Source organism: Hibiscus syriacus, unplaced genomic scaffold, assembly GCF_006381635.1.
Source record: "Hibiscus syriacus cultivar Baekdansim isolate YM2019G1 unplaced genomic scaffold, ASM638163v2 tig00110814_pilon, whole genome shotgun sequence".
In the NCBI taxonomy this organism is placed as follows: domain Eukaryota; kingdom Viridiplantae; phylum Streptophyta; class Magnoliopsida; order Malvales; family Malvaceae; genus Hibiscus; species Hibiscus syriacus.
The window spans coordinates 339,196-411,284 of record NW_024062872.1 but is presented as its reverse complement, the minus strand read 5'-3'; the positions used below and the strand labels follow the sequence as shown (position 1 = coordinate 411,284).

The window sequence follows — 72,089 nt, the reverse complement described above, 5'->3', positions numbered from 1 at the left end:
CCTTTGGGTTTGAATTTGACGAAACGGAATTCGGAAACGGATTCGGGACGTCGAAAACTATCATAATAGGTATACTCGAAAAAGATTTACGGTCGTTTAAGGGTCGGTCAAAGCATTTTAAGTTTTGGTCAAAGGAAGTCAACGGTCAACGGTCAAGGTCAACGGTCAACGGTCGGGTCGGGTCGGGTCAACGGTCGGGTCGGGTCAATCGGGTTGGGTCGGGTCAGTCCGGTCAAACCGGTTCAGACCGGTCAAACCGGTTCGAACAGGTCAGAACCGGTCGAAACTGGTCAAACCGGTTTCCAGCCCTCCACTCTCCCTGCAGCGGCGCGTGTGGCGCATTAGGCCTCCTCCGGGGGTCTAAAAATTCCGGAAAAATTTCTAAAAATTTTTTAAGCGATTTCGAGATACTTACAAAGATCGGTTCAAATTTTTGAACGGCGGAGAGCTCGATTTCAACTCGGCCGAATCTTTGACTGCTCTACCTCCTCACGCGCCACCGTCGACGGAGACCAAGGTTGACACCTGCGGACTTGAAACGGCACAAGGAACACGATGGTGTAGGAGGTGTCGTAAACGGAGAAACGATCGGCAGTGAATTTGAGATTTTCCCGGCGATAGAGCTAAAAAAAAATTTTGATGCTTTGACTTGATATTCCTGAAGTTTGGCAGCGTTTCACTTCAATTAATTTAAGGGGATTGTTCCTGAATCAATAACGAACACGATGGTGATTTCAAAACGACGATCAGAATTCGAACGGCGTCGGGATCTAAGTCAGAAACCGGCGTAGGGGAAGGAAATTTGGGAGCAATTGAGGTGTGGTTTTCTGTTTTGAAACAGAAAACCACGTTTATATCATAACATACCTAACTTTCTTGGGTAAATTCAGGGCTTGGTCCCTGAATTTTCTTTAACTCTAAAACAAGCTCCAAGTTTTATAATCTTTCAATTTAGTCCCTACAATTTATCGATTTTCACAATTAAAACCTCCAATTTCAATTAAATATTATTTTGAAAATATCCCGGTTGTTACAATTCTCCCCCTCTACAAGAAATTTCATCCTCGAAATTTACCTTATGAGAATAGTTGAGGAAACTGAGCCTCCATTGACTCCAATGTCTCCCAAGTAGCTTCTGAGGGGCCTCGATTACTCCATTGAACTTTGACCATTGGAATACGCCTATTCCGAAGAACTCGCTCATCTCTTTCTAAGATCTGGATGGGCTCCTCCTCATATAATAAATTAGGTCTCAGCTCTACCTCATCAACTTGAATGATGTGATCTGGATCTGGACGGTATCGCCTTAACATAGACACATGAAAAACATCATGAATACGACTAAGATGGGAAGGCAACTCAAGCTGATAAGCAACAGGTCCAACTTTCTTCAGAATACGATACGGCCCAATAAATTGCGGACTCAGTTTACCCTTACGTCCAAATCTCAATACTTTCTTTCATGGATATACCTTGAGAAAAACCTGATCTTCAACGTCAAACTGTATATCTTTCCTCCTTTGATCTGCATAAGATTTCTGCCTATCAAATGCCTCTTTCAGACGGTCACGGATCAATCTGACTGTGTCTTCCGTCTCCCGCACTACTCAGGTCCCAAAGTCTTCCTATCACGTAACTCAGTCCAACAAATCGGGGTGCGACACCTACGCCCATAGAGTGCTTAATAGGGTGCCATACGAATGCTGGTCTGGTAACTGTTATTATAAGTGAATTCAGCCGAAGGCAAAAAGTTCTCCCAGCTACCATGAAAATCAATTACACAACCCCGTAACATATCCTCCAGAATCTGAATTACTCTCTCAGATTGACCATCAGTTTGTGGGTGGAAGGAGGTATTATAATCCAATCTCGTACCCAAAGCCGTATGTAGCGCCTTCCAAAATCTCGAAGTAAATCTCGGATCTCGATCTGAAATGATAGATAACGGAACACCATGCAATCTAACAATCTCTGAAATATACAACCTCGCTAACTTGTCCAACGTATAATTTACCCGTACATGAATGAAGTGAGCTGACTTTGTAAGTCTGTCAACAATTACCCAAATTGAGTCATTTTTCGAATGAGTAATAGGTAAACCAGTAACAAAATCCATAGTAATACGCTCCCATTTCCATTCAGGAATCTTGATAGGTTGTAACAAACCTGATGGATGTTGATGTTCCGCCTTAACTTGCTGACAATTCAAACACCTCGCCACAAAATTCGAGATATCCTTCTTCATCCCAATCCAATGATACATCTCTCTCAAATTCTGGTACATCTTATCTCCTCCGGGATGCATAGCATATGGACTACTATGAGCCTCAGTAAGGATAGTCTGCCTCAACTCAGCATCATCAAGCACACAATATCGAGCTTTAAAGCATAAAACTTCATCCTGATCAATTGCGTAATCTGAGTTTGTCCCTTGCTCTACTTGCTCAAAGATGGAAAGAAAAGAGCTATCAAGGGGCTGCTTAGCCTTGATCTCATCAACCAAGGTCGACTTAACTTGCAATTCTGCTAACAAAGTGCCATCGTCATATAAATTCATCTTGTCCATCAAAGACCTCAACTCCGATATCGTCTTTCGACTCAAAGCATCCGCTACAATGTTAGCTTTACCAGGGTGATTATCAATCACACAATCATAATCCTTTAGAAGCTCTAACCAATGACGCTGTCTCAAATTAAGCTCCTTCTGGGTCAGAAGATACTTTAAGCTCTTATGATCCGTGAAAATGTAATACTTCTCTCCATAAAGATAGTGTCTCCAAATCTTCAAGGCAAAAATTTCTGCTGCCAACTCCAAATCGTGAGTAGGATAGTTACACTCATGCGGTCGCAGCTGACGGGATGCATAAGCCACCACCTTACTTTCCTCCATTAAAACACAACCAAGTCCTGAATGTGACGCATCACTATACACTGTAAAATCCTTCCCGGACTCTGGTTGAATCAACACCGGTGCTTGAGTCAAAATCGCCTTTAATTCCTGAAAGCTCTCCTGTTGTCCCTCACCCCAGTCAAACGACACGTCTTCCTTAACAACTTTGTCAAAGGAGAAGCAATGATCGAAAAGCCCTCAACAAAACGTCGATAATAACCAGCCAAGCCCAAGAAACTACGGATCTCAGATACATTCTTAGGTCGTTTCCAATTCATAATAGCCTCTATCTTGCTGGGATCGACCTGAACACCTCGCGCACAAATAATATGCCCCAGAAACGACACTTCTTGAAGCCAAAACTCACACTTACTTAGTTTTCCATATAAACGATGCTCTCTCAAAGTCCGCAGAACGATCTTCAAATGCTCGTCATGCTCTGCCTCAGTACGAGAATAGATCAGAATATCGTCAATGAATACCACCACAAATTGATCCAAATATGGTTGGAACACCCGATTCATCAAATCCATGAAAGCTGCAGGAGCGTTCGTCAAACCAAAAGGCATCACTAAGAATTCATAATGACCATATCTAGTGCAAATGGCCGTCTTTGCAACATCAGATCCTTTAACTTTCAATTGATAATACCCCGAACGAAGATCAATCTTAGAGAAAACAGTATCTCCTCGCAATTGATCAAATAAGTCTTCAATCCTGGGTAGTGGGTATTTATTCTTGACCGTCATCTTGTTCAATTTCCGATAGTCAATACATAATCTCAACGACCCATCTTTCTTTTTCACGAACATAACTGGAGCTCCCCATGGTGAAGTACTATGCCGAATAAATCCTCGATCGAATAATTCTTGCAATTGGACCTTCAACTCCTTAAGTTCTTTTGGAGCCATACGATAAGGTGCCATAGAAATAGGTGCAGATCCCGGATAAGTCTCTATCTCGAACTCTGCCTCTCTATCAAGAGGTAAACCAGGCAACTCCTCTGGAAAGACATCAGGAAACTCGCTAACTGTACGGATCTCTTCGATCGTGGACAATGAACCTTTAGTGTTCAAAATACAAGCAATGAAAGTCTCATACCCCTTCCGGATCATACGATCAATTTCCATCACTGAAACTATATTGGAGAGATAGCCACGCCATTCACCAATTAACACAACAGTCCGACCATCTGAAGTCTTTAGAGTAACCCGCTTGTATTCGCAATCCAGATTTACCTTGTGTTTATTCAACCAATCCATCCCAAGAATTAGATCGAACTCCTCTAAAGGAAGTTCCATAAGATCAGCGAGAAACATTTCTCCCTGAACCTCGAGAGGACAACGCATAAATACTTTATTCACTAATATCGCTTGTCCTACTGGACTCGTAACTGTAACAGTATTTTCAGTGTTCTCGATCAGAATCTGAAGGTTTCGAGATACCGAGCTCGATACATAGGAGTAAGTGGAGCCATTGTCCAATAGTGCAAAGTATGGAATGGAATAAATAGTAAATGTACCTGCAATAACCTCAGGCTCATCTCTGTCATCATGACGTCTAGTGGCATAAACCAAAGTTGGCTGTCTAGCCTCAGAAGCTGTTGGCCCTCTATTTTACTGAGGTCGGGCTCTACTGTCTGTCCTGGACGCTGATCCTCGAGTCTTTCCTTGACTACGATCTCTAATTGGGGTTTGTACTGTAGTCTGAGAACGAACATGAGTTTGGGTAGCGGTCTGCTCAAACGAAGCTGGCTGAGGACAATCCCTCCGATAATGACCACTAGATCCACACTGATAGCAAAGACCCATCTTCTTACGACACTCTCCTGTGTGTTGTTTACCACAATACTCACAAAGGGGCCCATTATAATACGACGAGGAACCGCCTCGACTGACAGCTAAAGGTGAGGATGCTGCAGGCCTGAAACGCGTATTGTTTCTCTGAGGGGCCAAATTACGAGTCCTCTTCCCAGACTGTGCTGATGACTCAACAGGGCCTGAAAATTTCTTAGATCGTTCCTGATCAACAGGCTCTCTACCAGAAGCTAAAACCTCCACCTCTTCAGCATCTTTGGCTCTGGCCACCAGCACATCAAATATCTCATCCTGATGGGTTACAACTTGCCTACGCAGCTCGTATCTGAGTCCAAGGGAAAATTTACGACATCGATCTCTCTCAGTAGGTACCATACTGAATCCATACTTCAGCAACTTCAAGAACTCGATCTCATACTCAGAAACAGTCATGTCTCCCTGAACCAGGTCTTGAAATTGCTGACGTCTCTGAGCTAAGTAGCGCTCTCCCAGAAAACGGCTCCGAAAGGGATCCTTAAAGAAATTCCAGGTCAAACGATCGGTAGGAACACTACTGGTCACTGACTCCCACCAAGTGTAGGCATTGCCATCTAACATCGCCACAGCACCCTGATATCTCTTAGTTGCGTCCAAACCCAACTGATCCAGGCGTCTTTCTGTATCCTGGAGCCAATCCTCAGCTTCAGTAGGAGCTCCACCAATCTGTCCCCCAAAAGTTCTAACTCCATTGGCAATCAACGTCTGTGAAATAGGAACCTCAGATACAACACCAGTAGCTCTGACTGCTCCCTGTATTAACTGCAGAAACTGTCTACTAAAATTCTCATCCAATGCAACTCTAGTAGACTCTGACTCAATATCGGTCGCTCCTATGATCGGTGTAGTCATGCCAATACCATCAGTAGGTGGCATATTCATTGGGGTCGTAGGAGCAGGATCACCTATCGGAGGTGGAGGATCTACTCGTATCTCATCAATCGGATCTGCAAATCTAGCCACTCGACCTCGTCCATGGCTAGTTCGACGACCACGTCTAGCACTCATTTTGGTGGATCTCGAGATTACTACAGAAGGTAAACTTAAGGTTAGATAAGCACTTGGAGTCTCGAACATAGTTAAAATCTTAATAACTTTGTGACATGGCCTTAGTAACTCATTTTGTAAAATATTTCAAAACTGTATTTTCAATGTGGACTCATTCACAGTCCGAGGTTTAAAAACCAAAAGCTCTGATACCAATAAATGTAACCCCCTAGATCCGGCCTATACGTTTCGACTAAGTCTAGTGGATCACAAAGACATTTTCCAAAACCGTTATCCAATCAATGTAAAATCACATTATTCATGACATGAAATTATAATAAATTATAATATTAAAACTCAACTCTTAAATATAAAACCAATCAGTAATAAATTAATTTAAAACATATCTTAAAAATCAAAACCACGATAAACTGAATAGTAATAGCAAAAGTATCATCATTATAAAATCCAATACTTTAAAATAGGTCCATGTCACCAGAATAAAGTCAACTTGCAAAATTAAAATATTACAATCAGATATACTTCAAGAGATATGTTGATCCTCCAAGTGCTCGAACCGAGGTATCTAACTAACAGTATCTGAAAGGGGGAAAACATTTTCGAAAGGTGAGCTAGGCTCAGTGTGTCCCAACATTACCATAAAATCACAATAGGTACATTAAACAAATCATAGTCCAGTAAATCTCACAAATTCATAAAAGAGTTTAACTTTTGAAAATCATAGTTTAAACCCTTTTCTAGTACACCATCAGCAGTTCCCAAAATTATTTTCCATATAGCTTACTTTATGCACATAGCAAAAAGAAAGCCGACTTAAGGATAGGCTATGAAGCTTGTATCCTTAAGCCCAAGTCAATAAGTCCATATAGCTTACCCTAAGCACACAGCAAAGGAAAGCCGACCTAATGAAACATCTTGAGGCCCTCAAGAGTCACATTAGGCTCGTTTATTAGCTTGATCAGAGCTATACAATTGTAGTTCAATCCATCCCAAAATCAATATCCATATACCAGTCATCAAAGTCCATAAATCATCAACAATAAATCGGTGTACCAACAATAATAATCCATAGATTTCAATGTACCATATTTCAAAACATATAAAACCATTATGTAGTAAACAGGAACACACCTCGATAATGGGTTCATATAGTAGATCTACTGATTGCTGGTTTCACCACGCTCTGCTACAGTTTTCGAACGGGTGAATACTGGTATACGTGGTTTAACTGATCTAGAAGAGCTGGTTCGAGCTGTCGAACGATCCGGAGAGTCTCTTGTACCTTCAAACAATAATAATTAATCAGCCCCAAATCTTACTTAATTGTTCAAAGCTAAAATTCTTAAGTATATAAGCATTTTTCGGGTTTGACTATCATTTTGGGGTATTTCAAGTCTGAATTTGGCCAAACGGATTACGGAATCGGAATCAGGACGTCGAAAAACATAAAGTATGACTTTTCAAAAATTTAGATTCTTGGTCAAAGTCAAAGTCAACCACTTTGACCGTCAATTTTGAGGCCTTCGGGTTTGAATTTGACGAAACGGACTTCGAAAACGGATTTGGGACATCGAAAACTATCAGAATAGGTATACTCGGAAAAGATTTACGGTCGTTTAAGGGTCGGTCAAAGCCATTTTAAGTTTTGGTCAAATGAAGTCAACAGTCAACGGTCGGGTCGGGTCAATCGGGTCGGGTCGGGTCAGTCCAGTCAAACCGGTTCGAACCGGTCGGAACCGGTCAAACCGGTTTCTAGCCCTCCACTCTCCCTGCGGCGGCGCGTGTGGCGCGTGAGGCCTCCTCCGGGGGTCTAAAAATTCTGGAAAAATTTTTAAAAATTATTTTAAGCGATTTCGAGATACTTACAAAGATCGGTTCAAATTTTTGAACGGTGAAGAGCTCGATTTCAACTCGACCGAATCTTTGACTGCTCCACCTCCTCACGCGCCGCCGTCGACGGAGACCAAGGTTGACACCGGCGGACTCGAAACGGCACAAGGAACACGATGGTGTAGGAGGTGTCGTAAACGGAGCAACCATCGACGGTGAATTTGAAATTTTCCCGGCGATAGAGCTAAAAAAAAGTCGATGCTTTGACTTGATATTCCCGACGTTTGGCAGCGTTTCACTTCAATTAATTTAAGGGGATTGTTCCTGAATCAATAACGAACACGATAGTGATTTCAAAACGACGATCGAAATTCGGACGGCGTCGGGATCTAAGTCTTAAACCGGCGTTGGGGTAAGGAAATTTGGGAGCAATTGAGGTGTGGTTTTCTGTTTTGAAACAGAAAACCACGTTTATATCATAACATACCTAACTTTCTTGGGTAAATTCAGGGCTTGGTCCCTAAATTTTCTTTAACTCTAAAACAAGCTCCAAGTTTTAAAATCTTTCAATTTAGTCCCCACAATTTATCGATTTTCACAATTAAAACCTCCAATTTCAATTAAATATTATTTTGAAAATATCCAGGTTGTTACACTACTGGTCTTTATTCGATTTCCATGTTTCAACTATATTAGGAAATGCCGACGTACTTGATTTATGGTTCATAACTCATAGGGATGATTCATCATGTAAGTTCATCCGAGCTTCCAGACTTATCTCAATCACTTACTTAATCCTCAGTCATTGAGGTTACTTACTTCATTTAGTAGTCAAGTCTATCCCGGTTACTCCAGAGTAATTAATACGTTTCTAAATTTAGGATACATATTGTATTTCCGTTCAGTTCAGTTTTGTCATATAATAAATTCATTTTGATATTTATGGTTGATTTGTCTCACGAATATCTACTTCTTAATACCAAGTGGTATCTATATCATTCGAATATTGACATAGCATTAAGGTTGATCGAATCACTTAAGTTGTGTTCCATAACTTTTAAGGGTAGTATAACACCTATGTTTATTTGGATTCCTTAATTAATCCAAGACATTTACTTAGTCTAGGCCATAAGGGCATTTTGGTCATTTTGGTGCTCAATGTTTTTCCATTTATTTCAAAGCTTGAGGATATCAAATCATTCCTGGTCTCAGTGATATTCTTGATTCATTTCCATTCCATGGGTATTTTGATCATTTTACAGATCTAGAGTATTTCAATCATTTTCTTCCATCCGGTCTTATTATTTAATTCAAACTTATCATTTATTACAGTCCTTTTGAACAATTCTGACAAAAGATCACCCTTGATAAATTATTCTTCAGGTATTTACTCACAACTCAGAGATTTACGGATTATCAGAGTTTTTCTGAACAAAAGTAGGATTTTAACAATTAAATCTGTAATTTATTGGGTTAGGTACGAATTCTCAGGGTACTTTCTCATTCAGAGTCAACTCTGGCTATTTTTACCTCTTAAGGGCATTTTCATAATTCCTTAACCAGGTAACTTCGGTATTAAAACTCTTAACAAGGATAAATAGAATTTAGAGATCCTAGAGTTAAATGATTTTCCAAATACTCTGAACTTGAAATTATTCTTTATCAAACTTCTAATTTCTTGTACAAGCCTTCATAATTTTATTCAGTTATCGACTTTCGACACTTATTTTTTGTCTCGTTTTTTAATGTAATTATTATTATTTTTATTTATTTATTTATTTTTATATATATTTTGCAACACCCCATGAGAAATACTACCAACTCAGTAGACCCATGCCCTGTCAACATTTCATCTACTCCAATTCAACAACTTCACCAATACGCAATATTAAAAGGAGGGGATTAAAAAGAAAGGGGAATAGAAGAAAATGAGAGAATGTTGCCACCACCCATGTCTCTCACGTGAAACCTGCATATCATCTCCAAAGTCAAAGAACCATTCATCCATCGAAAAGCAACCAAAAGAAATCAAACCTAATCCCTAAAATTTCGAGGATGAACTCACCTACTCTAACCAAATCTCCAAAAACAATGGCGGAAGTAATTTTAAAGAAAAAGGGGAGTATTACATTTTGAGGGAGCTCTCTGTTTTGGAAGGGGGAAATCATTGTAACGAAATGAAAAACAGTGTGTAAAGGAATTTTCCTCTTCCATTTTAGCATTCGAATGAAGCAATATAACAAGGGTAGCAAATCATTTTCTTTGAGAAAACCAATAATAGAAGCAATACACAGTCCATAAGCAGGTTATTAGTTTTATTTTTATTTTTCTAAATAATAAGCAATATCACATGTTTGGAAGAAAATATATTATGTAAAGAGTAGAAAGAGATCTTTTAACTTCTGGAGAGGGTTTCATCGCCATAGTGAAGCCTTGTGTGGGTGTTTACAGGTTTGATTTGGGTGTTTAGGCAAGATAGATAAGGTTTCAGCTCAAAATAGTGGGTGGTTTAAGCATAGAACACTGCCAGCTGCAGAGAAACCGAGAGGATAGGTGTCCGCGTGTGTGAGTACTATAAAATATACGCAGATAATGTACAAGTATACACAATCGTTCAACTAATATAATGATGAGTGAGTATCATCTCCACAGGGATTGGGAGAAATTACAAAAGTCTGACTAAAGCTAAGTATTAATCTATCTATGTATAGTTAGTCTTTATATATACAACTGTCACGGCAAATGAAAATGTGTATGAAGGTGAATGCAGATGAATGGTTTGATAGTGTAGCAGATGGAAATGCAGTGGCAAGATAAGATGGTGTAATGTCGAGGCAATGAAAAATGGTAAATAAACAGTAAATAAACAGCAAATAAAATGAAAAAAATATAATCCTCACGTGACAAGCTTCCAATGAAATGAATGACAGGGATTGATCTAAGGATGCTAAACTTATCTCTCAGGCATATTTAAGCTATCTAATCTTTACTTGCTCGACAAGGCTTTCCTAAAATATTCTCAAAGGAACCTAACAAAATAGGATGCCAAGGCATATGCTCTCACTCAACGATGTTGGCCAGCCTACCCTATTGATAAAGACACCCTTTTTAGTCGTTGAAATCCTATCCTAGTCTCTCCCGAGATTTAAGAGATTAGATTATAATATCCCTAGGCTGGTTCAAAGCCCCTTGAAAATACTATAACCCATTGCTTATGAGGATCTTGTCTTGCGGTTCTCTCGAATACTTACAAGTACTTTTAGCTTAGGTTTATTCTGAATACCTAAACTTCATCTAAGAAATGGACATTTCTATGCCTCTTACAAGCCTAGATAGTGAAGCATTCATAAGCAAAGCAAATAAAGAAACACAATAAACTTAAATATACCATTAAAATAAAGTCTAAACATCCATTAAACCAACCACCACCAAATAAGTTAGTTCATGGTGGGGTTCAAAATTTCCAAATACAAAGTCATGCAAATATTCGTTCCAACAACCCACAAATAAATATAAAAAATAGTAGAAAAAAGGGAAGTGAGAAATAGCCTTCGACGCACCACCGGAGGTCTCCTCAGCCACCACGAATCACCTTAGCTCGCTAGCTCCTTTCGGCACCTAGCTCCCCACTCCTTGGAGCTTAATCAATGGAGGAAAACCCAAGGAAGAAGAAAAGGAAATAAAAATCTGATTTTTTTTCTGCTCTATGCGTGTGCCTCCTCTTCACGTGTTCACATTCCTCTTTCCCATGAGGTGTAATATATAATAAAAATATCTAGGGGTAATGATTAGGTTGTTGGGTGCAAAATACCCCTCATACCCCTAGAATCACATGTAGTGCGTGAACCTTATCCTCCAGTTGGAAGTGGTCCCATAGCAGCTCTGGCAGGCGGTTACATCAATCATTTCATGTGCAGAGCCAGCTGTCCTCATACAGCTGTATCTTTTTGTCTTTTTCTGTGCCAGAAATGCCAAGGCATTTCAATATGCTTCAGCAACGTGTGATGCTGCGGCATTAATTCCCATCTAGTCCTTTTTGCTTGCTATTCCCTACACTCCACATACAAACTGCACCTTTCCCTCAAGTAGCATCATTAAGAAATAAAATAGCACTACCACCATAAATGCAACTATATGATCCTAAAATGCCTAAAATGAGCTTTTAAACAAATAATAACTTAAGTGAAAAAAGCCTTAAATATAACCTTTTTAGGAAGTTAACACACCCCCAAACTTAAGCTATTGCTTATCCTCAAGCAATGGATAGCAGTTACATAAGCAAAATGTCATGGAAATGTTCGACAATAAGACAGTAGGACAAAATTGCGGCTTCAACATACTAGACTTATTAAAAATTCAAGTTCTTTTCCCTAGGTCAAGATCCTTTGTTGTACTGTGTGTGCGTGATTGTATCCAATCTATACTTAGCAAACTTAGACAATTTCTACTCAAGTCCCCTAGTTTTTGTCAAGGCATTTACTTATTCATTAAGCACATTTTCTTTACTCCCTTTTTTTTAACTGCTGTTACGAATGGAGTCAGCTCATCACACCTACTCTCCTACACTCTAGGTGAAAGGGAGCATACCTTCCACCCCCGAGCTAGTTAAATAGAGTCATCCCATGACTACTTTTATTCACTCATATGCACATGGCTGCCATTTATTAAAGAGAGTTTCAGGCAATGCCACGGTAAAGAGGAGAGTCCCTCTACAGCTATGCCGAAGCATTTATTCACAGTTTCATATATACGGGAGTTGTTTTTTATTTTTCTTTTAAGCACAATACCATATTTCAATGCCAAAACTAACTAGAGTTCCTTCATAAGAATTTTCCAAATTTTCTAAGTTTAGAGAACATACAAATCGTGTAAAAGTTTTTCACAAAGCACCAAGCCCTAGAGTGAGTTCTATCATTCTCAACAGTCATTTACATTCAGATTCTAGCCTAACAAGATCATCATCGGGTATCCTCAAAACATTGTATCTAACTATCCTACCATTTACTGATGCCATCGCATAATATTATGTTAATGATATCATGCATATGTCCTAGCAAGAACACTACCTCCCACAAACTTAAGGGAAGCATTGTCCTCAATGCTTAAAGAGAACTAAACCAAATATAAACTAAATATCATGTAATGAAATGCAAACTAAATGAAAATAAATACAAGTAAGGTACCTCAATATTTTCGTGGTGGTGTTACCTTGGAGGTGCTAGCAGCTCCTCGTCGGGTGCGCTTGCGAAGGGGTGTTGGGCTGGACTCTGAATAAGTAGAGTAATAATGCACAATATTCTTACGTCCAGCCGTGGTCTTAGTGCGTCGACCACTACGTGGTGTAGGAACGGGACTGGGTGTTTCTTCAACAGGGACAGTGGGCGGATATTCAGGGGTGTCAGAACGGTGTTGATCAGGAGTCGGGTCATCAACTGGAGGATCTTCTTCATCTTGTTCGGGATCTGGAGATGTCTCGGCATTGAATGTCGGCAGAATTTCTTCTGGGAAGCTAGGGAAATTCCGTTGACCGTAGGGAATAATTTCTTGAAACATCGATCCCACTACAACATCTTTATGCTTCACATACCCAAAGAAATTGCGGATATCACCGTGTAAAGCATGTAGATGAGTCTGAGTCTGCATCACAGCTTCCTCGAGAGCAAGTAACTTTGCCTCGGCATTAGTTCCTGTAGATTGCTCATGAACAGGGTCTTTAGACTTGAGATTTTCAATTCCTAATAGCAGTGGAAGTCTAGCCCTAGTAATGCCTGATAATCCAGGTAAAATTTCATCAAAAGCATTTTCCTCGACCTTTTTCTTACGACACAAAGCAGTAATTAAGTTAGGAAACACTAAAGCACTTGAACTTGCTGAACAATAATACGACCAACATCAATAAGACGGGATACCATTATCGAATGTAAAAGTAGTAAGCGAGAAAGTGATACCGTCATATTGTGAGAAGTAGGCATGAGTTTATGCTTAAGGAAATGATTCCATAACTTGGCACGCGGCTGAAGACGTTCTCGGTTGACCGAGTATCTACTTGTTTGGCGCCCATTCCACTCAGTGTTTGCAAAGTATAAATCCTCAAGAATGTCATCATAAGTGTGGCTATCGGCTTCATTTTCAAACGCGACATGCCCGTCCACTACATCCTGCAAATGAAAATACCTATTAATCACAGTGGGTGTAAAACAGATCTGCTTACCTCGGACGAAAATGGAGTGTTGGTTGGGTTTGGAAATATTTACGTAAAACTCCTTAACCAACGAGGCATTCACGGAGCCCAGATGACGCGCGAACTTCTTCCACTTGAGCGGTGTCACAATGTCCATTACGTCGGGTCCAAAGCCGCCATCAGTCTCCTCGGTAAAAATGAAACCCAACTCGAATAAGCGTTTACGGTTCTTGAAGTTTTGGAACCGAGCCTTGGCCTCGTCATCCTCAAACTGTTACCAAGCAGAAGCATCGGTTGGAGCTGGTCTTGAACGCACCATTTTCAGTGTTGTTAAATTAAGAAAAATGGAAAAAGAAGTATCTTTCAAAAGATTTGTGAAGTTTTGGCTATGGAGAGAAGAGTGAAGAAGATGAAGAATATGAGAGATAAAAAGTAAAAGTTAAAAATGAAATAGAAAAGTTAATGAAGAAAGAGAAAAGAAAAAGTTAAAAGTTTAAGAGGGAAAAGGGGTGATAAGACGGTTAAGAGAGAAATTAGTGGGTGGGGGGTTATGCGTGTATGGGGAAGGAAAAAAACTGCCAAAATAAATGATGATGATGGGACAAAATTGTGGAGAGAGAAAACAATGTTAGAAATAAAATAAATTAAAAAGAAACAAAATCAAAGAATATATCTCCCATTAATGCGCTGTCCTTTCCTCCATTTGGGTGACCGCTCCCTGCACAGTTTGTAGCAATGTGGTCCCTACAAATCATATAAAAAACTAATTACAAAATAAAATAAAATAAAATGAAAGAAAAGCTTAAATTTTAAATTTATTTATGTACAGACACAAATTCAATGCCATGGCATTGAATATTGGTTCTCCTCTTAGCACGCTTCAGCTTCGTACAGACGTAACACGTCCTTGTTGTGCGGTGGTAGAACTCCATTGTATGCTTTCAGACGCTGATCATTGACCTTGAAGATCGTCCCATTGTCTATTCTCTTGATGTCAACAACTCCATGGGGGTAAACATAATGCACCTCAAATGACTCTGACCATCGAGATTTGAGCTTCCAGGAAAGAGTTTGAGTCTGGAGTTGTAAAGCAAGACTTGTTGTCCCACATGAAAATGTCGTGGCATCAGTTTCTGGTCATGCCACTTCTTGGTTTTCTCCTTATAGATCCGATAATTCTCATATGCTTGTGCTCTAAACTCTTCCATTTCATTAAGTTCCAGTAATCTTTGTTCCCCAGCTAGTTGAACATCAAAATTCAATCGCTTGATGGCCCAATACGCCTTATGTTCAAGCTCAATCGGGAGATGACAAGCTTTACCATACACTAGTTTGAATGGTGACATTCCCAAACGAGTTTTGTACGTTGTTCTATACGCCCAAAGTGCTTCATCCAACTTTGGCGACCAATCCTTACGCCTTGGGTTCACTACTTTCTCTAAAATATGCTTGATCTCTCGATTGGATATCTCTGCTTGGCCATTTGTCTGCAGATGATATGTCGTGGCAATCTTGTGTCGAACTCCATATCTCTTCAACGCCTTGACAATCAATTTGTTATCAAAGTGAGTTTCTTCATCACTAATAATAGCACGAGGTACTCCAAACCGAGTGAAAATATACTTATGCAAAAACTTGAGTATGGTCTTGGAGTCATTCCTTGATATCACTATTGCTTCCACCCACTTTCACACATAATCCACAGCAAGCAAGATATATAATTTTCCTTCAGAAGATGGGAATGGTCCCATGAAATCGATGCCCCACACACATCAAATAGCTCTATCTCCAAGATATTTTGCAGCGGCATCTCATGTCGTCTGGAGATGTTTCCAGTCCGTTGGCATCAATCACAAGCTTTGTAAAATGCTTGGGCATCTTTAAATAGAGTTGGCCAGTAAAAGTCTAATTGCAGGACCTTAGCAGCAATCCTTGCTCTACCAAAATGACCTCCACTTGGGGCCGAATGACAATGGTAAAAAATATGACGATGTTCCTCTTCAGGTACACATCGTCTAATGAGCTTATCAGCACAATGCTTGAATATATATGGCTCATCACAAAAATAGTGCCTTGTATCATGCTTGAACTTATTTTTAGCCTGATTATCTAAATCAAAAGGCATAATTCCACTAACAAGAAAATTAACAAGGTCAACATACCACGGAATTACCGCGGCATATAAAAGTTTCTCATCAGGAAATTCCTCTTGGATATCTATAGTGTCATGCCATTTAGAATTCCTCTAAGTCAAATTCTTGAAAAAGTAATATACACCTAATAAGTCTAGGCTTGGCATCCTTTTTGTTCACTAAGTATTTTATAGCCGAATGATCAGTGTGAACAATAACTCTTGTGCCTATTAGGTAAGGTCTAAATTTATCAAAAGCAAATACCACAACAAGTAATTCTTTCTTAGTGGTGGTGTAGTTCAATTGTGCTTCATTTAAAGTGCGACTAGAGTAATAAATAACATGAAAAATTTTTACCTCGACGTTACCCCAAAACAGCTCCTACGACATAATCGCTTGCATCAAACATCAGCTCAAATGGTGATGTCTAATCGGGAGGAACTACAATGGGTGCCGAGATCAGTTGTCGTTTCAGCTCAGTGAACGAGCCGAGGCATAACTCGTCAAACACAAAGTGTTGATTTTATTGAAGCAATGTGCACAAGGGCTTAGAAATCTTGGAGAAGTCTTTGATAAACCTTCTATAGAATCCAGCATGTCTAAGAAAACTTCTTATCCCCTTGACCAAAGTTGGCGGTGGCAACTTTTCAATCACTTAAATCTTCGCCTTGTGTGAAATTTTGTGGCCTAATACAATGCCTTCAGTCACCATGAAGTGACATTTCTCACAATTTAAGACCAACTCAGCCTCTTCGCATCTTTTGAGAACTTTTGCTAGATTGTCGAGGCATCGTTCAAAATTGTCCCCACAAACTGAAAAGTCGTCCATGAAGATCTCCAGAAAATCCTCAACCATGTCTGAAAATATAGCTTGTATACAGTGCTGAAATATTGTCGGAGCAATTACAGAGTCCAAAAGGCATCCTCCTAAAGGCAAAAGTGTCATAGGGAAGTGAATGTAGTCTTTTCTGGTCCTCTGGTGCGATGGCAATTTGATTGTACCCCGAGTACCATCCAAAAAGCAATAGAATGCTTTGCCAGCCAATCGATCCAACATTTGGTCGATGAAAGGTAGAGGAAAATGGTTTTCTTTGTAGCTTTATTGAGCTTTCTATAGTCCATGCATATCCTCCATCCGGTAATAGTGCGAGTGGTTATAGCTCATTATCCAAATTAGTAACCACAGTCGTCTTCCTCTTTTCTCGGAACACACTGGACAGGCTCACCCATAGATAGGGTAAATCACTCCGGCATCAAGCCATTTCAGAATTTCTTTCATCACCATTGCTTCATAACATGGTGAGTCTTCTTTGTGGTTCGATTAAATTGTCGTGGCAATCTTCAACCAGAATCTTGTGCATGCAGATCGTGGGACTAATGCATTTCAAGTCGGCCATAGTCCAACCAATTGCATTCTTATGCGCATCAAAAAACTTAACAAACTTGCTCTTGATTAACAGTAAGGTTAGCGGAAATAATCACCAGTAAAGTTTCATTGCTACCAAGTAAATATATTTAAGATGCCCTGGAAAGTCTCATTACTACCTAAGTAAACATATTTAAGATGCCCTGGCAAAGTCTTAAGCTCTAAAGTTGGTGCATGCAATAATGAAGGCTTAGGATGAATAAATTTGTCAAAATTCAGAGGTTCAAAATTCATACATGATCTAGCTTGTAGTAAGCTAGATTGCTCCTCCAAATTGGAAAGTCGTCGGACTCCATTAAGCTTTCATCATCCACCAAATATTCCTTTTCTTCTAGTTGAATGAAATTGTTCTGGCAAAGATGTTCAGTCTCTTCTTCAATCACTGAGTTCAATTCAGAAATGCCTTGACATTCTTCATTGTCATCAACATATTTGAGCGTTCGAAACGGATTGACAGTCACACACTGGTTAGCCACTCTCATGGTGAGTTCACCTTTTTCACAGTCTATCAATATCGTCCAATGGCTAGGAAAGGTCTTCCCAGAATAATCGTGCCTTGGCATCAACTCGCAATCCAAATTAATAATCGACTGGAAACACAAACTTACCCTCACTATGACATCCTCAACTCTCCCTTCAGGTTTAACATGAGATCTGTCGGCAAGTTGTAAAATAACCGAGGTGGGTCTTGCATCTCCTATGCCAAGCTTTAAGAATATTGACTTTGGAATTAAGTTGACACTTGAGCCAAGATCACATAGCGTCTTTCCAATGAAATTAGCTCCAATCGAAAAATGAATATAAAGCTGCCCGAATCACTTTTCTTTGGCGGTAACTTACTCAATGAAGAATAAAATTCTGTTGTCGTGGCAACAGTCTACTTTCCTCTTCTTGGTATAGGGTTCCTTCAGAAATTTGGCATACTCAGCATATGTTCAATAGCTTCCAAGAGAGGTACATTGATATGGAGCTGATCAAGAATGTCCACGAAGTTCTTGAACTGAACTTCATCATTATGCTTCTTCAATCTTTGCGGGAAGGGTGGTGGAGGTCTATCTTCCTTGACTGCAGTAAAAGGAATTGGTTTGCCTTGGCATCAGAATCTGGTGCCTTAGTAAGATCCTCCTCCTTGTCATTCTTAGAGCTATCATCATGTAATTCAGCTTCATCAAGAATGTCCACGAAGTTCTGAACTGAACTTCATCATTATGCTTCTTCAATCTTTGCGGGAAGGGTGGTGGAGGTCTATCTTCTTGACAGTAAAAGGAATTGGTTTTGCCTTGGCATCAGAATTGGTGCCTTAGTAAGATCCTCCTCCTTGTCATTCTTAGAAATGCTATCATCATGTAATTCAGCTTCACCACTTTCAGTAGTGGGAGTAGATCATCATGTGTACCCCACTAGCTTTAACTTGTTGATTGATTTGTTCCACTCCTAAGAGTTAACACATTGCAAGCTCCTTTCCATCTTTAGTACTTCAGTATCACTTGGAAATCATCCTTGCTGACGCTCTTGCAATGCCGTAACAATCTGACCAACTTGACCTTCCAAAGCTCTCAAAGACGAGCTATGGCTTTGAAGTAAGGCGCCTTGACTATGAAATAAAGCTCCTTGATTCTTAATTGAAGTAGAATGGTCTTGCGGCATTGTCTTTGTAGTAAATATAAACTCTTGAATCGTAGCTTCCAAGGAACTCATGCTTACTGACGTTGAAGCCTTTGTTAGTATTATGCCACGGCATAGCATTTCTGGTAACCTTGAGGACTCATTGTGATTCTGCTGCCGAGTAGGTTGATTAGCATTGTGGGCTTTAATTTCCCTATGAGAAATTGGGGTGTTGACGCCATCCAGCATTATAAGTGTAGAGTAAGGGTTGTTGTTGCCTCGATTGTAATTACTCAAAGTTGATGGACTCATGGTTGCTCGGGCGTTCGCTCATGATGATTGCCTTGGCATAACAGACATGCCAAACTAGTTACTTTACTTCTTCACCTCAGTAGAGCGTGTTAAGTTTTCAGCATATTGGTGATAGTTGAGAGTTGAGCGGACACGAATCCTTGGTATCTAACTCAAATGCTCTAGGTGCTCTCCCCACTCCCAAGTCTTGAGGAAGAAAACTGATAATCATTGTTAGTAATTCTGTCCAAGATAGCAAACGCCTCAGTAGGTGATTTATCCAGCAATGTCCCATTTGCCAAGCATCAAGTAACATCCGTGGGGTGCATTGACTCTATTACAGAACATGACTACTTGAGTCCAATCATGAAAACCATGATTTGAACACTTTCAAAGGAAACTCTTGTAACGATCCCAACACTCATACAGGATTCGTCATCACCCTGGCGAAAAGATGATATCATTCCTTAGCTGCTTATTCATGTTTGGTGGGTTGTACGTTAATAAGAAACTCTTACAAAGATCAGTCCATGATTCAATCGAACCGGCTGGTACACCACTCAACCAAGCCCTTGCTCGGTCACGCAATGAATACGGGAACAACTTTAACTTCAGAAAATCCTCATGTACTCCCTCTTGGCGAAAAGAATCACAAACTTCCAGAAAATTTCGAATGTGCTGCCTGGCATCTTCATTTGGCATACCCCCAAACTGCCCAATAGAATTCAACATATTGAACATGACTGGTTTTAGCTCGAAATGTGCAGCTTGAATTTCGGGTGCCACGATTCCAGGATTCAGATCATCCAGCATCATATTAAGTGATCATGAATAACACGTGGCCTAACGCAGGATCAGTATAGTCTAATGACGCGGCATTCTGATTTCCATCATCCTGACCAATGCCTTGGTTTCCAATCTGATACATGTTTCATCTAGCGCGTTGAGCACATCTCCTTTGTCTAAAGAGTCTTTCAATCTATGGTTCTATCGGTTCCAAAGGCTCTTCATAATTTCTTCTAGGCATACACTAAATAAACCTGAAAAATAAAACAAAAATATAAAGTAAACTATACAAAAATAAAAATGCAAAACAAAATAAAATGCTTTGGCAAAACTAAATAACTTCAGGCTGCCAATCCCCAGCAACGGCACCCAAAACTTGTCCGCAAATATACACAATCATTCAGTAATATAATGATGAGTGAGTATCGTCTCCACAGGGATTGGGCGAAATTACAAAAGTGACCAAAGCTAAGTATAATCTATCTATGTATAGTTAGTCTTTATATATACAAGTGTCACAAACAAATGAAAATGTGTATGAAGGTGGATGCAGATGAATGGTTTGATGGTGTAGCAGATGGAAATGCAGTGGCAAGATAAGATGGTGTAATATCGAGGCAATGAAAAATGGTAAATAAACAGCAAATAAAATGAAAAGAATATAATCCTCACGTGACAAGCTTCCAATAGAATGAATGACAGTGATTGATCTAAGGATGCTAAACTTATCTCTCAGGCATATTTAAGCTATCTAATCTTTACTTGCTCGACAGGGCTTTTCTAAAATGTTCTCAAAGGAACCTAACAGAATAGGATGCCAAGGCATCAGCTCTCACTCAACGATGTTGGTCAGCCTACCCTATTGATAAAGACACCCTTTTTAGTCGTTGAAATCCTATCCTAGTCTCTCCCGAGATCTAAGGGATTAGGTTATAATATCCCTAGGCCGGTTTAAAGCCCCTTGAAAATACTATAACACATTGCTTATGAGGATATTATCTTGTGGTTCTCTCGAATACTTACAAGTATTTTTAGCTTAGGTTTCTCCCGAATACCTAAACTTCATCTAAGAAATGGACATTTCCATGCCTCTTACTAGTCTAGATGGTGAAGCATTCATAAGCAAAGAAAATAAAGAACCATAATAAACTTAAATATACCATTAAAATAAAGTCTAAATATCCATTAAACCAACTACCACCAAATAAGTTAGTTCATGGTTAAAAATAGGTAGCAAAAAGGGAAGTGATAAGTAGCCTTCGACGCGCCACCGGAGGTCTCATCGGCCACCACGAATCACCTTAGCTCGCTAGCTCCTCTCGGTACCTAGATTTCCACTCTTTGGAGCTTAATCAATGGAGGAAAACCCAAGGAAGAAGAAAAGGAAAAGAAAATAAAAATCTAATTTTTTTCTGCTCTATGCGTGTGCCTCCTCTTCACGTGTTCATCTTCCTCTCTCCCATGAGGTATAATATATAATAAAAATATCTAGGGGTAATGATGAGGTTTTTGGGTGCAAAATACCCCTCATACCCCTAGAATCAAATGTAGTGCGTGAACCTTATCCTTCAAGTGGCAGTGGTCCTATAGTAGCTCTGGCAGGCAGTTACATCAATCATTTCATGTGCAGAGCCAGTTGTCCTCGTACAGTTGTATATTTTTATCTTTTTCTGTGCCATAAATGCCAAGGCATTTCACTCTGCTTCAGCAACGTGTGATGACGCGGCATTACTTCCCATCTAGTCCTTTTTGCTTGCTATTCCCTACACACCACAGACAAACTACACCTTTCCCTCAAGCAGCATCATTAAGAAATAAAATAGAACTACCACCACAAATGAAACTATATGCAACTATATTATCCTAAAATGCCTAAAATGAGCTTTTAAACAAACAATAACTTAAGTGAAAAAAAGGCCTTAAAAGTAGCCTTTTTAGGAAGTTAACAATAGGCCAGTTTGTTTCGAATGGTTTATGATCTTTTGGTTTAGGGGTCGAGGTCGTTCATGGTTTAGGGGTCAATTTAATGAGCTTTAGCCTTGTATTTAAGGTCTAGAGGGAGAACCTACGAGCTTGGGTTTTTAAGGCCTTACCCAGAGTTTGAACGGCGGTTGTGGGAATAAGTTACCACCGGGATTTGATGGTTGAGCGAGCGTTGGGGCTGTTTGGGGAGAGGTCTCTCTTTTCCCTTTTGTTTTGTGAGCGTGAGGGAGAGAGTAAGGGAAGAAGGAAGCAAAGCGGCGCTGATGGTTTTAGCTAAAGATTGTGTGTTATAATTTTAGGTCAAATCTAGCTTAATTTAGGCTTTAAGATGGTTGGGTAAAATGACAATGTTTAGCCTTAGGTGAATACAAGTGTGGTAAGTGGAATAATTACCTTTGAATTCCATTAACTTTGAACCTTTGTGTTTTGGGTCCTTAAATCAATTTTTTTAATTTGTCATTTGTATTTTAAGCGTTTTTCATTTTAGTCTTAATTTTATACTGTTCTTCATTCTATGATTGTTCTTGTATTGGTTATGTAATTTTGTTACTTTATGATTTAATCACATTATATGTTGGATTATTGAACTGTTTAATTTACATTTTAGTTACCTAACTTTTTTATTTGCCATTTTCATCTTTTATGGCAGTTGATTTTAAGATTAGGTTTATGGCAGCAGGTTTAGTTTTTTTTTTAAGTAATGAATTTTATATTATTTTAATATATGGTGTGCATTTATATATATGGCATGTACATATTATATTATTAAATGTTATTTTCAACTTTAAGTAAATAATATTAATAGTATATTTATGGTTGTTAATTGATATAGCATAAAAGATGAATATTTTCTTTATTAAACCCACTAAACATAGTTTATAAATCATCCACTAAATTGCCAAAAAGCTTAGGTGACCCACGTTTTGGAGTCAAGTGGGGTTAGGTTCATGCATAAATAGACCATATTATATTAGTGGAGGTTCACATGTTTTTAGGGTGAATGGGTTATTTTATGTAAGAAATATTGTTTATTCTCATTAAGTTAATATATATTTATATAAATGCTTGTTGTACAAATGGTGGCTTTTTATGTCTTGTATATATAAATATATTATATATATATATATATATGTGTGTGTGTGTGTGTATGTGTGTGTGTGTGTTGGCATATAAATGGTTATTTTGCATCTCATGAACTCATGCATAATGAATAGCTATATATATGTATGCACCATGCGTGTATCTCATAGTAAATAATAGTCGTTCTATCAAATGGGTTTCATCTTTTAATTTCATCAATTAATTTAATGTGTAAAGTCATATGAATTTTATTTGATTGTTAAAATACTGATAATTACATGTATTTTTCGCTCGACCTGCATGATACCCTCACGTGCATAACTCGACTTATAATTACATAATTGGATTAAGGGTAATACTCTTTTAATTTAAAATTGTTTTAAGTGGGTTGTCTTAACGTATTAGATATCCATTTTTAACGATTTTAAATTAGAAGTATATCCTATCAGTGACACCTAAAAAATTGATTTGTCACTTTAAAATTTGGGAATGGAAGTAAAAGAAATATTCGGCTATTTAAATTTGTCGAGAAAATGTTCTTATACCTAATTTAAGAGCTGGTCTCGATATTTTTTTAAATAATCGAATATTCTTTATCTTTCTAAAGGTTGGGTAATTTTAATTTAATCTATTTTAATGCTTTTGAATACTTTAAAATTCATATGTTATTATTTTGTTGGGGAACAAAAATCAAATTAAATTCGAATTTGTAAATTTCATTGCAAAGACATTAATTAATCGATCAGGTACCGATTTAGGGCGCTGTAGGGGTGCTAATCCTTCCCCACATGTAATCGACTCCCGAACTCATTTTTTGGTAACGCATACTTCAATTTGTTGTTTAAATTAAAATTAATTTTATTTAAAATGACAATGTTTTTTGGTGTCCAATCACACCCTAATTAAATATTGGTGGTGACTCCTCGAACCGTATTTTCTATCATAAAGGAATTTCTAAATTTTAGAAACGGGAGATTTTTTTAATCACATTCATTTTTAATTTAAATTTAATCTGAAGAGAATAATTAAAAAATGTTGTGGTTTTTAAAATCTCATATGAGAAAAAAAAAAGCTGTTTAGACAGCTTGACGACTCCGCTGGGGACGTATTTTTTAGAGAGTCAGGTCATTAGTCGATTAATAAATGGTGTTTGCAAATAAAATTACAAGTTTATTCTAATTTGGTTTTTGATCCCTTGTTTGGTTTTAAATAAGTTTTGTTTGCATTTTGACTCTTAATTTGCTTAACCACTAAATAGTTGTACTGATCTGTTTGCTAATGTTTTCAGATTAAATAATTTTTCAGGGTCTTGAGTTTTCTTTTCAGTGTTGTTTGCTTTGTTTTCGCTTCTCCTCAAACACTGCACAACTGCATTTGCATAACATGAGCTAAAACTCCACTTCGTCCTATTTAAGTAGGTGTAAGTAACTACTCCCTCGTAGACATGCACAAAGTCGGATAAAAAACCAATCCGGATCGGATAAAAACCGATCCGGTTTTTTCACCTAGCTAAAAAATCAGATTTTAAAAAAACCAGTTCGGATCCTAACCAATTTGGAGGGCCGGATGGTGTAATCGGTTTCGGTTTGAAAAAAACTGATTTAAAAAAAACAGATATAAAAAAACCGATGGTGGTGAGCAGCACTACTCTCACGTAAATCGTAGTGATTCCAAATATCTTTGTTTCGAGTGTGTTCGATCACTCTCACGACTTCAAGGTTTCTCCCGACGGAAGATTCAGCCATGTTAGGGTCGGTATTTGTAGCCATGATGAACAAAAAAAATACAAAAATAAGATTTGAGAGATGTTTAGGTGTTATGTAATAAGATTTGAGAAAGTTGTAATCAACCAAATACATCTCCAACCTATTTATACATGTTTAGGGTGGTAAAATGGTGATTTTTTTAGAAAAAATGGTCAAAAAACGGTCACAAAAACCCCCCAACGACGTTCTTGTTAGTGGTGGAGAGTGGCGTTCGTCTGCTGAGAAAGCAGGAGTGGGTCCTCTGAATAAAGAGGAATGGGTTGTTGGAACTGATTCCCAGACTTTTCGTGATTGGGTAGCAGCGCATGCTTTAATTTTTCAGAGGAGTGGCTTTATGAATGTTATGGAGGCAGATTGTAGGGAGTACATGGTCGCTGATCTGGATGGTTGTGCTGCTTCCGACGTTAATGCGCATAATGCGCCGAATATGTGTATTGAGGGGCTACAGAACAAGGCTAGTGGCGTTGTTAGTGGGAGTTTGGATTTAAACAAAGAGATGAAATTTTCCTTGGTTTCTAGTGACGTTGTTAGTGGTTCTGTTGGACCAAAAATTAATGTTAGTGGAGGGCTTAAGGCACTAAATAAAGAATTGGAATTGGTTCATTCCCATAGGCATAACCACGTTAGTTCCAATACACATGAAAATATTATTTTATCAAAAGCTGTAAAGGGATCGTTAGTGGCTTGCACTAGCAATGTCTTGAGAAGAAAGTTGAAGTTTAGGAGGAGGCGAAAGGTAAGCCAAGATGTCAGAAGAGGTGCGGTTGATCTCTGCTCATCGGTTGGAGATTGAAATCGGTTGGAGATTGAAATCGGCTGATTTAATATTCGAATAACTTTGATTCTTACCACCTCAAGGCACACTCTTTTTCATCCATTTAGGATTAGGGAGGTTTTTTTTAATGAGGTTCTCGAGGTGGTGTACTTTGTAACCGTTCTTAATACAAAGTACCCTCTTTCAAAAAAAAGTTTTTAAAACCCCAGACCGAATTTTTTTCGGATAAAAACCGGTTTTTTATCCATTTTTTTCAAACCGAATTTTAATCCGGTAAAAAAACCGATCGTCTAATTTTTTCCCAAACCGGTTATACTATCTGGTTTTTAAATATTCGATCCGGTTAAAAAAACCGATTTTTCCCAAATCCAGTTTCAGATATTTTTTGCGCAAAATCGAATATTCAGATTTTTTGTGCACCTCTACGCCCTCGTGTGGTTTTCACCTCCGTGCGGGATAGTGAAACGCTCCTTGGGCTCACGCCTTATGATCCTCGTGAGGTTTTCACCTCCGCAATGACATAAGGAAGTGTGTCCCCTCGAATTGAACTCGATCCAAAAGTTTGTAATGGGCAAGGATTGAGGGTTCGGTAGCCCAAGGGGGCACCACCAAAGGATAATTCGAGGACCTCTTACTTTAGAACCGATCCCAACATGTAGTAAACTTAGAACCCAGATACTGCCTTGCCCATACCATATGATCCTGTGAGGAGAGTACACAAGGAAAAGCTTATTTGAGCATTCTTTAGTGTAATTTTAATTTCTTGAATAAATGTATGCGAACTAGAGATCATGCAGTTAGGTTTAATTTTTCGAATAAGAATGCGAACTAGATGGCATTAGGTTAGGATAAACAAAGCATATGGGTAGATATCATGTTGGGTAGGATCTACTACAGCATGATTGGGTAGTCAGCATGTGAGGGTAGGTTTTATTTATTTCGATACTTATTATTTTGTTTATATTATGTTTACTAACCCATTTTGGTTTTATGTATATTTTATTTTAGATTTCAAGATTCAATTTAAGGACTTTAGACATCGTCAAATGTGATAAAATACACCGAAAACTTTGGGTGCAATGTTAGATTCCATGAAGAGTACGGCTCATGGAAATAAAGAAATGAAGAGTCGCAATTGTATTTTTACTACATGGTGTAATGAAATCTTGTTGTCTAAATGAAGGTTGTTCTATAGTGGTCACTTTTGAAATTAACACCTTGTTCATTTACATTCACATTCTCGTTTTGCATTAGCTTATTAATTTATCTAATTTGCTATTTGCTTCTATAATAATTCTTGTCATCTTATTATCATTTTTTTACTAACTAGTTTATATGTTGTTTTTTCCTTTTTGCTTGCATCACATGTTCATGACATAATCAAGGTGTTGATTTGTGAATGGTCATCATATTAAAAGGTTTTCATAATGGATAAAAGGTTTCATGATTAAGAAAACTATAACATAGTTAAGGAATTTCATCCTGAGGAAGCTCCGAAAATAATGGAGAGCTATGCGCCTGAGGATCGTATGTCTGATGAAGAGCAAAAGGAAATAAGGGAGATAAGGGAGAAAATGTCCAAGATGATGGATAAAATAACTATTTTGGACAAAGAAAAAGAGACTTCTATAAAAGAAAAGATTGAGCTCGACAAAAACAGTCATATGATGTCAAATACACGATGGACCGTTGACCCTAACCAATCTGAGAAATCACGCACAGTCATCATTCGTATCAATAAATTGTCTGGAGACCCCAAAGAAATTGTGACAACTGTAAAAGTCCAGAAAGATGAAAAGAAACAATGTAATCAGAACTCATGGCCATTTGAGAGTATGCTTACAATGTCAGGAGGAATAAACCTAAAGACTCGAGTTAAATCCAAGCCGAGAGTTGACTCTCATTTTGATTCTATCCATATTCATATAAGGAGTTGTTTGATAAGCTTTTAGAGGCCCAAGAGGTGGCCCACATATGTGAAGCCTTTGCAGCCTTCGTATCCAAATTGGTATGACGTCAATGTTCATTGTGAGTGTCATGTCGGGGATAAGGACATTCCATTAAGAATTGCACCTCCTTCAAACATCGAGTCCAACATCTTTTGGATCATGAAGTTTTGGAGTTCGAAGTGAAAGGTTGACTGGGTTTGGTGACAGATTGTCCTGTTAAGACGGAGCCAATAGTGTTCAAAGGTAAGGATATCAATGGGGGCATCCATGAGGAAGAAGATTTGCTAAAGGTTGAAACTCAAGTTCGTCATTTGAGGAATGAAAACAATAAACTGAATAGAGAGATGGAAGTCACGCGTGATAGTTTTCAAAGGATCAGTCTAGCCTTTAAAAATGTTTGTATAGGATATACCCCAGAAGAGTGGACAACAGAGGTCACTAAACTGAATAAAGACATTGAACAATGGAGAAAGAATTGCAAGATGCATGAAGGTCGAGCCAAGAAGTTCTCTTATGATTTACATATTACAGAAAAAAAGCGCGATATAATTGTTAATGATTTAGAAAGATGTCAAGCCGAGAATCAGATTTTGAATTTATCCATAGCCAACATAGAGACTCCATATCAACGCCACAAGCGTGAGGTTGATGCTGAGCTAGAAGCCACTAGAGTTAGGAACAATAAATTGGTGAGGATGGTAGATAATTTTGAAAATAGTGTCCAAGGATTTCATAACAACAAAGATTTTCTTACGAGGAAAAATGAACAAACTTCGTTTACAACTCCAAGAATTGACACGTAAGATGGAGGAAAAAGACAACGTCATGAAATAAGCTATGATCCAAGCAAGCCATTTGGATCACAAATTGATTGATCTAGCTGGCTTTGCAAGAGAATTGGAGCAGATGGACAACTCAACACCCAAACATGAGTGGAAGTTAACTTGGCTTTTGAGAGAGATAGAGAAGTTACGAGTTAAAGTTATTCCTTATGTGTAAAGTTGTTTGATGTATCAAAACCTTTGTGTTCAATGAAAGTTGTTTTAAGATGATCACTCTTGAATGACATTTTTTGCATACATAAATTTCCATTGCATTTGTTTATTTAAGCATTTTACATGCACTAGTTATGAAAACATGAAAATAATTTATGGAAAGTTATGTAACAGTAATGTAACATCCTCAATACCGGGTTAGTGACCAAATTGAAATATTTTAGAATTTGGTGATTAAAGTAGAATAATTGAATAGTTCAATGATTTATCTGAAAATATTTCCTAAAAGTTGTTAGTAATTATTAAAGGAATTAAAGGGCAAAATGGTCATTTGACAAGGAAATTTTTATATTTCTTTTAAAAGACAAGGGAACCAAGTTGAAAATGAGAGAATTCTCCATAGTTTTCTTTCTTCTTCTTCCTCCTCCCGTATCTCCAAGCTCTAAGGTGAGTTTCTTTGTTTGTTGATTAATTGTTGATTTTAAGGTTGGGTTATGATCATTAGATGATAATTAAGCTTAAGGAAAGCTTAATTTGTTCTAAAACAACAAGATGAAATATATAGAAGAAATTAAAGAAAATGAGTTTTTAGATGAATTTATGGAAAAGACTTAATAAGTGAAATTTGAGAAGGAATTTGACTTGTCATCACTAAGAATAAGAGATTTATGAAGTTAGAAAGGATTAATAACAAAGTTGAAAGTTTAGTAAGATTCTTAATTTTAAGAATCATGATGAGATATGGAAGATAAAGATGGTTTATATGAATACAAGTTGGTTTAAGTAATGGTAGTTGAGTTTAATGACATGATAGGGGATTAAAATAGAAGAATTGAATGAAGAGTTGATGTTTTTCGGACGTAAAATACAAATTATGGGCAAAGTGTATCGATGCGCATTCAATGTGTACTGATGCACTCTTTAAAGAAGAAAAATAGAATGCCTTGAGTGTACCGATGCACAGTTAGTGCATCGATGCACCCCCTTAAGATTAAACATCGAAGGTAATTTGGGTACCGATGCACAGGTAGTGCATCGATGCATACCTTCATTAAAAGATGAAAATATATTTTTTTTAGCCTAAGAAGTGACAGTTTAGAAGATATCAATTAGTATACTGATATGTATCAATGTATTACTATGTAGATATATGATGGTGTAGATTTCGATCGAGAGCAACGTCGAGAAAAGTTTACAAGTAATAGTCATCGGGAAAAATTAAGAGATCGATATTGACTAGTGAGGCCAGGTGAGTGCATATTAGATATTATATGATGTTTAATGGAAATAAGACTTGCAACAAGTCTATTTATGATAGTATTATGCATGAATTCATAAACTTGAGTATGTGTTTGTTGTGGGTGTATGAGTAATATGTTATTGTATGTGTGACATGATTTGTATGAATTTATGTTAGTGTGATAAGATATAATAACCAATATAAATAATATATATGTTTACATAAATTATATGATGATATAAGAATAGATATGAAATTATATGAGTATAAAAGATAAGTCATATTATAAGTTTTAGGTAATTTATGGAAATGAAAATACATGAATATGAAGAGTTATAAGAGAACAAATATAAGTTACATGATAATGAAATACAAGATTATGTGAATATATGGTTATACGATAAAATATGTAATAATAGGAGAATATGATGAAAGTGAATTCATTATAACAATAGGAACTAGGTAAATATGTGTAAAGGTTATATGAATAATGGAAACATGAATTAGACAGGTACATAGTGATATGATCAATTATGAGAATTAGTGTATTAGATATTATATGATTTATGAGAATTTAAGAAAACTAGACATGATTGAATTATAAAATGAACTGAGAATAATATATCACTTAGTAAAGTTTTATATAAAGTGATGATATACACATATAATATAAGATATATGTTTATAAATATGACATATGTTATGTAATATAAGTGCTTATCAAGAAATAAAGAATAAGATAGATGATATGATATAAATTATATTATGAATTAGTGAGGTAGGAATGCGATATAAATATGCAATAAAAGTTATGTGTTATATGATAAATATAAACATATTAGAACAAGAGATAAATTATATGAGAAATATTTATAGGCTTAAATGAAGCCATATGAAGATGTTATAGGAGCTCTTTGATGATAATTTATGAGAATATATGTATATGTGATAAACTATGTGAAACTGAACTAAGGTAATATATATATAATTGATGTGAGTATAAAAGTACAAACCATAAGTTATATGATATGTGATAAGTTATTATATGTACATGGCGTATGTTATGAGATGTGATCTATGTGATTACAGGAGAAATGATAATAGCTATATGAGTATATATACATGTGAACTATATGGAAATGAACTACGTGACTATGTGTGATTTTATGGAAATGTGATAATGAGTTATGTGGAAGAACTATGAGATTATATGTATATGTGAATGTGAGATAATCTAAATATTAATGTCCATGTTATGTGTCAAGAGAGATAGAGGTATAGTTGGCATGCCAAGAGTCGAGGGACTACGCGGTCCTTCGGGACATATATGTATTCTTTGGAACATGTATGAGGTCTTTTGAGACACATATTTGGTCCTTGGCATATGTATATGATTCTTAAGGAATTTTTCTACGTGGTCCTTAGGGACATCTTATATAGCACTATGGTGCAATTCTACGTGGCACTTCGGTGCAATTCTACGTGGCACTTCGGTGCAATTCTACGTGGCACTTCAGTGCATTTATATGAGCTGTGGTGACAGCATTAGTGCACAACCTCTAACGACTCACATATCAATAGTTCTCACATATGTACATGGGCTAATCAAGAGATAATAACAAATATATGTTGTGATATGATAAATTTTATAGCAAGGACATGATAAGATATGGGTATAGTATATGATTAAGAATGTTAAGTATATGTGTTATGTGATTTAATGATAAGTGACTAATGATGATTCATATGTATGCATGTATTTCTTATTAGATAATCTGATATGATTTATATGATGATGTTTGTATTGCTTAGTTAATTAAATCATATGTTGAGTAAAAGAATAAATATAAGAGAATATAATTATAAGATATAAATTATAAGAATATTGATAGTGGAATAAGGTTAGAGATGAAAACAATGTGTGATATGTATATGTGTATAGTACGTTATATATAATGTTATATTGTTTTGATGTGGCATTATAAGATGATATGTTCATGCATGTGGAATTAGTTAGAGTTCTTTTATAAATTAATGCCTCACTAAGTCATAGACGTAGCGTGTAAGTGATTTACACGTAGGTTTCAAGAAGAGTAAAGAGCGATGTGGAGCAAGACAGGTCAGCATCTCCTTACTAAAGGTCAAATCAGAAGAGAGGTGAATAATATGTATTTTAATATATAAAGTTTTAGTTGGCATGTATTCAAAAGAATATATTGTATAAGCTCTGAATGGTTCTGTAAACGTTTTGAATAAGTTATATGTTATAAAATTTTAAATTACTCACTATTTTAGACAAGTAAATGTTTTGAAAAATCAATGTGACACCTCGGATCTGGGTCGGATATGGGTTGGGGGTGTTACAAGTAATAACAAGATCATTCATTCATACCACTTCCTCATCATCATGAACAAACAAATGGAAACAATAGAGCAATCTCATGAGGGATCACAAGAGCGGTTACAGGAGAAGTTAGTCGGATTACAACAAGATACGATAAATCAAACATCGGATTATCTACAAGAAATATCGAAGCAGATGATCCAAGTGATGGCAACCAGGGTTGATGATAGAGAAAATATAACTGATAAGAGATATAAGTGTTATCAAACTAATACGTCGAGAATGATAACCTACCCTAGAACTTCACAATCACACCTAGGGAAGAGCCTCATTGTTCATGAGCAATTTAAAGATGAATTTAAGCAGTTGAATGAAGCAATTAGAGCTACGAAAAATGTTAATGCCTCCCATAAAGAACTAGAAGCGAGAGAGCTCAGCTTGGTCCCAGATTTGGTCATCCAACATGAATTTAGGATGCCTAATTTTGAAAAATATGATGGTATCAGTTGTCCCCTAATTCACTTAAGAATGTTTTTCAGAATATGGAATGGTACTTAAATAATGATAATCTACTGATTCACTACTTCCAGGATAGTCTTGATGGGCCAGCTATAGTATGGTATAACTGTTTGAACCGAGAGAAAATCAAGAGATGGGTCGATCTGGCTGGTGCGTTTTTGGGGTAATATCGATATGTTAAAGGCTTAGCTCTAAAGCGTCAGGATCTTTAGAGAATAAGGATGAAAGCCACTGAAAGCTTTAAAGAGTATGCCTTAAGATGGAGAGGAGTGGCAGCACAAGTTCAACCTCTCACGTTAGAAGAAGAGATATCATATACGTTTTGTCATTCTCTCTCAGATCCTTTCTTCGAGTTAATGTTGGCAAACTCAGCAAGGGACTTCAAGGATCTTATGACAGCTGGGGAATTAATTGAAAATACAATTAGAAAAAGAAACATAAAAGTCAGTTCCAAAGGCTCAACCGATCCAAACGCAAAAACTGATGATATAAATGAATGTCATGTCCACAACCGTAAAAGGAAAAGAGCAGCTATTCGTTCCGACCGACCAAAGAAAGTCTCGAGATCAAGAAATACTTTGCTGTTGTTCAAAACTTCTATATCATATATGTACCCCTATTTGATTAAAGGTCAATACCTCACACAGAGGCCAACGAAGGTAACACCAAACCCTTCTGCCCACAACTATAATCAAGATAGTGTATGTGATTTCCACTTGGGGGCATCTAGCATTCAACAGGGAATTGTAGGCCGCTGTTAAAGGAGATATATATGCTTGTTCAAAAAGGGACGTTGATACAAGATTTGGTGTAACAGTGGATGACAAACTCAAGTGGGGCATCAGAGCGCAATATGTAACATCTGATCGAATAAAATGCCACTGCATCAGATGAGTAATAAGACATCCTAATTATGCAAAAATCATTTCATTCGTCATGAAACTTTCTGTCATTTGCAGCATCTTGTTTGAACTTGTTTTTTTGTTGTCATTTCTCAGTTTTTTATAAGGACATTTAATTGAATTTATGCTACTTTAAAGATGGTGAACATTGAATCAAATTTGCAATCTTGAAGTTCTTTAAATATCAACTGAATTAAAAACTCTTTAAATGACTAGAGTTATAAATCTTTGACAAAATAACAAGGTTGAAACCTGATAAAACAAGGACCTTGACCTTATCCCCAAAAGATACAATCGAACACTATACCTTTTTATTGTAGGGACTGATACAGCCTACTTTTATCATAAGGGAATGAACAATAGGCTTGGTATTCAGGTACGTATAGGAGCGGAAAATATGGGGCATCTCTTGTATATGATGTTACAAAACTGACTAGACCACACTTTTATTGATGACGTTCGATGATGATTATGATCTTTATAGATGAAATAGTCGAATAGATGAGTCTAGTTTAGATCAATTGCTTGGGAATTAAACTCTAACGATGAGATTTTCTGATCTTCAATAAACACCGGGACTATAACAGGTTCTCCTTGACAAGCTTAAGAAATTGAATCCGTATACCCAGAATGTAATTATATATGTATACCATAAAGCTGAGCTATTCCGCTAAGGCAATTGGTTATAGAGGAAACTCGAAAGCCCTGGCTTTATGAATAGATTATATTCAAACCATGACTTTGATCGGGTACTTGGCAATTCAGTGTATGCTCCACTGTTATTGTCAAGTCGAAGATTTTGTGATGAGATGAACTCTTCAGCTAGCCTGATAAAGGCAAATTAAATAAAGCTGATTTCAGCTAGCTAGACAATGGCAAATTAAATAAATTTTATAAATAAGGAGTTTCAGTAAAGATGGACTAAGGGAGTTAAGGAACATCTGTTATAGTTGATTTCACACGAGCACTCAGGAATTTCATTTTTAGACCGATATTTTTGTACTGCCTTTGTTAGAGGAGTCTAAGAAGCTTGAACATGGAAGATTTAAGAGAACTGAAACAGAAGTGTTCTAGAAATTCTAGTAATTGATTATGCTAGTTGTGACATTTTGTCCGCATCCGATTAAAATACCAAGCCAAGAAAGAAGGGCAGTCTAAGAAGCTTGAACATGGAAGATTTAAGAGAACTGAAACAGAAGTGTTCTAGAAATTCTAGTAATTGATTATGCTAGTTGTGACATTTTGTCCGCATCCGATTAAAATACCAAGCCAAGAAAGAAGGGCATGTTGCGATGTTCACAATGATCAAGAAATAGATGACATTTTGGTGGTCAAAATCTTAGAAAATAGGAAGCCAACCTGAAGCCAACCCCTCAATTTTAACACTTGTCAAAGAGCTATAACCTTGAAAACATTAAAGAGCTATTGATTCTTTTGATATTCGGTGAACTCATGTTTATGATTTGATTCGATTATGAGCCTGAATTAAGGGGCAATTTTTATAAAATTCTTTCATTCTTTGATCCTAAAATAAAAGAAAGGGGAAAAACATTTTCAAACATGACAGTTTCAAATGTGAAAGGTCCTTGAAGCTGGAGAGGCTCATTGTGCCTCTATTAGAGAAAAAGAATAAGCAAAGCCAGAACATGAAGCAGTCCACAATCTTGAAACATATGGTCTAATAGATCATAAAGGATGAAGAATAAGAGCTCATAACACCCCTTTTGTGTTTGTGACATTGTCAGTAATCTATCAAAAAAATGAGCACCCTATAGGAAAGGGGCATATATCCCAGTACAGAGCCAAAATGCAAGAGTGTGACCAGTCAAGAATAAGATGATCGCTTTATTTGAAGAGAGGGGCACACATACCCCAGCTCATAATAAAATGAGAGACATTATGTTAGAAGAGTTTATCATTTCTTAAGTATCCATGACAACATGAAGAAAAACCCTCAAGCTATTTGACAACACTATTATTTAATAACACTAAAATATGAGCATTCAAAGTTAAGAGATTTTGGTACGAAGGGAGCCATGAGTACCCACATTGGGGTATGACTGAACCCATATCATATTGAGATGACAAGATTTAAACCAAGAATACGTTGAGAGTGAGTCTTATAACTTTAAATGTTGGGGCATTTTGAAGGCCTATTTCAGCTAAAAGTATTAATGTGGGGCATTTTTAGAAGCCAATGTTATCCTATGGATAGATCGTTGAATTGAAAAATAGTTCCAATGGGATATAAATGTATGAAGAATGAAAATGGTGAAATAGTGACAGTGAAGTTTACTGTATATGATCATTTTGTCCATAATCAGTTACTTTTGTGATTTCATATGCATTAATGCTGGCGAGCCGAAACATTCCACTTTAATTTTCATTGAGTTTTGGTATCTTTATAATACCCTATAAAAACTATGAACGCTATGCAAAGAGCTACTCTGGTTGAAAGATATGACCAGAAGCTACAGGAAAGATGAATGTGTTGTCAAATGTTTTACGAACCAGTGAACATGGTGTTGAATTAATGTGGCGATCATGTGTTATTTCCATAACCCAAAGTGAATGTTGTTTTCTACGACCCTAAAGTTAAAAATGAGAAATGATGAAGATTTCATTCCACGGAAGAGGCGATAGACTTTTAACAGCAAGAGATTAATGGAACCAACTAAGGTTGAATGACGGACTGTTGTTAAACCTCTCGACATGATATGGTATAAACAAGCCTTATTTGATGTTTGATTAAATGTGGTGACATGAAAATTTGTATAGGTCCTCCCGGTGTCATGTTTTAAGAGTCAGATCAGAATAAACACAGCACTCTATGTGATCTTTACGGAGTTTGGCATAGTCATATACATAGTCTCCAAAAATGGGGCAACGGAGTCATGTTTCTGGCCATAACAAGAAGTTGAAAGAGAAAACACTTTCTCTGAAATAAAGACAGAAAGCAAAGACCACAAGATGATTGGGAATATCTCCAAGAGTAGTAAGATGCTACACCGATATCTGAGTAAACCATAGAGAAGAACAATTAAGAGAAAGAAGACTTGGTTCTCCACTTTGGAGTCAAAGAAAACTGAATTAACATTTACACATGCATGAGAACATCATTTTCATAAAAAAAATGCATTGCATTGCATTCTCATTTCACATATAAACATTTGGTTTTTACAGATCTTCCAAGGAAAAAAGATTCATGATATCCAAATCCCAAAAAAAATCAAAGCTAGAATTCAAACCTCAAACAAAAAGAATCACGTTTAGATAGGCGAACCTGAAGAACAAGATGAGTCCAATCCATAGAGGAAACATTACTTTGAAGTAGGGGCATGTTGTCCAACCATTAAGTCGTTTTATGAGAAATGTTTCTCATTTAAATCTGAAAATTGAAATTTTTGAAAAGTAAGAAAGGTTTCTTACCTAGTAAAATATTTCCCAAATTTATAATTCCTTCGGGCCATCAGTAAGTCTTTCGAGCATGATGCTTAAATCCTTTGGGTTATTTGTAAGCCTTTTGAGTAAGATGATAAGTCCTTCAGGTCATCCATAAGACCTTTGGGTAGGATTTTGTTCACATGTGTATCAAAATATGAGAAAGGTTTCTCAATTAAATCTTCAATTTGTGATTTTTGAAAAATCTGATATTCCCTTTAGAAGAAGCGGAACAGATTCCTCTCTTCCAAGGTTTGATATTCCCTGAGTGACAGCGGAACAAATCTGCCCAAATTCAATGGATCACATCTCTTTCCAGATCTGATATTCCCTTCAGAGTAAATGGAACAGTCTCTCTTCTCCAAGATTTGATATTCCCTTCAGAGTAAGAGGAACATGTCTCTCTTCTCAATATTGATATTCCCTTTAGAGTAAGAGGAACAAGTCTCTCAACTTCCCCAGATCTGATATTCTCTTCAGAGTAAGCGGAATAGGTCTCTCTTCTTAAAGATTTAATATTCCCTTCAGAGTAAGAGGAACAAGTCTCTTTTTTCCAAGATTTGATATTCCGTTCAGAATCTGAAATTCCCTTCAGAGTAAGCGGAACAGGTCTCTCTTATCTAAGATTTTATATTCCCTTCAGAGTAAGCAAAACATGTCTCTCTTCTCAAAGATTTGATATTCCCTTCAGAGTAAGAGGAACATATCTTTTAACTTCCCCAGATCTGATATTCCCTTCAGAGTAAGCAGAACAGGTCTCTCTTCTCAAAGATTTGATATTCCCTTTAGAGTAAGAGGAGCAAGTCTTTTTTTTCCAAGATTTGATATTCCCTTCAGAGTAAGCGCAACAGGTCTCTCTTTTCCAAGATTTGATATTCCCTTCAGAGTAAGTGGAATAAGTCTGCCCCGATTGAATGGATCAACTTCCCCATATCTGATATTCCCTTCAGAGTAAGCAGAACATGTCTCTCTTTTCGAGATTTGATATTCCCTTCAGAAAGAAGTGGAACATATCCCTCTCCTTCAAGATTTGATATTTATATTTCATGAGTGACAGCGGAACAAGTCTACCCCGATTCAATCTTTCCTGAAGAACAGTGGAGTGGATCAACATCCCCAAATCTGATATTCCCTGAGTGACAGTGGAACAGATTCCTTATCATATTTCAAACTTTGAAGTAGACCGGACGAAAAATGCGTTGTCTTTTCGTCTTTGCCCTATTTTTATTGACACAAGAATAAGCAAAGAGGGGCAGCTGTCGACACTCATTTTTCGTCTCATTTTTAATATAATATAATTATTATTATTATTATTATTATTATTATTAATTTATTTTTACATATATTTTGCAGCACCCAATGTGAAACACTACCAACTAAGTAGACCCATGCCCTGTCAATATTTCATCTACTCCAATTCAACAACTTCACCAAATACACGCAAGATTAAAAAGGAGGGGATTAAAAAAGAAATGGGAATAGAAGAAAATGAGAGAATGTTTCCACCACCCATGCCTCTCACGTGAAACCTGCATATCATCTCCAAAGTCAAAGAATCATTCATCCTCCGAAAAGTAACCAAAAAAAATCCAACCTAATCCCTAAAATTTCAGGGATGAACTCACCTACTCCAACCAAATCTCCAAATAAAAATAGAGGAAGTAATTTCAAAGAAAAAGAGGAGTATTACATTTTGAGGGAGCTCTCGGTTTTGGAGGGGGGAAATAGTTTGTTAAGGGTGAAATTCATTGTAACGAAATGAAAAACAGTGTGTAAAGGAACTTTCCTCTTTCATTTTAGCATTCGAATGAAGTAATATAACAAGGGCAACATATCATTTTCTTGAGCAAACCAATAATAGAAGCAATACACAGTCCATAAGCAGGTTATTAGTTTTATTTTTATTTTTCTAAATAATAAGCAATATCACATGTTTGGAAGCAAATATATTATGTAAAGAGTAGAAAGAGATCATTTACCTTATGGAGAGGGTTTTATCGCCGTAGTGAAGCTTTGCGTGGGTGTTCACAAGTTTGATTTGGGTGCCTATGCAAGATAGATATGGTTTCAGCTCAAAATAGTGGGTGGTTTAAGCATAGAACACTGTCAGCTACCGAGAAACTGAGAGGATATGTCAGTTTGTTTCGAAGGGTTTATGATCTTTTGGTTTAGGGGTCGAGTGTTGTTTATGGTTTAGGGGTCAATTTAGTGAGCTTTAGCCTCAGATTTAAGGTCTTGAGGGAGAACCTATGAACTTGGGTTTTTAAGGCCTTACCTGGAGCTTGAACGATGATCGTGGGAACAAGTTACCACCGGGATTTGATGGTTGAGCGAGCGTCGGGGCTGTTTGGGGAGAGGTCTCTCTTTTCCCTTTTGTTTTGTGAGCGTGAGGGAGAGAGTAGGGGAAGAAGGAAGCAAAACGGCACTGATGGTTTTAGCCAAAGATTGTGTGTTATAATTTTAGGTCAAATCTAGCTTAATTTAGGCTTTAAGATGGTTAGGGATGGTAAAAAAACCCGTACCCGACGGGAAAAACTGAAAACCGAATTAAACGGGGATGGGAAAAAACCGTTTATGTTAAACGGGGACGGGGAAAAACTGTTTATGTTAAACGAGGACGGGGATGGGGACGGGTTTAGTAATCCCCGTCCCGATACCCGGCCCGATAAATATTAAAAATAATTATATATATATATATATAATATTAATAAATTTAATTTAAATTACAAAATATATATAATATTTATATATTTAATTTAAATATATATATCCGGCCCGATACCCGTTTAAATAACCGTTTATACTAAACGGGGATATCCGTTTCCCCGCGGTTTTCCCCGATTACCCGATGGGGATCCCTGTTTAAATCCCCGCGGTTTTTTAAGCGGGACGGGTACGGGTTTTTTAAACGGGGATGGGGGAACCAATACCCGGCCCGAACCTGACCCATTGCCGTCCCTAAAGATGGTTGGGTAAAACGACAGTGTTTAGCTTTAGGTGAATACAAGTGTGGTAAGTGGAATAATTACCTTTGAATTCCATTAACTTTGAACCTCTGTGTTTTGGGTCCTTAAATCAATTTTTTTTAATTTGTCATTTGTATTTTAAGCATTTTTCATTTTAGTCATTTTTATGTTGTTCTTCATTCTATTTTCTTGATTGTTCTTGTATTGGTTATGTAATTTTGTTACTTTATGATTTAATCACATTACATGTTGGATTATTGAACTGTTTAATTTAGATTTTAGTTACCTAACTTTGTTATTTGCCATTTTCATCTTTTATGGCAGTTGATTTTAAGATTAGGTTTCTGGCAGTGGGTTTAGTTTTGGTTTTACGTAATGAATTTTATATTATTTTAATATATGGTGTGCATTTATATATATGGCATTTACATATTATATTATTAAATGTTATTTTCAACTTTAAATAAATAATATTAATAGTATATTTATGGTTGTTAATTGATAAAGCATAAAAGATGAATCTTTTCTTTATTAAACCCACTAAACATAGTTTATAAATCATCCACTAAATTGCCAAAAAGCTTAGGTGACCCATGTTTTGGAGTCAAGTGGGGTTAGGTTCATGCATAAATAGACCATATTATGTTAGTGGAGGTTCACATGTTTTTAGGGTGAATGGGTTATTTTATGTAAGAAATATTGTTTATGCTCATTAAGTTAATATATATTTATATAAATGCTTGTTGTACAAATGGTGGCTTTTTATGTCTTGTATATATATATATATATATGTGTGTGTTGGCATATAAATGGTTATTTTGCATCTCATGAACTCATGCATAATGAATAGCTATATATATATATGTATGCACCATGCGTGTATCTCATAGTAAATAGTAGTTCTATCAAATGGGTTCCCGTCTTTTAATTTCATCAATTAATTTAATGTGTAAAGTCATATGAATTTTATTTGATTGTTAAAATACTGATAATTGCATTTATTTTTCGCTCGACCTGCATGATACCCTCACGTGCATAACTCGACTCATAAGTACATAATTGGATTAAGGGTAATACTCTTTTAATTTAAAATTGTTTTAAGTGGGTTGTCTTAACGTATTAGATATCCGCTTTTGAAGATTTTAAATTAGAAGTATATCCCATCAGTGACACCTAAAAAAATTTGTCACCTTAAAATTTCGGAATGGAAGAAAAAGAATGTTCAACTATTTAAATTTATCGAGAAAAGGTTGTTATACCTCATTTAAGATATGGTCTCAATATTTTTTAAATAATCGAATATTCTTTATCTTTCTAAAGGTTGGGTAATTTTAATTTAATCTATTTTAATGATTTTGAATATTGTAAAATTCGTATGTTATTGTTTTGTTGGAGATCAAAAATCAAATTAAATTCGAATTTGTAAATTTCATTGCCAAGACATTAATTAATCAACTAGGTATCGATTTAGAGCGTTGTGGGGGTGCTAATCCTTCCCCACGCGTAACCGACTCCCGAACTCATTTTTTTGGTAACGCAGACTTCAATTTGTTGTTTTAATTAAAATTAATTTTATTTAAAATGACATCGTTTTTTGGTGTCTAATCACACCCTAATTAAATATTGGTGGCGACTTCTCGAACCTTATTTTTCTATCATAAAGGAATTTCTAATTTTTTCGAAACGAGAGGTTTTTTTTAATCACGTTCACTTTTAATTTAAATTTAATCTGAAGAGAATAATTAAAAAATGGTGTGGTTTTTAAAATCTCATTCGAGAAAAAAAAACTATTTCGACACCGACTTTTTACCGCATTTGTATCGAGTGTAGGAATTACCTAACAATACAGATAAGATCAAACATTTTTTTATTGCATTTACCAACACCAACATGTTCCATAAAGCATGAAAAGGTAGTAGTGTATTACCTCGATTTTCATGACATACTGATCGACCATTTAAACTCCATTCGAACACCCTCGATCTTGAAATCAAATTCCAATAATTCCTCAGATACATATCAACAGAAATTTCATTAAAAACGGAGCTTAATTGCAAAAAACGGATCGAATCAGTTGGTAAATCAATGAAAAACAGCTTACTGGGTTTGAATTTGGCGGAACGGTCAACGGGTTGACTCAGTCAAAGTCAACGGTTAGCTGGTTGATTGGTCAAAGTCAACGAGTTGACCTAGTGAGTAGACGCAGCCGAATTAACTCAGCGTGGGTTGACTCAGTTGAGTCAAGCTGGTCGGACAGGCGGGTCGGGCAGGCACATTCCAAACAGTCCACCAAGCAACAGACTTTCCCCACTCTCAGGGTGGCGTGGGGAGTGTGCACGGCCTTAGAGGGTTGGCAAAATTCCACAAAAATTTCTAAATTATTTTAAGGGATTTTGAGACACTTACCAAGCTCAGTTCACAATTTTGATCGGGAAAGCTCGATTTCGAAACGTCGTAAACTTTAACTTCCTCACCCCCTCACACGCTGGCGACGACAGAGACAATAAGGACATCGATGGACTCAGAACGATGCAAGGAACACGATGGTGCGGGAGGTGTCAAAAACGGAGCAACGATCGATGACGAATCGACGATTTTCACGGCAATGAAGTTTAAAAACTTTAAAACTTTGAGTTGAATTTTATGACGAACGATGACAATTCACGATGAGAGGTTTGACGAGTTTTGTTCACCGGTCGACAATGAACACGATGGTAGTTTCGGATCGACGAACGGTGGCCGGACGATGGAGAAATCGGAGCTCAAAAGAGGGTTGACGGGGGAGAGAATTTGGTTTTATTTTCAGGGAACTGATCGGGGAAAGGGGTTTATATTTTCAACATATAAGAAAATGGGTAAATTCGGGACTAGATGCCTGAATTTCCTAAACTTCCTAAAATGGTTTACCAACTTTGTGATTTTACACTTTAATCCTCAATTGCTTCCAAAATACCACTTTAATTCAATACTTTATAATTTCTAAAATTTAGCCCTAAGTTGGGGTGTGACAATAATCTAATTGACTTTTTAGAAACTTCGAGTCTTAGTTGATATTTTATAAAATGTTTGAAAAATTATTTCATTTTTAAGAAAACAAAAGGAAAATATTTAAATATAAAAAGTTGAGATATTTTAAAATAAATATAAAATACTAAAAATTAAATTATTAAAAAAATATAAAAATGTTATTAAAAATTTCAAGAAAATAGAAATATAAATATCACAAGCTATAAAATACTATTATTTTTTCTTAATTTAAGAGTTATATAGAGTGTAAAATATATTTAGGGGCTATATTTTAAAAAAAATTGAGGGACACAAACATCACTAAATCTTATTAAAACTAACACGTTTGAGTATATTTAATAATATTTTTATAATTTCAATTTGATTTATATTTTTATAATTTCAATTTGATTTATATTTTTATAATTTCAATTTGATTTATATTTTTATAATTTCAATTTGATTTATTTTTTATAATTTCAATTTGATTTTTTTTTTTATAATTTCAATTTGATTTATTTTTTTATAATTTCAATTTGATTTACATTTTATAATTTCAATTTGATTTATATTTTTAACTTGTGATGTTAAACTTAAAAAAAATTAGTGTAGATATATAGATAATTAATAAAAAATTTACCCTTAGGTTAAATAAATATAAGTAAAAAACTCACTTTTCCTTTGTTTCGTTTCTTTTATATGTTTACTTTTAACATAATCAAAAATCGTAAGCTTAGTTACCATGTATATATCAATTATACTAGGAGTGTTTATTATTATAAGTTTTTTTAATAATTTAGAGTGATTATAAAAGAATATATGTTCATAAATTTTTAATTAATTGATAGTATATACACATCTTACAGACATAATTGCTCGAGCTCAAAACTTCTAGAGAGTACAATGTTATTTTTTATTATTAAGACCGCTTGATGGGTTCATGTATTATTATTATTATTATTATATTAATTTAGGGTTCTTACAAGTGGTATTATATGTTCTACAAACTCTCCACCATTTGATAATGAACACTCAAATATCCTACAGTCACAGGTGTTCGAACCTGAAATCTCAAAGAATAACAATCATTCTCATAATCACTGAGATCACTTAATTTGTATATGTATTATTATAAGTTAAATACTAGGGAAAAATTAATTAGTGGATTGGACTGATGTTAAAGCTAGCAACTATTTAGGGTTGTAAAATCGGGTAATCCTTCAGGTTTCAGTCGGATCCTGGCAGGTCGGGTAAAATCGGATACAGGTCAAGTCAGGTAAATTTGATGCTTCGACTCGGATCAGGTCGGGTCCAGGTCAAATCAGGTTGGGTCATTTTCAAGTTGATTTGAATCTAGATACAGTTCAGGTTCAGGTCGAGTTACTTTCAGTTCGGATCGTTGCCAGTTCAAGTCCGAAGCAATTAAAAAGAAGGTTAATTAAGGTTCGGATGGACTTCAGAAAAATATGAAATTACAAATAAAAATTTAAATAAATTAAACAACACACATTGATGAGGGATCAAATCGAAATAATTTTAAATTATGAGGTTAAAATTAATACAAAAAAGTACTAAATTATACCCATTTAAAAAGTTATGGGCCAATTAAAAATAGAATTAAGTAATAAGTATGGATCAATTTTAGATGCAAATAAAATTTGGAGGACTAAATTGAACAAATATGAAATTAAAAATAAAAATTTAAATAAATTAAACAACATATATTGATGAGCGATCAAATCGAAATAATTTTAAATTGTGATGTTGAAATTATTCAAAAAATTACTAAATTATACCCATTTAAAAAGTTATGGGCCAATTTAAAAATAGAAATAAGTAATAAGTATGGGTCAATTTAAGATGCAAATAAAATTTGGATGACTAAATTGAATAAATATGAAATTAAAAATAAAAATTTAAATAAATTAAACAACACACATTGATGAGGGATCAAATCGAAATAAGTAATTTTAAACTGTGATGTTGAAATTATACAAAAAAGTACTAAAAATACCCATTTAAAAAGTTATGGGCCAATTTAAAAATAGAAATAAGTAATAAGTATGGGTCAATTTCAGATGCAAATAAAATTTGGAGGATTAAATTGAACAAATATGAAATTACAAATAAAATTTTAAATAAATTAAACAACACACATTGATGAGGGATCAAATTGAAATAATTTTAAATTGTGATGTTGAAATTAATAAAAAAAAGTACTAAATTATACCCATTTAAAAAGTTATGGGCCAATTTAAAAAATAGAAATAAGTAATAAGTATGGGTCAATTTCAGATGCAAATAAATGTGGAGGACTAATTGAACAAATTGAATTAAAAATAAAAATTTAAATAAATTAAACACAAAAAGGAATCAAATATGAAAAATATTGTAAAATGGACTAAATTGCATTCATTTTAAAAGTTGAAGAAAAATTAAAACAACTAATATATATATATAATATTAACTATATAGTTTATATATAAAGTATGTATTATATATATAAACTATATGTTTTATATATATATATTATGTATAAACTATATGTACCATGTATAAACTATAATACTATATAGTTTATATCAGAACTATTGAACTATATAGAAACTAAATAGTTTATATATGAATTATATATAAACTATACAATTTATATTTGTATATTATGTATAATTATAAATAATATATGTATAAATTTATGTTATTAATAAACTATATAGTTTTATATATATATATATATATATTATATATATATAATATTATAGGTTTAGGATTTAAGGTTTAGGGTTTATATTTATATTTATATAAACTACATAATATCATTTATATTTATATACTATATTCTATACTATTTATATAAACTAGTTTATATTTATATATATATGAACTTAGTTTACATATGAACTATATATAAACTATAGTTTACATATGAACTATATAGATACTAAAGTTGATATTTATATATAAACTATAGTTTACTTATAAACTATATAGTTTATACTAACTATAGTTTACATATAAACTATAGTTGATATTTACATATGAATTATAGTTTACATATGAACTATATATAAACATATACAGTTTACATAGGACCTATATATATATATATACAATAGTTGATATTTATATACTATATAGTTTACATATGGCCTATATATATCTATATATATATATATATATATATATATATATATATATATATATATATTATATATCTATATATATATATATATATAATATATATAAACTATATGGTATATATAAACTATACATTATATATATATTTCATTAGTATATATAAACTATATATTATATAGTTAATTAGTATATATAAACTATATAGTATATGTAAACTATATTAGTGTACTATATAGTTTATACTTTATAACCTATAGTATATAATTTATAAACTATAGTTTATATTAATGTACTATATAGTTTATATTAATGTTAATTATCTTAACTATAATTTATATTAATATAGCATATAGTTTATAAACTATATTATATAATTTATAACATATAGTTTATATTAATATTAACTTTATAGACTATATTTTATATTAATATTAATTACAAATTATAAACTATATATATTAATATAATTTAATATTAATATTAATTATATTAATTATAATTATAATATATAATTATTTTAATATTAATTATAAATAGTTTATTAATATAAATTTTATAGGGATAAGATTGAAAATTGGCGCCAAAAGTAGCAATTTTCTCCCTTTTCTCGGCCAAACCCTCCCTCCTTTATTTTCAATCTTTTTTCTTCCCCGCTCAGCATCCAAAACCTCTCTTTTATCTCATTTTCTCTCTTTCATTGTTGTTTCCGTTTGCCTAGTTGTCTAGTTGTTTAATTAATAAACTTTGTTACTACTATTGTTATCTTCTATGCTTTCTGCTTTTGTTTTCGGACTCTCAGAGTTAGTGTGGCTGCCAAGGCTGAAAAAAAGAAACGAAAGTTGTTGGGGTTCTTCGATAAGGAAGTTTATGATATCCTTAACAGAGCCTCCACCGCTGCCAAAACCCACTTAAATACGGGTATGCCTTCTTCCCTCCGAACATGAACTCGACCTTTAAAATCACATTTTGGCTCATTCCATAATCGAAACCCAATGCTTAGAATTGGTTTTAGATATTAAATTGTTTTTGGAATGATTGTGTCTTCATGGGATCTGTAGTAGGATGTGTCGTAACTGGTTGATTTGTTTGATTTAAAAAAATGTTTTAAGAGTCGTCATTGACCTTTTTGAGTTAGATAGGTCAAATACCTAAAAAAACATATTTTAAAATAGTTTTTAAGAAAATACCATTTTAAAAGAGAAACTGTTATGCGTTTAACCAAAAATTCATTCTTTTTTAATAATAAAAAGGGATTCGTGGTCTGTTACATTTGGGAAAGGATTAGCACCCTCACAACGCCTAAAATTGGTCCCTGACGATTATAAATTGTCTCTAATAATAGAATTTAAGAATTTGAATATGAATTTAATTTATATTCCTATTATTTCATATTTTAATCGGATAATTCTAAGGAAGAAAAAGATATTTTTATAAATCATAAATAAAATATTTATTTATTTAAAACATCAGAGAAGGACATCTAGTTGATTTAAGACTGCCCTTTCTTAATATTTGAAAAATAAATAAATATTAAAAATAATAATTTTTCCTAAGAAAATAATTTAAATAAAACAATATGTGTTTTCTGGTTTATATAAATAGGATATTTATTTATTTTTTAAAATACCAGAATAGGACATCTATTTATATTAAGACTGGCCTTTAAAAATAAATAAATATTTAGAAGAATATAAGGATTTTTCTTAAAAATAATAAAAACGAAGCAAATATATATTTATAAGCAGGATATTTGTTTATTTTTAATATACCAGAATAGGACATCTAGTTATTTTAAGATTGTCTTTTCTGAGTATTTAAAAATAAATAAATATTATTATCTAATTATAATATTGTATTTCATGTAAAACATAAATAAATAAATAAAATACTATATTTAAAGTATAGGATAAAAATAAAATTAATACTATATGGTATTTTATTAATAGTAAAAAAAATAATAATGATCAAAATAAAAGAAATTAAAAGCAATAATATTAAATTCAAAATATTAAAAATTCAGGGTCAAAAATGAAAATTAGTGATTAAAATGTAACATATTAAAATTAAATGCTCTAATTCAAAATATTATGAAATATAATAATTAACAATTTAATATAACCATAATAATTAACACGGGATTAAAATAAATTTAATAAAATTATAAGGGACTAATCCTAATAATTACCCTAAATATATATAAATATTGATAATGACTAAATTATAAATTAAACAAAATTTAAAGACCGAATTAAAAGGATCGAAAGTTGATTCCAGTGACTAAATTACAATGTTACAAATCTATACGGATTACGGAAAGGGTTTTACCATACACGAAATTACGAATACACCACTCCCCAAAACGGCATCGTTTGAGAAGGGGTATAAATACCCTAAAATGGTCGGCCTTAAGGTAATTTCTCTGATTCTCTATTTTCTTATTCTCTCTCTAGCTGAGAGAAAAAAAATTCTCTGCCTTCTCTCTAAAACCCTCCACCGGAGGGAGTCCAATTCCGATCGGCAGCCGTACTACGGCGCTGATCGTCACCACCGGCCACTGTTCACGGTTCATTCTTGTGTTAACAAGAATAGAGAAAAGACGAAAAAGACAATAATTTTTCATTTGGCTTCTTTTGAGTATGATGGAAATGTTGAAAACATTTTGCCTAGAGGTCTTATGAATGGCCCTAAGGTCTTATCATCTTGCACTATAAGACTTACAGATGACCCGAAGGTTTTGAAAACATCAAATAGCTCCCGAAGCCTTTTTTGAAAACATCATGCACTGAAGGCTTTGAAAACATCATGCACTGAAGGGCTTACAGATAACCCGAAGGTTTTGAAAACATCAAAAAGCTCCCGGGCCTTTTTGAAAACATCATGCACTGAAGGACTTACAGATGACCCGAAGGTTTTGAAAACATCAAAAAGCTCCCAAAGGCTTTTTTGAAAACATCATGCACTGAAGGACTACAGAACCCAAAGGTTTTGAAAACATCAAAAAGCTCCCGAAGGCTTTTTTGAAAACATCATGCACTAAAGGACTTACAGATGACCCGAAGGTTTTGAAAACATCTAAAAGATCCTGAGTGCTTTTTTGAAAACATCATGCACTGAAGGACTTACAGATGACCCGAAGGTTTTAAAAATATCAAAAAGCTCCCGAAGGTTTTTTTTGAAAACATCATGCACTGAAGAACTTACAGATGACCCAAGGTTTTGAAAACATCATGCACTGAAGGACTTACAGATGACCCGAAGGTTTTGAAAACATCATGCACTGAAGGGATTACAGATGACCCGAAGGTTTTGAGAACATCATGCACTGAAGGGCTTACAGATGACCTGAAGGTTTTGAAAACATCATGCACTGAAGGGCTTACAGATGACCCGAAGGCTTTGAAAACATCATGCACTGAAGGGCTTACAGATGACCCGAAGGTTTTGAAAACATCATGCACTGAAGGGCTTACAGATGACCTGAAGGCTTTGAAAACATCATGCACTGAAGGGCTTACAGATGACCTGAAGGTTTTGAGAACATCATGCATTGAAGGGCTTACATATTACCCGAAGGCTTTGAAAACATCATGTACTGAAGGGCTTACAGATGACCCGAAGGCTTTGAAAACATCATGCACTGAAAGGCTTACAGATGTGGGAAATAGTTTACTAAGTAAGAAACTTTGGAAATCATTTTCTTACTATTTAACAATTTCATTTTTAGAAAAGATTAAATGAGAAATTTTGGAAATCATTTTCTCATTTTTTCCGAAATAACTTGTTGATTGGGTAACATGCCCATTTCAAATTAATGTTCATTTGTGGATTGTGTCCATCTATTCTTCAAATGTTTGTGTGATTCCTGTATTTGAGATCTTGATTTCTACCTTCTTCTTGTAAGGTCTTTTTCATCATTAATCTTCTTTTCCATACGAAAATATGGAAAAAGAAACTTTATGTTTGAATGCAATCAAATGTATCAATGTAATGCATTGTCTATTATGCAAATGATGTTTTTATGAATGCATGAATGTTAATGCAATCTTCATTTGATTTCAAAGTGGTGAACTTGGTCTTCATTCACTTGATCATTTATTTCCAGGGTTACCTTCAGATATTAGGGTAGCCACTTATGTTATATTTCTGAAGAACCATTTGATCAATCTGCATATTTGTGTCTTCTTTGCTTTATTTAAGTCTCAGAAGAAATGTTTCATTTATGGAACTCTGGATGTAGTTAGAACTATGATCTGGATGTCCCATTTTTGTATTTGATAACATCGACTTTCTTCGTCTGGACTTGTGTAGAAATCCAATAAAGCTTTCATCTTTGACAAGAGAATCTATCATCTTTGAAGAGATAATCTATCATCTTTGAAGAGTGTAGATGTAGATATGTCTGACTCAGAAAATTAATTAGGAGAGTAGACTCTGTTCTGATTTGACTCTTGAAACATATCATAAAGAGGATTTATCTTAATTCCTTTCATGTCTGCACATCTAATTATCTCGAACAAAGCCATTCAGGCCATATCATGTCGAGATATTTAACAACAACCTATTGTTCAATCTTAGTTGGCTCCACTAGTTTCTTGTTATTAAAATTCAACTTCCCTTATGTGGAAAGAAATCTTTATCATATCTCACTTCTAACCTTGGGGTTGAAGAAAACTTCATCTTGGATCAACAAATGAAAACACCATATGATCGCAACATTGGTTCATCACCATAATAACTGGTTCGTAAAATATTTGACAACACATTAATCCTTTCCAATGGCTTCTGCCTAGAGGTTTGTAAAATATTTGACAACATATTCCCCTTTCCTGTGGTTTATGTACAAATGTTTGTAAAACATTTGACAACATATTCCCCTTTCCTATGGCTTCTGCCCAGATGTTTGTAAAACATTTGATAACACATTCATCATTTCCTGTGGCTTCTGCCCAGATGTTTGTAAAAACATTTGACAATACATTCATCCAACTGTGACTTCTGCACAGATGCTTGTAAAACATTTGACAATACATTCATCCAGCTGTGGCTTCTGTATAGATTTCTTGTCAATGAAGCTCTTTGCACAGTGTTCAAAGCTTTTGTATGATGTCACAAGACCACTTGAGAACAAAACTCAGTGGGAATAGAAGTGAAATGTATATGATAAAACAAATAGATGAAAACTCAGTTCACCCGACTACAATGATAACCCCAGTAATAGGAATAAGGGTAATGTACGTAAGTCGAGCCTCTTTCTTCAATGTCATCAAGTAAGCGAAAATGTTGTGAAAAACAGCTTCGTAACCCCAACAGTATGAATGAAATTAACTGCTAGGAATCTCAAAGAAATATTTTCAATCATCACTGACACACAGAATACAAAATTCAAAGCCGAGATTTTGAGGAACTGAACTCTGGATCGAATGGTCTATATGGGGACCATCTTTATCCATGCAACTGTGATGTAGCTTACAAAGAACACGCTTTTATGTGACACATGGTTAAGATGATTGGGTATTTGAAACCATACTTGCTGAGTAAATATTTGTTCAATAATAGGACTCTAATGCAACTGCCTGATAAACGAAGCAATTATGTATAGTCAACTCCACTGTCACTGTTTCACCATTTTCATTCTTCATACTTTTCTGTCTCATTGGAAATATTTTCTCAAGTCAATAATCTTTAACACATGATGATGTGGGCCTTCAGCATGCCCCAGCATTTGCTGATATGAACTTTCAAAATACATCAACATTCCTGATTCTGATTGAAAAGGACTTTCAGCATGCCCCAGCATTTTCTGACACAAATGTTCAAAATGCATCAACATTCCTGATTCTGATTGAAATTGGCTTTCAGTATGCCCCAGCATTTGCTGATACAAACGTTCAAAATGCGTTAATATTCCAATTTCTGATTGAAATGGGCTTTCAGCATGCCCCAACATTTTCTTCTTGCCAATATGAGCTTTCAAAGATGCCCAAATATTCATAATGATGTGGGCCTTCAAAATGCCCCAAATGGATCTGTCTGAAATGGTTTTTGAGATACCTCAATATTTTTTTTGTTGATGTGAGAAAAAAATGCCCAACATGGATCATTTCTGTTTGAAATAGGCATTCAAAATGTCTCAATATTTTCTTCTTGTTGAGATGAGCCTCCAAGAATGCCCATATATTCATATTGTCATGAGCCTTAAAAATACCCTACATAGATGCCCCAACATTCTATTTCTGTTTGAAATGGGCCTTTAAGATGTCCCACATGGATCTGTCTAAATTGGGCCTTCAAAATGCCCCAACATTATAAATTGTAAGGCTTACTCTCAATTGTTTGTTTGATTTGAATCTCATGATCCCCACGAGGTCCAATTTTACTAATGCCCCATTGAGGGTACTCGTGGCTCTATCCGCGCACAAATCTGTTAATCTTGATTACTCTTATTCTGGTGTCACTAAACAACAGTTGTCAAGTAACTTGAGGAATTCTCTTCATGTTGTCACAAACTTAAGAAGTAATCAATCATTCAGATGGAAATGTCTGAGATATGTGTCTCTTCTGAATGAGGTACCCATTTTTTTAGATCTGGAGGGATCTAGTCGGACAGAGTGGTATAAATTACCTGGTAATCCATTCCAGGTCGACATAGTGGCTTATCATCTTTCAGTCTTAAGAGACCTGTTCCCCAGGTACATCAATGTCCTGTCTCTTTTCTCTAGGATTGTTATTACATAGGTTGCCCTTTACCGGCTCGACATACCTTTGAAAGCAGATGTGCAAGAACTGAATGTTGATCGGTTGAGCAATTGATGAGTAGATTTAGCGGATTTGACCTTTTTACCGGTGGCATCCCATGTAACAATCTTACCGGAAGAAATAAACATCACCGGGATGGACTCGAGGATTTTATTGGTGCATTTTCTTGCAATGACTACTACAGCGATTGTCTCTTCTACTGCTCCAAGATATATCACTGCTAGATCTAACTCTTCCCAAAACATGAAAATGTTTGGTTGATAGTAAAATTGGCTATCTCTACTTTTGGAATCCTGTAACCAATGTTACCCAATGTGAAAAGTCTATAAGTGTAGAATCTGTTCCAATGTATTATTTTGTTCATAAGTTCTCAAATTCAAGTTCGGCAATCTTCTGAAGGATATAATGGATATAATACTGACAAAGAAAATGATCGGCATGAAAGAGGCTGCAATGATATATCAAGACTTGAGCCAGCATCTAGGTATAACCAGAGTGAAAGTAGTGGACTTGTTCATTCCCATAATACACCTTAATGGGACTTATTAACTCTGTGATGTAATTTTCTAGAGAACATGGATTGATGGCTGGGAAAAATAATTTGTATGGTGATGATTATCGCCCTCAGCATGAGATAAGTGATAATTTTTCTTGATGAGTTGCTAATAATGTCACATGAAAGGGCATTACAAGATCAATTCTTCAGACTTTCTAGCTTCTTGAACCACTTACTTTCAAGAGATGTGAAATGCTTCATCATTCTGGCATCGCTTTTTCTACAATAGAGGTAGAATAAACAACTTGCTTCAAGGACCTTCCTCATTTGAGACTGTCCTATTTGAAAATGTTTTTCTCCTTTCTTTATCAAAGAATGAAAGAATTTTTTAAAGTGTTGCCTATCACAGATTCACAATAGAATCAAATCATAAGCATGAATTCAAAGAATATCAAAAGAATCAATAATTCTTTAATGTTTGAGAATTATAGATCTTTGACAAGTATCAAGATTTATGGGTTAGTTTCAGGATGGCTTTCCTATTTTCTATGGTTACATCTATTTAAGATGTCACTCCTATATCACTCTTTGTGAACTTTGTCACATGCCTCACTTTAAGGACTTGGTATTTTAACCGGATGCGTACAAAATGACACAATCTAGCATAATGGTTACTAGACCTTCTAGAATACTTCCATTTCAATTCTCTGAAATCCTTGATAAAGCAATGTGAAAACATCGATCTAATAACCAAATTTTTGTGTGTACGTGTGTGAAATAGACTATAACAGGTCTTCTTTTGCCATTTTGACTAACTGATTCAGCTTTATTGACATTAGCCTTCATTGGACTAATTAAACGATTCAACTCATCACAATGTCTTTGACTTAACAATCATAGTGGAGCAAACACCGAACTGCCAAATACCCGATCAAGGTCATGCTTTGAATATATAACTTTTTTTATATTAGCCTTTATTGGACTAATTAAAGGATTCAACTCATCACAATGTCTTTGACTTGACAATCACAATAGAGCAAACACCGAACTGCCAAATACCCGATCAAGGTCATGCTTTGAATATATGACTTTTTTTAGAAGAACTTGTTACAACCTAGGTGTCTGGTGGAGTTCAGAAAATCTCATTACCAAATGACTTTAGACTAGATTTGTCAAAGTTTCATCATCGGACTTCATCAATAGAAAAGCAATCTAGTCATGTTTGCAATGTAATACACCAACGATGCCCCATATTGTACGCTCCTATATATAAATACTAAGCCTTTTTGTAATTCCTTTCAATAGGAGTAGGCTATCTCATATTTGTAATAGGATAGTGTTTGGGTGTATTTCTTCTGAGGTAAGGTTAAGGGTCCTTGTTTTTCTAGTTTTCAATCTTGATATTTTGTCAAAGATTATAACTCTAATCATTAAGAGTTTTTTAATCCAATTGATATTCAAAGAACTACAAGATTGCAAAATTGACTCAATGCTCATAACCTTAAAAGCAACACAAATTTATTTATTGCACAAAAGGTGGAGAAAGGAACAAAAAACATGTGCAAACAAGATGCTAAAAATAGAAAGTACTACAGTGGTAGATACCAACTTCCACTTGTTCATTTAGCTTGCCCCATTATTTCTTAAAGGTCCATGCCCCTAATTCAATTAAATTCTGAACCTGGCGTTTCAATGCCCCGCAATTCTCAGTAGTATTCCCCGAGCTTCCCATGTGGTAACTATATATTGCATTAACATTATACCCTACATGAAATGGGGCTTCTTTTGGTTTAGACTGAACTGGAGTCACAAGATTCTGTTGAACTAGTAATGGGAGCAGTTCTTCATATGTCATTGGGATTTCAACGACAGGAGTCTTCTCTCGGGTTATTCTTTAAGGTTTGGCCCCATGATAAACTGAATAAGACTTAACTGTATTGATCTCAGCTTCTTTCTTGACATTAGAACTGTCTGGTGCCTTTTATCCTGTCATTCTTGATCATTCTTTGAGTAACTTCTTTGGATAAACCCTCAAATGCACAAATTTTGCTTCATTCTGAGCAGTTTCTTGATAAAATCCCATCATCATCTTTTTCTTTTCTGGCTGGAAATTGAGATCATTTTTAGATCCAGAACAACTTTTACTAAGGATGGTAGCTTTGTCCTGATTCTGAACACATATTGCGGCTATAATTGGAGTAGTATTCACCAGACTCTTTGTATTTTCCACTGCCTCACTTGTCCTTGAAAAATCTGATACATGTGTTTGAGGTTTCTTTATAGTTACATCTTTCCCATTCATTCTTAAACCTGTGGGCCAGTCTCGAATTACCTCTCCTTTTACTTCTTTATTATTTATAATCAGAGAGGTATTGAAAATTGAACGTTTTATCTTTGGCTAAATACTTTATTTTCCTCTTCCTCTGCAGCATGTACTTCACTTGTTTTGATACTATCAACTTCACTTTGGGGTTTGATTCCCAATTATTTGACCAAAACAGACTGACTAACATCCACTTCTATGATTCCTTGAACCACAAGGTCTTGAACTTGTCGTTTGAAGTGACCACAATTCTTAATTGAGTGGCCTCGATCTCCATTATGATATTCACAAGAAAATTTCTCCTTATACCAACTCGGGTATGGAAGAGACAAAGGCTTAGCCTGACGTGGAGCTATAAGCTGAGCTTTAAGCAATTTGTGATATAATTTGCTGCACAAAAATGAAGGAAAATTGGGTAGAAATTCTTTTGACCTAATTTTCTCCTTGTCATCATCTTATGAATGATCGTCTAGATTTTCTCTTTGTTTAGCTTTCTTCAATTGCACTGAAACTTCTTCCATGCTTCTCTTCAACTTGATCTTTGTTGCATTCCCTGACAAAGTCCTGGTCATTTGTTTCTATTGCATCAGTTACATCATTCATAATCCTATTCAAATCTTTCACAACAGGATCCTCTAAGGGTTTCTCACCATGGATCACAACATTCATCAGGTCCATCAGTTTGGTTAGTTGTTCCTTTGAATCATTCTGGAACTTTTTTACTTGATCAGTCATCTCTTGTTGTGTCTCGATAAATTGTTCTTGCAGTTTCTTGATTCTACCAACCCTTGCTAAAATCTCATTCATGACTATTATCATTCTTTAGGAAGACCAAGTTAGCTCCAATTTGATTTCAAAAATTCTGTCAGGGAATTCTCCACGAATTATTCATATGTTTTCATGATTAAATGCATGTAAAATAGTTTGAAACAAAATATAATTATGCAAATAAAAAAATGAAAATGTTAATACAAACGTAAATATGAATGTAACAATAAGAATGCAAATTGTTCAATACAAAAGCAAACATAAAAGTACAAATGCAAAATGCAAATGCATGTATGAAAATGTGTTACTCAAGAGTGATCATATTAAAACAGATTTCATTGAACACAAAAGTTTTGGTGCATCAAACAAAACTTTTACATGTAGGGGACAGCTTTCAGTCCTAATTACTCTATTTCCCTTAAAAGCCAAATTAACTTCCACTCATGCTCAGGTGTGGAGTTGTCAATCTGCTTTAATTCTCTTGTAAAGCCAGCTAAGTCCACTAGCTTATGAGCCACATTATTTGCTTGATCAGCAGCTTCCTTCATGATATTTCTTTTCCTTCATCTTTTGTGTCAAATCTCGAAGTTGTAAACAATGTTGTTCATTTTTTCTTGTGAGATAATCTTTATGTTCAAGAAGTTCTCATACAATATCTCCATAATCATCTAAACATTTTTTCAATGTCTTGATCTTGGCCATAGTGGCTTTTGATTCAGCATCGATCTCTAGCTGATGGATCTGATATGATGCTTCCATCTTGGTCATAGAACTATTCAACATTTGATTTTTAGCTTGACATCTTTTCAATTCACTGACAGATGTATTGTGTATTTCTTCTGCAACTCGTAAATCATGAGAAAACTTCTTGGCTCATCTTTCATTTATGTTGCAACTCTTTTTCAGTTTGGTGACCCCTGTTATCCACTCTTTTGGGGTGTTTCCTATGCCAGCATTTTGAAAGGCTTGACTAACCTTCTGAAAATCTTCAGGTATGGTTTCCATTTTGGTGCTCAATTTATCATTTTCAATCTTTAAATGACGTATTTGAGCCTCAGACCTCAGCAAATCTTCTTCTTTCTGGGTGCCCCTACTGATGCTCTTACCTTTGACCACTTTTGTATTAATCTAGCAGGACCTTCAGTTAACAAACTAGGTTGCAGATTTGTTAGGATCAGAAGTTCATTGCATATCTGAGATTGCAGATTTATCTTCATTGAGCTCTCTCTCTTTTTGTGCAGTAATCTCTTTTCCTTTGGCCAAAATAGATATTCTACCCATCATCTTGGACATCTGCTCTTTTATTTCTCGTATCTCCTTTTGCTCTTCAATGGGCATACGATCTTTGGGTACATAGTTCTCCTCTATCTTAGGAGTTCCCTCAGGATGCCATTCCATGGTTGCGTCATATTTTGCTTCATCATAAAACTTTTTGTCCATTTATGAAAACTTTCCAATTTGATGAACAGTCTTTTAAATCAACACCTTTTGGTTATGCCATGATCATGCAATGCAAACAAAAGAAATCAATATAAACAAAAAATACAATGTATCTACAAAATAGATAACAATAAAAAAAATAAAATGGTTAGTACCAACTAATAGAAAGAAAAGATTCAAACTATCATGGTATATAGTATATATTAACCTCATGCTTTCTAGTTTCATGCTTTGTTTGGAAAAATTAACCTAACCACATGATTACTAGTTCGCAGGCATTTATTTAGGATAAAGAAGAAAAAAAACAAATAAATTAAAAAACTAGAGCTTATTTCTCCTTTGTGTACACCTACGGACAGGGTTTCAGTATTGTCTTAGATCAGGTGAATTTCTAGGGTTTATTATATGCAGAGTTTCAATTCCATGAGTAAATGTACTCGAACTGTCCTTTTTGGTGCCCTTTTACGCTACCAAACCCTTAATCCTAGTCCATCACAGACTTAAGAGGATTAAGTTCAATTTGAGGGGACAAATTTCCCTATGCCTGACATGAAGAATAAATTCTCACGAAAACATAGAGCTTATGAACCCTGAAAGCTACTTGCTAGGTCTGACACGGAGAATAAATTCTCACGAAGACGTCGTTTTCACTCCCACTTGAAAGGGAAAAAGATCTCAAGTATAGAGCTTATGTTTATGCAATGCACGTACTGTGTGTGAGAAGAAATTCTCAAACCTTTGACAATCAAAATGAAATCAATTATCTGAAAATAAAATAATAAAAATATTTAGTATATAAGGATATATAAAAATAATACATAATAAAGTTTTGAAAGAAAAGAATTACAAATTAAATAAATATAAATTCTCAATTTCTAATTAATAGAGACAATTTATAATTGATTTAGGTTTGACCAGTTCCCCAGCGGAGTTGCCAAGCTGTCGTAACCGATTTTTACCCGGACATGAAATTTCTTTGGCGGGAAAAATAATATATATAAATAAATGATTTTGATTTAAAAAAATTTTGGGAGTCACCATTGACCTTTTTGGGTTAGGTAGGTCAAATACCTAAAAAATCATCTTTTAAAATAGTTTTTAAGAAAATATCATTTTAAAAGAGAAATTGGTCTGCATTTAACCAAAAATTCATTCTTTTTAATAATAAAAAGGGATTTGTGGTCGGTTACGTTTGGGGAAGGATTAGCACCCCCACAACGCCCAAAATTGGTCTCTGTCGATTATAAATTGTCTCTAATAATAGAATTTAAGATAAAAAATCATCTTTTAAAATAGTTTTTAAGAAAATATCATTTTAAAAGAGAAATTGGTCTGCATTTAACCAAAAATTCATTCTTTTTAATAATAAAAAGGGATTTGTGGTCGGTTACGTTTGGGGAAGGATTAGCACCCCCACAACGCCCAAAATTGGTCTCTGTCGATTATAAATTGTCTCTAATAATAGAATTTAAGAATTCAAAATATGAATTTAATTTACAAACCTATTATTTCGTATTTTAATCGGATAATTCTAAGGAAGAAAAATATAATTTTATAAATTATAAATAAAATATTTATTTATTTAAAACATCAGAGAATGACATCTAGTTGCTTTAAGACTGTCCTTTCTTAATATTTGAAAAATAAATAAATATTAAAAATAATAATTTTTCCTAAGAAAATAATTTAAATAAAACAATATGTGTTTTCTGGTTTTTATAAATAGGATATTTATTTATTTTTAAAATACCAGAATATGACATCTATTTATATTAAGATTGCCCTTTAAAAATAAATAAATATTTAGAAGAATATAAGGATTTTTCTTAAAAATAATAAAAACGAAGCAACTATATATATTTATAAGCAGGATATTTGTTTTTTTTTAATTCACCGGAATATGACATCTAGTTATTTTAAGACTGTCTTTTCTGAGTATTTAAAAATAAATAAATGTTATTATCTAATTATAATATTGTATTTCATGCAAAACATAAAAAATAAATAAATAAAATACTCTATTTAAAGTATAGGATAAAAATAAAATTAATACTATATGGTATTTCATTAATATTAAGTAAAAAATAATAATGATCAAAATAAAAGAAATTAAAAGCAATAATATTAAATTCAAAATATTAAAAATTCAGGTTCAAAAATGAAAATTAGTGATTAAAATGTAATATATTAAAATTAAAAGCTCTAATTCAAAATATTATGAAATATAATAATTAACAATTTAATTTAACCATAATAATTAACACGGGATTAAAATAAATTTAATAAAATTATAAGGGACAAATCCTAATATTTACCCTAAATATATATAAATATTGATAATGACTAAATTATAAATTAAACAAAATTTAAAGACTGAATTAAAAGGATCGAAAGTTGATTCCATTGACTAAATTACAATGTTACAAATCTATAGGGATTGCGGAAAGGGTTTAACCATACACGAAATTACGGATACACCCCTCCCCAAAACGGCATCGTTTGGAAAGGGGTATAAATACCCTAAAATGGCCGACTTTAAGGTAATTTTCCCTCATTCTCTCATTTCTTATTCTCTCTCTAGCTGAGAGAAAAAAAATTATCTGCCTTCTCTCTAAAACCCTCCACCTGATGGAGTCTGATTCCGGCCGGCAGCCATACTCCGGCGCCGATCGCCACCGCCAACCACTGTTCACGGTGGTCGGAATTTATAAAATATCCTCAAATCGACGCTCTGTTTACCCTAAAGCCCGATTTAAGGTTGTTTTAACCTAAAAGCTTACCAAACGTCGTAGATCTAGGATAGTTTCCTTCGACGTTTCGGTTCTCCGGTGGCTCGTAGAGGCTCCTCGGTGGTAAGTTTATTTCCCGTTTCTTCTCTCCTTTTTTTGTTTGTTGTTGTGGTTGTTGGTAGCTCTTTTTTTTGTATTTGCTCTCTGTTGGTGTCTCTCGGTGGCTCCCTTCTTTTTTTTTATTTTGCAGGTTCGGTGGCTTTATAGCCACCACCGAGGCTCGCCTTGGATCGGTTAAAGGGTGAAAGCTTCGGTGAGTCACCAAACTATGTGGTGACTCATCCCTAGAGCAGGGACATGTGTGGCTTCGTGGCAGTTCTGGAGGCTTTGACTAGGCCGGCGTCATGGCACTGGAGTGGAGGCAGTGGAGGCGGCGGCCGCGTGGATGTTTTGGAAGCAGTGGCGGTTGGATGAAAACCTAGGGTTATGAAACCCTAGGGCTTCATGTTGGACCTCCTATGGACCGTTGGATCTCTCAGATCCAACGGCTGAGAGATGCGACGGTTGTAAGCTGAGATGATGGAAACCCCAATCTAGTTTAGGGTTTCCTTTGGGCTTCTGGATCTGGGCTACCGTGTTTGGGTCACTGTTAGGCCAGAATTGGGCTTGTAAATGGGCCTCGTGTCTTGTAATTTATTTATTTAATAATAATAATATATATATTAATAATAATAATGATAATAAAAATAATAATTTAAAAATAATTTTAATGAAAATGAAAAATTAGTGTTTAGAGGATGGTTTCCTCTTCTTCTAGTGTATATAGTCGCCGTTAAAGGACATGATTTTAACTACAGGGAAGCTCTCTCGAAGTCACTTATTTTCTTGGAAGCACAAAGATCAGGGAAACTGCCTCCCAATAATAGGCTTGATTGGAGAGGAGACTCTGGTCTCGATGATGGAAAATATGCAAATGTACCCTTTTTTGGTCTCTTTGATCTGCATGCATGGTGGTTTTGAGTGTTAGGTGTTTGATTTTATGATTGAATGAATGCAGGAGGACCTTGTGGGAGGATATTATGATGCAGGAGACAATGTGAAGTATGGGTTGCCGATGGCATCACGGTCACGACCTTGGCATGGTCCGCCATTGCTTTCAAATCCGAGCTAAAATCTGCTGGTGAGTTGGAAAATGTTCGTGTTGCGATTCGTTGGGGCACTGATTATTTCCTGAAAGCCGCTGCTAAACACGACAGATTGTACGTGCAGGTAAAAATGATCATCGAATATGCCAATTTCATTTATGTTCGATTGCATAAGTTTAAACTGATCCTCATATTGTTTCAAAATGTTTGATGATTTGTTTCCATGTTGTTGTTGGGGGAAAAAGTTGGTGACCCTGAAAAGGATCATCAATGTTGGGTAAGACCAGAGGATATGAAGGGTCCAAGGATGTTCTGCAGATCAATAGCGACAACCCCGGAACAGAGATTGCAGGTGAAACTTCATCCGCGATGGCTGCTGCTTCAATGGTCTTTAGACGCATCGATGCTCCCTATGCACGTCGTCTCCTTAACAAAGCCAAACTGGTACCTATGTATATGCGTTTTCGTTCATGACCATTTCTCATTTCCTGTTTAACTGCAAATTCCATGACCTTAAAATTGTTTTCCTTCTCGGCAGCTTTTTGAATTCGCCGACAAACACAAGAAAACTTTCGACGGAGAATGCCCTTGTATTGCTCCTTCTCCGGCTTCCATGTAAACCTCTCGATCGATATTCAATTCCATGTATATATATATATACCTCAATAACCATACTTCATGGTTGTGGAACACATGCAGGATGAGCTGTCTTGGGCGGCAGCATGGCTTTACACAACAACCCATAGTGACACGTATTTTAAGTATATCAAGGAAGAAACAGTTCATGCAGTTGTGGATGAATTCAACTGGGACCTCAAATATGCCGGAGTCCAAGTTCTCCTTTCTAAGGTCCCTTAAACCCTAAACGTTATTTACAAATCTTCCATATTTAGCATTGAACTTGAGTATCTCACCTATATGTATTCTGCAATTATGCAGTCTTTCTTTCAAGGTACCCACGAGTTCCATACATTCAAGGAACATGCTGATAGTTATATTTGTGCAGCACTTCCCAAAAGTCCTTATCGAAGAATTCCCATGACTCCATGTAACATTCCTAGGGGTGGTGTGTTTTATTTCAATAGGTGAATGGTTGTTGTGAAGGGATTGTTGTGGTGAATTCGTTCGTTTGTAAGTTTGGCAATTATAAGGTGCACTCTTTTTATTTCACTTAGGTTTAGTGTGGTTTTTTAACGAGGCTCTTATTGTTGTGGTGTGTTTTATATGACTATTAAGGCTGATATTAAATATGCAGGAAAAAAAAGTATAAAAACAGTTTTAGAACTAAACTTTATTCAAACAAAAATGAAGGGATTACTTTTTATTAGTTATTCTTTGACTAAATATTCTCGATCCTTAATCTGGAGTATGTTTCTAGTTGCTTCTCAATATCCTATGTGGTTCTTATTTGTTGAATCTCAATGTAGGCTTTATTTTTTAATTGTAAGGGTTTGGTAAAGTCGGAAATGTTTGGCACTGTTGGCCATCGAATTCCCTTTGGCTTTACCACTGATTGTATGCTTTCTTAATACAGGATGCTCGTTGAATTGATGCAATGATGCTTGCTGAACTGGTACATTAATGCTTGCTGGTTGCTACTGTCTATTATTCACTAATGCCTTGTAAATTATTGTTGTTGGTTTGACTTAAATCAATTTTTGAACCTTATAAATTCTTATCTAAACAGTTACTCATGTGGAATTATGTTGGTTCATTTTGGCTTTTATAGTTAGAAAGTTGCCCATAATTAAACATGTTGGCATCATTTAGGTATAAAGGCTCGATGATGATATTTTTGATAGTATAGTTAGGCTTTTAACCTTGTAAAACCTTAACTATAAGATCTGAGAGCATTTATTCCAACATAAATTTATTTTGTTTAGTTGATTTTATTGAAATTTTATTGTTTGCAAGTGTAATAAAAATAACTTCATTTATAAATTTTTTGTTTTAGTATTTGTAATGTTATTCAAGTTTCAAATCTTTAATAAGTTCATCATTTCAACTAATATCTTTTTATTTTAAAATTTCAGATTAAGTTATACTTAAATTATTAATCAATTTTCACATTAAAGTAAATTAGATTTATGAATATTTTAACTCAATTTATATAATTTAATAAAATCATGTTCAATAAGACAATATTTAAATTTAATTTAGTGATTTTAAATAAAATTTAGAATATAAGATTATAAATAATATAAAGAATTTGAATTAATATAAAAATCAAATTTATAATATACAAATTATAATATAAGAATTAAAAAATAAAGAATTGTAATTAATATAAAAACTAAATTTAATTATCATAAGTTTATTATAAATTTAAAATAACATAATTATATTAACTGTAACTTATTACTTATAAGTCAGGATAATATCAGATCACTTTAACAACATGTCATATCATTTTCAGGTTGAGTCAATTACAGGTTAAGTTCATAACAGGTCAGGTTGAAAACAGGTCGGGTAATACTAGTTATTTACCAGGTCAATTTGGGTTCGGGTTCATATCAGTAGGATGCAGTCCGGGTTCGGGTATCATATTTTCTGTTTAATTCGGGTTCAGGTCAGATGCAGGTCGGGTTCAGATCCATAATTTCCAGGTCCAACTCGGGTTCAGGTCAACACCAGTTCCGACTCAAATCAGTTTCGTATCGTCACAGCACAAGTCAAAAACCATTTAACTCGAGTCGGTTTCAGTCAACTTTACAGGTTGAATTAGTTTTTTACACCCCTACAATTATTGAACATTCCTTTCTGATTAATTAATTGATGGGCAGTCATCATTTTCACTATTTCCCAACAGTTAATATATATATATATATATATATATATTTGATGAATTTTAATTGGCAAAAGGCTTCTTTAGGCCCTTGAACTTTTGAACTTTTATTATTTAAACCTTTAAACTTTTTGTATATTTTTTAATCCTTGAACTTTAATATTTTGTCAAATGTATCGAATTTGGATGGAAAACTTAACTGAATCGTTAAGTGATGATGTGGACGCCACAAGGGACTTTAATGAGAATATGTCAAATGCCACATGTGTACTACCAAATGTTTGATGTGGTATTTGATGTGTTCTCATTAAAAATCTTATGTGACATTTATGTCATCACTTAAGATTCAGTTAAGTTTTGTACTTAAATTTAAATAATTTGATAAAAACAATAAAGTTTGAAGACCAAAATAACATCAAAAAACTTGAAGGACCAAAATAACAAAAGTTGTAAAATTTAAGGACGAAAAAGGCCCCACTGCCATTTTAGTTAGAGGGCTAGTCTATAAATTAAGCTTGGAACAAAAACACTTCTTATAAAAAAGTTGAATTAAATATTTAATTCAATGGATGTATTAGTCTTAAAGTAGAACATGGCATGCATCTCATGGATTAATCTTGCTGGCAAAATCATGAAGTCTCTGCTGAAATCTGCGTTGGATTTTGGTCAAATCTCAGTTATCAATTAGTCAAGAGTGGTTGTTTTTTTCTTAATAAAATATATTGTCGGCTTAATTATAATCTTTAATTTCCGAGGATGAGGCCAAGGAAAGCTCTTAATGAGAAGTCTAGGGTTTTCTTAATTATTATTTAATGTAAGAATTATTTAAATTTCTTAATTTCTAAATTTTAAAATATTACGTATTTGATTATGTTTAAATTTATATCCTTTAAATAACAACTTTCTTAAAAAATTTAAGTTTGATGATATTAGGATTTAAGAGTTCATTAAGCAATTATAATGATTTTTTATTGGATAATTAATTTAATGATTTTGTTAAAATAATAAGATATTAGGTTATCTTATGAGGAAGGCTTATGTGATATACGTACGGACAGTTTATGTTTTTAAGTAACAAGTTAATATACATATATATATACACACAATGCAAATTTCAAAAACCCTGATTTTTATTTCCTTTTTTTCTCATGTACCACTTTGTTCTTATTTTTTTATATTTTCTTCACTACAGGTTACAACACTAGTTTTTATATTATCTCCATTTGTTAGTTTTCCTTTTTACCTTTTCTTTTCTCTCTTATAATTTGAGTTATAATATTTTTTATTTAGTTTTTCTCATTTTTTTATAAAAATGATGGATAATTTTGTCTGCTCCAATAATAAGTTTTTTGTTTGTTCTTGTAGCACCTTTTCTTTTTCTACTCGGGATTGAATTTTGCGTTATCTCTCCAATTTTAGATGGTGTTTATTTGATTATTCAACTTATTCATTAATGTTTTGGACTCTTAGATCGGATATCGATAGATGCTTCCAATCACCGAAGATAGATCGTGCATTGGGGTGATGATGTTTGTTTATCAATGAACAATCATTGTTATATGCAATTTTTAAATTAGTGTTGATGTTGTTTATCATTCATCACCAACAATGGGGTTTATATCTAGAATTTGTCCGAATTATTTTGTCACATCCTGGAAAAAAAAGTTGAATGATGAAAATTTATTCAATTTGGTGAAATTTAAGGGTCATATTAAAAGTTTCCAGAACTTGTAGGTTGTTTTAGAAGTTGAAGGAAATTCAGTGACCTAGCCCTAAATTTTCCCATTTTATGTTGGTAGAGAAAAAAAAAAATATGTTAATGTGTGCTTTCTGGTTTCAAACCATAAAAAAAAACCAAAAATTCCTCTCACGCCAACCCTTCTTATAAATCCAAATTCGTCGTTGTCCGGCCGTTCCATCTCGCACCACCACTCCCGTTTGGTTCGTTGTCGACCGGTGAACAAAACCCCTCAATCATCTCGTTGTGAAACTTCGTCTAACGCACCATCATGTTTTTTAACCCCACCATCGTAAAAATTGTCGATTCGTCATCGATCGTTGCTCCATTTTCGACACTCCCGCACCATCATGTTCCTTGCATTATTTCGAGTCTACCGGTGTACTCTTGTCTCCGTTGTTGCCGGAGTGTGAAGGGGTGAGCAAGATAAAGTTTCCAACATTTTAAAATAGAGCTCTCCGCCGTTCAAAATTGTGAACCGAGCTTGGTAAGTGTCTCAAAATCCCTTAAAATAGCTTTAGAAATTTTTGTGGAATTTTTCTGACCTCCTAGGTCGCCACACACGCCGCCCCTGCACGTGGGGAAAACTCGTTGCGTGGTGGACAGCTTGTAATAGGTTGTTCGACCCGACCTGGTCCGACCCAACCCGAACCACTGATCCGACCGTCTGCCCGACCCGATTTGATCGTTGATCGTTGACCGCCCGTTAACCGTTGATTGCCTGTTGACCGTTGTTCGTTTATCATTGACCAAAAAGTCAAAATTTTATCTAAATGTTTTAATTCAGTTAATTGAACCCGAAATCCTTTGAATCGACTTGTAAACCCGAAAAATGCACATTTATCTAAGTGTGTTAATTCAATTAATTGAACTGAATGGTCAAGGACTAATTATTATTATGATATGTTAAAGGTACTCGCGGATCTCCTGACTGTTTTACTGCTCGACCCGGTTTCTCCCGATCTGCTCGTCCTCGAGAGGCAATGAATACTCGAATAGTTTTGTAACCCTTTTAGTTATTTTGTTTAGAATATTATTTTGAATATGACCCTGTTCTGATATGGCTTTGGTTCTAATTCAATCGAAGAGCCTAGTGAAGCTGGTGTTCGATAGATCTTCCGGACTGACCCTATTATTGAGGTGTGTTCCTTCTGTGCAATATAAATGTTTTAAATATTTGTTTGAAATCTCATGTGCACAAGATTGTTTTATCTGATTTGAAATACAATATTTGGTCTGATTTGACTACTGTATGATTTACCTGATTCTTGATTTACTGAAATGTAAAGCATGATTTCATGACTAATGATTTCTGGATACTGTTGTACTGAACCGATGATTTGTCTGAATTCTGAATTACTATTACTACTGGTTACCGTCTGAAAAATGTTTTCTTCGAGGTACTCTGGGATCTGGTATGAAGACTCTGGCAGGTTCAGTCGTTGTTGGTAATTCCTTGGATAGGTTCAGCACCGACTGATAATTCCTTATGGACCTAAGGCGACCCTTGGGTAGACTCTGCGGCCCTGAGATTTTCTTGGGTAAGCCTTTGTGGCCCTGAGAATCTGTCTTGGGTAGGCTTGCTGGCCCCAAGGTACTCCCTTAGGTTATGTAGTTCTGGGGAACTGTATATGGCATTCGGTTGGAGGACGATTCTGAGTTTTTAAACTAAAATCTCTTATGATGTTTTAATAAATGTGATTTGCACTGATTTTAAAAGCATAACTCTATGTTTTTATTTATGCACTGTTGGGACACACTGAGCCTTTAGCTCACTCTTCAAACTATTTTACCTCTTTCAGGTACTCTTGGATAGACACTCCGTATCAGGCACTTGGAGGATTGATACATTTAGATCAGATCATTTTGTTGTAATGTTTTGTCTTCCGAACTGTTTTTAATTATGATGACATGTGCCTTATTTTTTAAGTACTTATTTTTTTATGTTCATTGCTTTTGCTCCTGATTTATTTCATGTTTTATTTTACCTGGTCACTTTTAGTTTTATATTCAAGAGTTGGGTTTTATCGTTATTTATTATACATTTATAAATGTCATTTGTAATATGATTTAAATTATCAAATAACGTTTTTGGGAAATGTTTTTAAATTTTTTTAATGTAATTTGCTAGTCTTAGTTGAAATGCATAGGTCGGGACTACGGGGTTACATATTTAGTTGGTGCTAGAGTTTAACCCAAATCCGATGTGACACAAATTAATGAAGATATAATTAAGAGATAATTGAGAAAACTAAGAAACTTAGTTTGATTGAAGGTAGGAAACCTATTTTCTTTTATCATGATTAATAGTATAAAATCTATTTTAAGTAGATATCTACTAAACAAGTTATCCTTGTATTCAATGAGCTATCCTTATAAATACTAGGATTAAAACTAGATGTTAAGTTCATTTTGCAAGTTCGCTTGTATTCTTCTATTTTTGACGTTAGAGAAAATTCTCTTCTTTGCTCGTTGTTTTTCCTAAAAGATTCCATGTAAAATATTTGTGACTATTTTATTGTGTGATTAATATATTTAATGTTATCTTTTAACAAATTAGTATCAGAGCATCCGAGTTACTTGTCTCGATCACAATAATGACATTCTTAAAGTATACAATTATGCTATTAGATCACAATACCAAATTAGGGTTATGAAAGGCAAATATGCATGCAATTTAGCGCAAATGGATTTAGATGATGCCTTATTAGGGTTAGATAAGATGTCTTTGACATTAACACTTGAAGAAAAGAAACGTAAGGAATGAAAGGCTCTATTACAATTACATCTACATCTGTCAAATGAAATTCTATAAGACTTATTGAAAGAGAAAATTGTTATTGTATTATGGTTGAAGCTAGAGCAACTATGCATGTTAAAAATCATAATTAGCAAGATGCATTTGAAGTAACGTCTTTATTTTCATCGTTTAGTTGAAGTTGTGCTTTTGGTAGATCACCGAATTATATTCAAAGAAATTGTCTCATATTTGAATACCATAGAGGTAAAAATTGGTAAATAGGTTTAGTTCTGCATTGTTTATTGTCTCTTTCTTATTTGACCTTTGGAATAAAATTTTGTATAGTCGTGAATCTGTCACAGTTAATAATGTTATGATTCCTTTGCTTCATATGAAAAGATGAATCATTAAGTGTTTGGACATGAATCTTAGAGAAAGAGTCTCGTTGTTCTTAGAAAGATTCAAGAAAATGGTTATGGTAGTGAATCCAAGAGTAGGTTAAAATTTAGAAACATATGAAAAACTTGTTATTATTGCAAGAAAAAAAGACACATTAAGACAAAGTGTTATAGGTTGTAGAATAGAAACCAAAAAGATGATGCTAATTGTAAAGGGAAATAACTATAGAAGCTTGCGTAGTTGAAAACTATGGTGGTGGTGAAATTCTAGTTGCTTCTGGTGAACATTCTACAACAAGCGATGAGTGGATTATTGACTCTAATAGTAGTTTTCATATAAATATTAATAGGGACTGATTTACAAAGTATAAAATAGTCTCTACAAAAGATATAATTTGCGAAAATAATGCCTTTTGTAAGGTCACATTTATTGGCACAATCAAGACCAAGATGTTTGACAGGATTGTTCGAACATTTGGTAATGTGGTATATGTTCTAGATTTGAGAAGAAAATTAACTTCGTTAGTTAGTATAGATTCAAAAGGATACAACTTCTCCAAGGAAGGCGGAGTTGTGAAAATTTACAAGGGCTCTCTCGTTGTGACGAAATGATAAAGAAAGACTGTCAAGTTTTACGTTCTGTAGGGTTCAATATTTTTAAACAATACAACTAATAATTCTTCTTTTATGTCAAATTATGTCATTACTAGTAAAAATGTCTTAACAAAATCAAGCAAAAGAGGATTTCTTATTGAATAAGACAACTGTGAGCATATCGATTATGAAAAGCAAAAAAAAAGTTCAATTTCGTGGGCATATCAAATTAAAAAGTAGAAGAGAGTCTAATTCACCGTAAAGATAAATAACAAAAAGGATGGAATTGTCATTTTTTATTGGAATCGTGTTTTCCATGATATTACTCGTAGTGATACAATTGACACTTACGATGATTTTGTCGATGTGAAGACTAAATTCAAGGGCAGAGAACTTGTTCATCTAGGTGAAGAATTGGTTCTTTTTGTTGAGTATAAGTGTTTCATCGAATTTAAGATTTTGTCTCAAACTCACACTTTTAAAATTTGTATCAAGGTGGAGATTATTTTATTTTGACCCGGATTTGATGTGACACAAATTAATGAAGATATGGCATTTAGAGATAACTGAGAAAAGTAGGAAAATTAATTGATTAAAAGTAGGAAACCTATTTTCTTGTATGTTAATTAATAGTAGAAAACTTATATTGAGTAGATTTCTACTAAATAAGGTTTTTTTTTTGTTCCTATAAATAGATGCCAGAGATTAAGATTAGATGTTAAGTTGATTATGAAAATCATCTTGTATATCTTTTATTTTTGATATTAGTGAACATTCTTCTCTTTTACCCATGGGTTTTCCGAAAGAGTTTTTCATGTAAAATCTTTGTGTCTATTTTATTGTACAATCATTATACTTTAGTTATCTTTTAACAATTATATGTTTAACTCTTTCCATGTATGATTATTTTTAATCTTAAGTAGTTAATTTGTACATTTTGATAACTTTATGTGATTAAATTACTCTTATTTTATAAAAGAAAAACTTGTAATTTTGAAATGTTTCACTTTGATTTAATAAAAACAGTTGTTCTTATTAATTAAAAATATATTCAAATAATATATTTATATATGTAGTGCACTTCTTCTGTTATGGAAGACTAATTACCCCAAAACGAAAAGTCAGGGTGAACGTCATTCTATTAACACGTATAGGTTAATTTACTAATGAAGTCAACAATATTATTTTTAATAGTATATTATGACTATAAGTAGTAATACGTTCATGATTTTTTTAACTATTGATAATACACACCCTGCAGATACAATTATTCGAACTTAAAATCTCTAAGTAAAATAACACACTCTTTTATCACATAGACTATTTGATGCACTCAATGAAATCAACATTTATTTTAATCATAAGTAAAACTTTCCTTATGAAATTAATAGAGTTTTTTCTATTTCTTAAGGGAGAAAATCATAAAATAGGATGAGATAACATGTAATTGAAGATAATTACTCTTAATTAGATTAAATATTAATGTTTAGGGAGGGAGGCTAGTGGACAATAACAAGTATTTTCTCACCTAATTTTGAATGCAAATTTACCTAACATATTTATTTTAATTATAAAACAACGCTTAATCAAAAAATAATAACTATAAAACAAGGCAGGTATTTTTGTTTGGGTAGATTAACTTACCGCAATTTAATTATGAAAATTAACCAACGATATAATCACAAAATTTTTGAAAGTATTTTTTATTTTCAGAATGCTAGAAATTCTGATTTGATTTTCCAAATAAGATAGATATCATGATTCAAAAAATATATTCGTAATCCAATAAAAAAATTCGTACATATTAAACGAATATACTCATAAATGTAATTATGAATATATAAATGAAAATATCCTCAAACAATTTTTTTTTTTTAAAAAACTATTAAAAAGTAATGAACGAACAAATCATAAATGAATATATTTCTTTTTATTAGACATACAATTATTAAACATTAATATAAATAAATAAAAATATAGTTTTAAAAATATTAAATTCAAATAAATTAACTAATAAATGAACCAATAAATAAATCTATGAGAAATTTATAAATGAGCATATTTGTTTATT

General features: G+C 34.4%; 1 pseudogene; it reads left to right on the top strand.

Moving 5' to 3' along the window:
* Positions 1–32,209: 32,209 nt before the first annotated feature.
* On the top strand, positions 32,210–62,852 carry LOC120141865 (annotated as a pseudogene).
* The last annotated feature ends 9,237 nt before the right edge of the window (positions 62,853–72,089 follow it).